This window comes from Passer montanus, unplaced genomic scaffold (assembly GCF_014805655.1).
Source record: "Passer montanus isolate IOZ18808 unplaced genomic scaffold, ASM1480565v1 scaffold47, whole genome shotgun sequence".
In the NCBI taxonomy this organism is placed as follows: Eukaryota; Metazoa; Chordata; class Aves; order Passeriformes; family Passeridae; genus Passer; species Passer montanus.
Window position 1 is genome coordinate 2,999,586 of NW_024369596.1, and position 72,089 is coordinate 3,071,674.

At 46.2% G+C, this 72,089-nt stretch overlaps 1 long non-coding RNA gene across 1 annotated transcript; it reads right to left on the bottom strand.

The window, feature by feature from the left end:
• Nucleotides 1-16,765: 16,765 nt before the first annotated feature.
• LOC120508395 lies at nucleotides 16,766-51,644 on the bottom strand. Its single transcript, XR_005628979.1, has 3 exons — nucleotides 51,239-51,644; nucleotides 47,624-47,673; nucleotides 16,766-16,917 (listed from the first exon to the last, which is right to left on the bottom strand). It is a non-coding gene; the product is annotated as an uncharacterized LOC120508395 (long non-coding RNA).
• Between the last annotated feature and the right edge of the window lie 20,445 nt (nucleotides 51,645-72,089).

Sequence of the window (72,089 nt, forward strand, 5' to 3'; positions counted from 1 at the left end):
CACCTAACCCCCAACATAAAAAAAAAAAGGGGGGGATTATTTTTGGTTACTTTTTAGCAAATGAGGGGAAAATCAAAGAGAGGAGCTATTTTTCACTGCAGACAGGAGAAAGGAGACACATTCCATTTACAACAACAGAGCTCAGCCCAGAAAGGACAGAGAGCATGAAAAATTTCAGGATTTCAAGGCTTTCATGTGGCCCTGCCAGGCAAAAGGCAGGGCACATCTAGAGCAAGATTAACATAAGATAAAACCATATTTTGGCTCATTTATTAAGGCAGTTTTACCATGGGAAAAAGCAACATCACCTCAGAATAGTAATAAATATTTTGCAACTTGTGCCTTTGTTGATGTCAGTGAAATGTGTGTTTAAATGACCCAGACTGCAAAATTAATGCACTTCCTGGTCCTTAAAATGGGAGAAATCAACTCAATTCCCCCTAAATTCATGTGGGAAAGCTCAAAGCACTGAAAAATCCCATTTTGCAGTGGAATTATTTCCTGATCTACCCCACGTGTGAGGGCAAGGAACATTTTGGGGTGGGAAATTGAAGGGAATTCACCAAGAGTTACCTCAGGTGTCACCTGGGACTCCCTGGCCAGGCCCAGCAAAGTCACATAAAGGTCTTTTATTCCATTTTACCTGCTTTAAATAATCTACTTGGTATCTGCTTGTCTGGAGCCTGGTGGGTGGATGATTCACAGATCAGAGAACACCTTCATCTCTTGGCTGGCAGACAGGCAAGGAGCCTTTCCTTCACCCCAAGAGGTAACAGAAAAAAAAAAGAAAAAAAAACCAGCCAAAAAATACTTTAAAAGTTCAGAAATTCAAAAAGGCAGCTAAAAAAACCCCACTTGAAAATAGCATCCCTTAGGTTTGTTTCCATTGGCCAATTTCTTTGTTAAATAAAATGAATTTTCAAAAAAGAATGGAGTCTTGGCCAAAATATTTTCTTCAGGTTGAAACTTGGTGACTAGTTAAAATAACAAAACAACAAATAAAACCAAAAAAAATCCAACCAGACTCAAACAAGCAAACAACCCCCAAATATTCAGAGTTGGGGGTAGGGAGGAAACAGCACAGAAGGAAAACGCTCCCAGTGAAGAATCCCCACAAATCAGCCTTTTCCACGAAAAAAATAGCTTTTGTCACAAAATATCTTGACTTGCATTCAATTGAATGAATTAATCTCGGTCAAAATTCAGCCTAATTGCAAGAAAATGCGAAATACACCCCAAAAATCAGACAATCAAGTGAAAAATCCTCATGGAATCATAGGCAGGATAAAGAGCTTTTGCACTGCAATGTAGTTTTTTGTTATTAATGTGTGTTCCTCCCAGTTGCTGGGATTTTTATGGCTCTCTCCACACACATATGCACACGCACAGGGATGGGGAAAGTGCTCCAAACAAATCTGGGTGTTTGCATCCTGCCTTGCCCGAAAAGCAAAGCAGACTGTTCAAGCAGCAGCCGCTGAAAGCAAGCATTCAATTCTCCTCAGAGGCTCGTTTTCCTCTAAATGGGCCTCTCAGACTCGGTGACAACTCTTAGCTGCTTGAGAAAAAAAAAAACTGGAATAGAAAAAAAAAAAAAAGAGGAAAAAAAAAAAAAAGAACCTATTTTCCAGTGCAAAGTAATCCCTGCTCCATTGCCATGGCACCAGACATCCGTCTCTTTCTTTCATTGACCAGACGAGGTCCTCCTCAGCCTCTAGGTCCTTTTTTTTTTTAAAAAAAATAGAATTTTTTTTTGTTCATGCATGTGTGTGTGTGTGTGTGTGTGCGCTCCTGAATTTGTTTCCTTGGTAGGGAAAGGAGTCATTAAAGTATTAGTTGGGGTTGATTGATTCTTCGGGGAGAGGAGAGGGGTTTGTGGGGCTTTGTCATGGTCTCAAAACAGAGGTGCAAGGTTGAAATAAGAAAAGGAAGATGCAGCTCGCCCCTTGGAAAGGCAAAGAGCCCCGTTTGCAGGCTGGGAGTTGAATCCCTTCCAAAAAAACTCGGTGATTTCTTCAAGGTATTGTGAGCATCCGTGAAATAAAGGAGGAGGACAAAGTAATCTCTTTTTGCTTTTAACTTCAGAGCAGTTTACATGATTGTGCCGTGGCTGAGGGGCTGCCTACAGACTGCAGCAAAATATAAAAGGACAAAAAACAAAACAAAAAACAGTGACTGAGACAGATTAAAATGAAAAAAAAATCGAGAAAAAACATAAAAATTAAATATACACACATATATACGCTCAAAAACAAAGCAGTGCTGAAAATCACACAGAGGTTACCAAAACCACCTTAACTCTGCTCCTTTTTGTTTTCATGCCCTCCTATCCTCTCCTGCTTCCCAGGTTAGGGAAACCCACCCCAAATCCAGCTTTTTGGGGTGCACATGGCAGTGCTGGCTCATGACTCAGCATCTGTTGCTTTCTTTTCCTATTTCTCGGGTCTGTTTAAAAGGCACCCCTGGCTCTGGGGAGCTGGAATCGTCTCCCTGTGGGGTGGGGGACGCTGCAGGTGCCTGGGGGGTTTTTGGGGGAATGATTCAGCACCTTGGCAGGATGTGGCTGGCGAACGTGTGCAGCACACGTGTGACTCTGATTTCCCCATCAGGGGAAGGGAACCTGATGGCTTTTGTAGGGAAAACAAAGGAAATTTTCCCTCACGCAGAGGGAAACACCTTTAGTGCAATTTCTGTGCTTTTTTACCAACAAACAACCCCAAACCCCCACCAACAGGAGCCCTGAGCAGACAGATGGCTCTGAGCTGCCTAATGCCACGCTTCACCTTTGCATTTCATAAAAAAAAAAAATCAATTTCCAGTGGCATCTGCAGGCCGGGGCAGGAGGAGGGAGCCAGGGGCCAGAGGATGCGCGGGGCACGGCCTGGGCTGCGCTGCCCGCGCCTCCAGCGCCCTCCCAACGCCCCATTGATCCCCTGGCTCCTGCGGTCTGATCAATCCCGCATTCAGAGCACAGCCAGGGGGAATTTATTACTCCCAGGAAAGTCCCCGGCAGAAAGGGAGGTGGATCTCCGGGGCAGAGCCCGGGGTTGCAGCGGGTTTTGAGTCGCGCCTTCCCACGCCGCTCCCCCAGCCCGATTTAGGAGCAGCAGGCCCAGCTCTGAGGGTGACACGAGCGCTCCTGGCATGGTGGCATTTCCCAGAGGCACCGTTTGGCCCAGATTTTGTTATTGAGGTTGCTGGGCACAGAAAGGGGAAGGGAGAAGGAGGAGCAGAGGGGTGAGGTGATTTCAAACACGTTCATGACATCACCCCGAGTCCATCCATCAGCCTGCAGATGATTCCTCCCAGCCAAGGCCAAGAGGACACTTTTGTTGGGGACACAAGGGACAAAGATACCTTGGAGTGTTCTGGGTGCTCTGGCACTCACACGTCTCAAAACTCATCTCCCAGTGCATTAAGGAAAACGTGTCTCCCCCAGTTGGCACAACTGTGAAACCAACTCCTGTCTGACACCTCCCCGAGCGCCAGGAGCTCACACAGGGAGCCAGGAGAAGCCTCCTCCCACCCCCATTCCAGGGTCAGCATTTCCTACAGCCCTGATAAACACAGGAAACTTTTCTATTCCAGAAGATTCTGGACTCCAGGCTTGTTTTATACTCAGCTGTGGGTCCAACATCCACGTTCAATCTCTAGCACCAGGAACTGCAGGAAATTGAGCCCAGGAAGGACAAAAGAAGAGAGAAAACTCTCCAGCTCATGGTTCTCCCTGGAAAGGATGGGTAGCAGTAAGGGAATGCTGCTTCCTTAAGCTGGGAGGGGAGGGAATTATGAGATCTCTCCCTGCTTTTAGTTCTCTCTTCCATCCAACCCCAGTCTGTAATTTAACACCTTCCCTGGAATATTTTCCTGCCTCCTCTAAAACATCTGGGTAGAGGTTATGAACTCCAGTGTGGTTCCTGCTGCTGCAAAAAAAAGAAGGGAATACCATGGAGCAAGATGGCAAATGTTGTTCAATCAGTCAGGAACTTGTTTGAGCTTAATGACCTTTAGGATCAGACTCAGTTTCTGGAAGGTGGAGCTGGGACATGGATATAAATATGGCTTTGAAATAAAATCTCTGTTCCTACACCCAGAAAAGCTCTGCACCAATTCCAGCCCAGGGGCTCCAAACCTGATGTCCCATCTCATTGCCTCACCCCACATTCCATCACAGATTTGCTCTTTGCAACCAGGACCATCCACAGCACCTGATGGGATTTTTTTTCTTGCTCATTTTTCTACTCCTGCCTCACACAGCCCCTCCTGAGGTATCCTGGGGTTGCCTCTAAAACTGCCTCCTTCCCACCAGGATTTTGATGCAGACAAATAAATTGTAAAGCACCAGCAAAACACGTGGGCAGCATTTCACATTTCACACCTTGACCTCTCCCAGGCACAAACCAGCTGCAAGAGCCACTAAAACCAGAGCCAGGTCAAATATAACCGGGGTGAGCTTCACTCAGAGCACATCTCGCACCGGGCCGGATCCAAAACCCAGCAAAAGCACATCCTGCTCCCTCATTCCAAGCAGCTGGCTCAACCTGCAATGAAAATGATCGGATTTGCCCAAATCCCATTGTCTGGGCTCGTCTCCACTTCCCTCCGTATCCAATTCCGCAGACAGCCAGAAGAGGGGGATCACATACAGGGCTGACCAAAAGGTGACTTTAGCACCAGAAGCCGTTTTCCTTTAACAGATATTTTTATTAATTTAAATTTGCCCTTTCTCCACTCTAATTCCCACTGGTGACGGGGGAAAAATAATTCCCCTCCTCTCCAAGAATCCCATGTGAACAAAGCTGCAGTCAGTGAGGCGAGGTGGTAACAGAGTAATTTATGGTGGTTTTAGGAGAAAAAGTGTGGGTTTAAGTGAAATCACACTAAATTAAAAAGAAAAAAAAATTACTTCCTGAGAAAAAGTAATACTGGCACAAAAAGGAATAATAATGGAAAATAATGGGCCTCTGAGCAGCTCTTGTGGCCCTGATTCAGGTTCCACAAGTTCCAATAAAGTAGCAAAATGCTGACAAACAGCCTGGCGGGGGGGCTGGTGCAGAAATCACACCCATTCTTCTTTTTCTTAATTTTGGAGGGAGAAACAACAACGCAGCACTCAGAGAGAACAGGGCAGAAACTTCCCCAGTCCTTCCTCAAGTGGGGGAGAAGCCAAGCCCAGGATTGACACACCCCACAAGGAGCAAAAATCTCAAATTATCCTGCCAAAATCCTGGAATTCAAGGGAAAACCTTGAACTCTGTAGTCATTAGGAGACAATTAAGAATTGATCAGCTTTCCCTGCCCCAGGCTGCAGCATATCAAGTCATCCTTTCCTCTCTGCTGCCCTGCACCTGCCCCTCACCCATGTTCCCCCTCAGACATTCCAGGACACCCCACAGCTGCCAGATCCCCACTTTTCCAGCATCCCCAAATTCTCATTTGCAGCAGTGCACCCCCAAGGCCACAAAAGAGTGCAATTCCTGGTTTACGGGGATTTGCCTTCCTGCATTTGAGTGCTGAATTCAGCAGATTCTGGCACCAGAGAGAAGTGGATCAGGCACCCAAATCCTGTAGGCTGCCACACAAATCCGTGTCATTGTCCCTCAGTTTTTCTCACATCCCTTCTGGCAGGTTGATGCAATGCATTACCACACAGCAAATTTTAAAAAAAAAATTAAAATTAAAATCCCATGTAGATGTTGTGGGCCAGATTTACATCAAAACCCGAGGAAGGATTGACGCTGATTTAGCCAAGGTGGGGCCCAGGTGTTGCCCAAGAAAACCTACCCAAAAAAAAAAAAAAATTCCATTTTCCCTGGCTTACTTTCACAGAAGAAAGAAAGCAGCTTCAGAAATAATCCAGGCAGACCCCTGGGGAGAAGGAGGAGGAATAAAATAAAATAAAAAAAGGAAAAAAAGCAAAGCAAAGGAGGCTCCTTCTGGTGTTGCCAGCCTGGGGGAAGGAGGGGGCGAGCCTGGCTGGGCAGGGCCGAGCCCAGGGAGCCGGGGCGGGATGGGGCACACCCGCTAACCCCGGACAATCGGATGAGCAATCTTTGCCGGGGACAAAAGCCATCTGCTGAGCGCGACAGGAGCAAGGACAAAGGCGGGCAGCATCGCGTGTCGGGCCGGGCTGCCCCGGCGAGGTGCCAGGGTCAACGGCATCCCGGAGGATCGATAATGCTAAAGATCCCCCAGGCCGGGAAAATCGCTGCGAATGCACTCAAACAGGGCCGGGGGTGATGGAAAACCCTCGGCAGCCGCGGGGGTTTGGGGTTGGTCCATGGTGGGTGAGGTGCAGATGGGTTTGGACGCCCCGAAACGGGAGGAGGGCAAGGGGAGGTGAAGTTTGGGGAGGTACACGCGGCGTGCCCACGCAGAGAGGATGTTTAATAACAAACCCCACTTCTCTAAACGCCCCCTCAGCCATCAGAGGCTGCTCCAGCTCCTAAATGTGCGTTTCTGGGTGTGCTCACCCCCAGCCCAATTATCCATCAATAACCAGGGAATCTGTTCTGTCTTGCTGGAAGAACAAATAGCTGACGAATTGGAGCCTAAAATTTTGCATGCTCCTCCTTCAAGTCCCTAAAATGTCTTGTTTAGCCTTTCCCAGGCCATCTCTCCCCTCTGTGCCTCAGTTTCCCTTTTGTGAGACTTGATTTATGCATCCTGTGAGAGGAATACTCCTGGAAAATAGGACAGCCCCTGATGTTCCAGTAAATAGGCCAGGCAAGAACCTGCATTTCCATGGGAAGAATTGGTTTAACCCAATTATTAATACACCATTTACTCGGAATTAACTGCAACTGCAAAGCAGCAAACTCCCAAGAAGTGATATTTCAACAGGTCCCTCTTTTTCTCCAGGACAGACTCGGCCTGGGGACGGTTTCAGAAATCATCTTTACTCAAAATGGTTCAGTTATTTCATCTCTCATTCCAAATTGGCAGGTGACACAGCATTATCTTTTGGGATGATATTTGGGATAAGGACAAATCTCTCCTCCTTATTTCAGATTCAAAGTCAGGTTATTCCCCTCAGCTCCTCCCTTTGTAACTTGTGTGACAACCTGCACTTCAGCACATCATGGAAAGAAAAAACAAACCATTCTTTTTTTCCCACAAAGCTTTGGAAGCATCCCCTTCCCCTTGGAAACATTCTAAAATTCATTATGTTCCATACTTTAGGATTTTTTAAACTAGATTTTCCTCCTAAAAACCACTGGCTCCATTTGAGGATATTCACAAAATCTATATTTTAAAGTTTCATTTTCTACTTTTTAACTCCACATCTTTCATTCCTAAAGGCTCCTGTGTGCATCTTTCTGTGCATGTTCAACAGTCCAGTCCACCTTGGCAATTCCTGGAATTATGACGTGGATTTTTCTGTTAGATGGCACAGCACTGTAGGGAAAACAACAATTTCAAATCCATCAATGAATTCCAACTAATTCAGCCCAAGAAATCCAGGAAAGGGAGGCAATGCAGAGGGAGGCACTACTCAGCAATCCCCATCTCAGGAATTAAATGAATAAAAGCAATCTGAAGCAAAGAGGAACAAAGTAGCAGAGCACACATTTCCACTTCCCCTGGCATCTCCCTCTCTCAATCATCTAAATGGTTCATTTAACCTGTTCCTAAGTGCCCCTGTGGAAAAAAAAAATGCAAATTTTCATCCAAATCAAAATGACTCATCACTTAAACAGGAGGATCTTCACCCAAGTCAGCAAAGAAGTGAAAAGTGAAATTAGGGACGTAGATAAGCCACGAAGCCACGAGCAAAGCTGAGTCTACATCAAAGAGCAGCAGAGAAAACCCAGCTTAGAAATGGTTATGAGTGCCAGAAAGTCATGTCTTGGCCTGAAAGATTGCACATTTCAACACCAAAGCATCACCAAGCCCAGATTTCTGGGACCTGCAGCAAAATCCCTCCGGTGGGAGGGCGGCTGTGGGGTGGATGAGGAAGGCAGTGTTGGGATTTCCCCTGTTTGCTTTCCTGTTTCCCCATCCCAGACTGGTTTGGGTTGGAAGGGACCATAAATCTCACCTCATCCCACCCCTGCCATGGGCAGGGACACCTGGCACTGTCCCAGCTTGCTCCAAGCTGGCCCTGGACGTTTCCAGGGATGGAAACACCACGGGCAGCCTTGGCCAGGCACCCACACTTCCCTGCCCTACCAGCAGCTGAAATCCAGAGCTTTTTTTTTGCCTAGAGAAAGGCAGATGAAAGCTGCTCTCCACTCCAGACATAATAAAGCACAAAAACACCACGCAGAGGCTTTTAGAGAGCCAGGAGGAGAGAAGGAATTAGGAAACCCAACACCAAAGAGGCCCCGGCAGCACTCAGGGCTGGGTGAAGCCTTTCAGGCTGATCCAGCCCGAGCACAAATATTATCATTATTTATTATATAACACCTGGGATTGCTGCGTTTTCTCTTCACCCCCAGCCACCTCCTGGAGCACTTCCACTGTCACTGTCCCCATGCTGGCCTAGTTTGCCAGCTTTCTTCCATCCAGGTAAATACAGAGGCCCCATCTCAGAGGCAGCTGAGTACCCATTATACCCTGCTGCTTCTCCCTCGCACTTATCCCATTATGCCATTACAGCTGCTGTGGGGTCGGCTCTTTTCTATTTTGTGACATAATATTGTGGGCCCATGTCCCCCCCTGGCTGTCCCCAGCGCACAGGAGTGCTGCTGAAGAGCCCTTCAGGTGGCAGCAGGCAGGGCCACCAGTGTGTCACCAACAGCATCCAGGAGCTGCTGGTTCCCACAGGTGCTGCAGTGGCTCACTTTTAGCCAGAAATTACCTCCTGGGAAATGGGAAAAGGCAGCACCTACCCAAAATAGCAGCCAACAGCAAATAAAGGCACTTCAAGTGTGCAAATAGAGGCAACCTGGAGGCCTAGCAGGATGGATAACCCCCCTCTCTGAGGGAAATATCATTTCAGGGTTTGTTTTCTCAGTTCTTTCCTCCTCCTGCAGCTGGAGGTAGCTGAGCCCTGAAGTGAGAAGTGAGTGGTGCCAGGGATAGAGGGGTCTTTTCCTTCCCCTGGGCTCTTTGTGCAGGGGAATTTTGGTGATGTTTTGTCCTTAAAAGCCCCACTGATGCTTTTGTTGCTGGAGAAAAGTCAAAGTGGCCTCACAAAGGCTCTGCTGTGGTCACTGGGTCCAGCAGGAGCTTCTTGTGCCACTTTGAGCCACTGACCTTGAGAGTTTGGAGCCCTTTGGGATAAATTCCACTTTACAGACAGCCCAGGACATGGTGATGGAGAAGAGTTCATCAGAAGGAGCTCCCAACCAAATTCAAACAGGACAGAAGGACTGGACAGACCCCCAGGAGCTGGGGCAGGGAAAGCTCCAGCCTTTCCCCTCTGCCTGAACAAAACACACCCCAGGGAATGGAGGTGACCTGCAAAATGATCACACAGCCCCTGTGACCCATCCCACAACTGTCCGAGGCTTTTTCCTTCTATTCCTACACGTGTAGGAGGCACCAAGCACAACCAGGGGGGATTTACCCAACCAAGGGATGACTTACCCAGCCAGGGGGGGATTTACCCAGCCAGGGGGGGATTTACTAAGCTCAGCATCAACAAAGAGTAAAAAAACTTTGAAAGCCATGGGAATTAACTGTCTCTCATTAATGCCATGTCCTGAGCAGAAGCATTGTGTTATTTTAAGGACAGGTTCCTAAATCTCTTTTTTATAAATTGCTGTTTTCAGGAATTCACCGGTGGCCACAGAGGAGGAACACTGCAGTGCCACCACATCCAGATTCCAGCTGCTCCAGTCCCAACCCTTGGCCACAAGTGCAGAGCTCCTGGATCAGTGCTGAGACCACGGCCAAGGAAAAACAAGCACATTTCTCCCCAATTTTAAACCAAAAAATAACTACAAAACAGCTTAATTATCAATTAGTTAGGGCTTTTTGCCTTTTTTTAAATAATAATATAAATTATATTCTAACTATTATGTTGTGTCCATATCTGCTGTTCTGGTTATAGCTGAGCTGCTTATCAGAGCAAAGGAAGAGATATTCAAGTTGATGAAGAGCAAATCTGCTTTTTTGGTTCCTTCTCCAACTTTAAAACCAGGCTGCACTAATCTATAAATAAATCAACAAGGCTAATTCTTAATTCAGAGCAATACGGAAGATCCAGAGTCAAGGGGAACCTGAAGAGAATGAGAAGAAGTTGCAAAGGGGAAAGAAATGTTTGTGGTACTCAGGGGCTCCTGCTCCAACCAGCCCCATCCCTGAGCTCACCGCACTCAGTAAACTCATTAAAATGATAACAAATTCCTTCCTCATTTCAGGTGAGTGAATCACCCTCCTCTGTCAGGGCCACACCAGCTCAGGGGATGGGCTGAGGGATTCCTGGAGCTCCTCCTGTGACTGCTCCTGAATGGGACTCAACTCTCCAGGAAAACTCAATAGGAAATGAAAGCTGCTGAGCTGAGAGTGCCTTTCCTGGCCCAGCCCAGGCTGGGAGCCATGCAGAACACGAGATCACTTTGCTGAGAGGAATCACCCAGAGCTTGGTGAGTTTTAAAACACTGAGGTTGCCACAGGGAGCTCACTTGGTACCGTTTAGGGGCTGAGTTCCGCCAGCAGCTTCTTGTTTAGAGGGGGGAAAATGTCACTGTTAATAAGTCCAGGTAGGATAATCCACATGTTGGGAAGAGTTGGACCCAAAAATCCATTGGAGCTCCCTGAAAGGCTCCCAGCAGTTTGTTGGCTGTGAAATCAGCTTCCAGTCCAGGATCCAGCCCAACATTCCTATTGTGAATGTTCCCCACAAACTATTTAATTCCATTTAAACATCCCAGCTCAAATTGTACCTGACAGAGATCCTGACACACATTTCCTCATCTGTGTTTCTGGTTTGCACATGCTGCCAATGTCTGTCAGTCTTTTCCTAAAGCCAGAATCTCTTCCCATGAATTGGACTTCACTGAAATCCATGCAGAAATCACCAAGAACAGATTCACAACTTACAGTAGTTCCATAATTTTCCATAAAATCATATATTCCTCTGCAACCACTGTAATCTCCCAGTTCTAGAGCCTGTGGTTAATCCCTCTGAACTGAACTGATGTCACAGTGGGGGACAAAGCAGTAAGAGATGAGAATTTGGGTTATTGTTTCTATTCCTCTTGTAAAAAACCCAGTGAGCATCATCATCAATGCCCATCTTTTGGGTGGAGTAGTTCATGAAGATGTCTGAAGTCACCTCCTCTTAAAATCAGCCTGGAATGTCACAGAAATGAAATTATTTTAGTAGTTCATAAGGTTTTAATCTCCAGTGTGTAGCCTGGAGTATTTTAGGTTGTTGGTTTGTCAGAGCTGCTTTGTCCAGCTGCCCCAGGACTGGTCCAGAGTTAAACCAACAATTCCTTCCAGCCTGAGCTGCAGTTCCAAGTCTAAGAGCCAAGACAGAACCAGTTCCTCTGGATTTGGGCTCTCCAGTGATGCATGGAATCATTAAGGCTGGAAAAACCTCCAAGATCATCAAGTCCAACCAACCTGTGCCCAGTCCCCACCAGAGCACTGAGTGCCACATCCAGCCCTTCCTGGGACACCTCCAGGGCTGGGCACTCCAAACCTCCCCGGGCAGCCCCTGCCAATATTTAACAACCTTTCCATGGGGAATTCCTGCTGATTCCACCCTGAGGCCGTTCCCTCTGCTCCTGTTCCCGTTCCCTGGAGCACAGCCCGACCCCCCCCGGCTGTCCCCTCCTGGCAGGAGCTGTGCAGAGCCACAAGGTCCCCCCTGAGCCTCCTTTGCTCCAGGCTGAGCCCCTTCCCACCTCCCTCAGCCCCTCCTGGGCTCCTCCAGAGCTTTCCCAGTTCCATTCCTTTCCCTGGACCCTCTCCAGCCCCTCCAGGTCCAGACTGGACGCTGGACCTCACAGACGGACCATGCCCTCCCTGCTCGGCAGTGCTCCATGGAGGGAGCTAATTAACCTGGCATAATTAACCTCTGCATCCACACCAGCCCTGCTCTGAGCACCCCACCCAAGCCATTCCCAGTTTGTTCTCCCCACCTCGGAGCCCCCCAGCCAGTGGAGCTGAGCTCAGGGGTCAGACCCAGCTCAGCAGGCAGCAAATGCTGGCCCTGGGGAGGCTGGAGGAGACACAGGCCACAAAGTCCTGGTTTTGGGCAGGGAAGGGCAGGACAGAGCTCAGCAGCACGGCCAGGACAAGGGGACACACATCAGGCACATTGCCACTGAGCTCACACAGAGCTTCTGTGCCTTCAGCTGGACCTGCCACAGCAGCACAGGCTGCAGAGGTGTTGCTGAGATTCTGGCTGAGTCAGACAGCAAATATCTATTTATGTGGATAAATATGTATTGATTAAATAGATAAATAGGTGTATTTGATAGGTATAGTTCTACAATTAAATGTGCAGTGAATACACATTTTTACAAATCAGCACAGCCAGCCCCCATGTGATCTGTACATGGAGGGGAAGCTCAGCCTGAGATTCTGTTTCAAATTAAAAGCAGCTCTGCTGCAATTAATCACAGCCTGGTTGATGAAGCACGCACTGAAAGGACAACAAGAATTCTGGGAAGCTCAGCCTGTCATCTGCAGCCACAACAAGTTTGGTTTAAACCTCAGGGCAACGAGGGTTTGTCACCCAGCCCCTGGTCTGAGCTGCCCTCAACACTGTCCCCAAACCAGATGGCCCAAAATGTCCCCAAATATCATTTACAAAATTTAGATTTCTCTATCACAAAATTAAATGACACCCATCCAACACTGAATTTGAACACTAAACTCTCACTACTTTTATTTACCATGATTTTAATTACTGAATTCAACTAGAAACCAGATTATTTACCCCCTTCCCTTTAACTCCTTCCACTCTGTGTCTCCCCATCCCATTTTCCCCTTTGCACCCTTGCACCTCCAAAAGCTGAGTCACCCCTGGAAAGCTGACAAAGTTCTGGGATCATTTTAAATCACATGAGATGACACAAAAGTATTTGTGCTTCTTCCAGCAATTTTGAAAACTTCAGCAAAACTGAACTCTTTCTCCATTTCTTTGCAAGGAGATATTAAAAAAAAAAAAACAAAAAAAACCAAAAACTCTCCCAGGATTTAACTCACTGAGCTATTACGGTTTTCAATAGAAAAATGTCTTAGTGAAAAACTCCTCATCAGCTTTTGCTTTAAATTAAGGGCTTAGATTTTATCTGAGACTGAATCCACTGCAAAACACAAATCTTTTCTCCTTGCTCACAGCTTCTACAGGTGTAAAATAAAACTTAAAAAAATAATAAAAAGGTATAAATATGTTCTAAAGGAATCTTAGAATATAAGAAGAATAAAATATTCTATCTATGTTTAGAATACAAATATATTCTAAATATATATTCTGATATATTCTTACAATGAAGAAATGTTCCATGATCCAGACCTGTTCCCTAAAGCTCCTAAAGCCTCAGAGGGGTGATATTTGCACACTGGAATTCTCCCAGAAAGCCAAATCTGAGCATTTTGCACCAAGCAGAAGAGGCTGAAGATCCAAGATTGAGTTGCCTGATTTCCACAAGTCACAAATAAAAAAATAAAAGGCAACTTGACAGATTTAATCTCATTTTGGGATCTCCTCTTCCCCATCCTTGTGTGTGTGGAAAGAGAGCAATAATCCCACCAGCCAAAAAAAGAAGAAAAAATATGGACAGAAGGGACTTTCTGCAGCTCCAGAGGTTGGGATTTTAGGATTTTAGTAGGAATGGCAAAAATAGATCAGGTAAGAGAAAGTTTGGGGAAACTTCTCCCTGGAGGAGCCCCAAACCTCCAGATCCTATTGGATCTGTACCAGAGATCCTCTGAGACATTTAGGGCTTGCTGGAACATTTCTGCTACCTGATTTTCTTATATCATTATTATTATTCTCACTAGTACTATTATTATTGTTATTATATGGTGCTCAAGAATTCAAAGAGAGAACACAAGCAATGACTAAAAAAAAAAAAAATCCTGCTAAAGATGCACGTGCAAATAGAAAAATGCTTATTTCTCAAACAAGCAGACAGGAGGAGTGTGACATCTGCAGATTTCAGGACCTTTAAGTACAGGAATATTGTCCAAAGAGAAGAAAAAGAGATTAATTTAATAATTTCTGTGACTCCACCCAAGGTTCTGAGCCAAATCAGGTGGGAAAGGACCTCGGGAGGTCTCTGGTGCAACTTCCTGGGATCCAACCCAAATATTTTGGGTTTTATCCCATTCCTCATCCACCCTGTGGCTTCCAACAAGAGAAAATCCTCCACTGGTGTTCATGAAATCACTGAAAGGTGGCGAAGAACCTTTAAAACCATCTAATTCCAGGATTACACCAGTTGCTCTGGGGAATCACCACCACCATCTGATTTTCCCTCCCCATTCTTGAATTTTAAAACCAACTGGGTGTTTTTTTCTCTGAGCTGCAGATTGCACCCCTGAATCAATTTCATCTTTTGTTTAATCACCTATTATTTATGCAGGATTCAAAAAGGCATCCCAAGAACAACTGAAATCCCTTGCCATGATGCCTTAACTCCAGCTTATTTCACAACCAGACCAGAAATGAGGAGAGAGAACCATGGTTACAGTGCAAATGCCACCCAGCTCCTCAGGAGATGGCTCATCTCTCCACAGCCCTGACAAAAACGCAGCTATTTCAGAAAAATAAATCATTTCATGTGGTCAGTAGTGAAGGAGGGAGGTTTTAGGAGGGATTTGCATGTTGGCAAAGTGATGACTTGGCAGAAAACTGGCAGGATTTTCTCTGCACAGGCAAGAATGTGAGGCAGAGATGGAAATCAGGTTATCAACAGCAAAATGGGGGCAGAGAGAGCCAGAAACAAATCTGGAGGAAGAAGAACATGGCTTGAAACTGATTTATTGCTCTTCAAGCCAGCACTGGCACATTCTGAGGGCTTGGGTCCCTCCTGTGTCAGGGTTACCTCAGCCAACCCTACCCAGAATATTATTTGTGACTTGTTCCTCTCATTCCTGCCTGGTTTTGCCACATAAAACAGGATGAAGCAGGACAGGAAAATGAAAAGTTGTGAAGGATGGAAAAACTACCAAGAGTGCAGAGCCCATTTTGGCTTTGATAAAGGCCTGGGCAGGCCTCTTCAACTTACAGAAATCATGGAATGGTTTGGGCTGGGAGGGATCCTAAAGCTCATCCCATGGGCAGGGACACCTTCCATTGTCCCAGGGTGCCCCAAGCCCTTGGTCTTGGACACTTCCAGGGATCCAGGGCAGCCACAGTTTCTCTGGGCACTCTTCCCACCCTCCCAGCCAGGAATTCCTTCCCAAAATCCCATCTCAAACTCTCTAAGTCCTGCAGCAACTGGAAAAGCAACCAGGCCCTAAAAGGTGACACCACACAAGTGTCCCTTCTCAAACCATGGACAAAAAAACATTGGAAAACCCAAAGAACAAGTGGAACCACAATCTGTGAAATTCCCTTTTTAAACCTGTAGCTGACACCAAGGTTGAGTCCCTCGTAGTCAAAGCAAATGTAAAGAAAGAGAACAATGCCCACAATTTTCAGGAGATGCCCAACATTCCCACCCTGGCTCAGGAGAATGCATTCCTGTCAGTAAAAGTGGGAATTCCATGCACAGCTGATGAAAGCAATAGAGCAGATTGCAGGTGTATAAATACAACAGAAATTGTCCCACAAATCATCTTCCCACCCAAATCACCCAGTGGCAAAGGGAAATAATGTTCTGAAATGTGGATTAAGACAGATTTGAGCACACAACACCAAAACAGAGCAATTGACCCGAGCTGGAAAGCAACAACCACTAAAAAACTCTTTTTTCTCTTTCTTGCCAACACTGTCACATGAAAGTTTTCTGCTGTGCTCACTTGCAGAGCTCTCGTTTGGTCCAACTCTGGCACGTGTTTTGAATAAGGAGGAGTGAAATCTGCCAGCACAAAACTGTCTGAACTCAGGGAAGTCCAGCCCGAGCAGGACACATCCCTGACATTCCCACACAAGAATTCCACCTGCCATCCAACTGATGCTGTGGCACTTCCCACCAGATCCCACCCCCTGCATCCTGAATCTTTCCAGCACACAGAGTTAACCACAAATTTGCCCTGATTTCCTGGAAGCCAACATCATCTCACCCATTAGGAGAGAATTGCCTGGCTGGTGTTTCACCCCACACTTCTCCCACAGCTTCCCCTGCCTGAGTGAGTCTCTCCAGGCAGGCTTTTCCCAGTGGAAGAGGAGAAGTTCTTTCATGCCTCATTTCAGACTCTTCCACTTTTAAAGAATCTCTTTTCTACCTGCCAAGCTTTGCTCCTGTCAAGGAATAAATTCCATGAGCAAAATCCCCTGGGAAGGTGCTGCCCATGGCATGCAGAGCCCACCTGGACACAAAATTCATGGCAGTGGCTCAGTCCTGGGGGTTGGCAACCCCCAAAATCCTGAAAAGGCACAGAGCTGCCTAATCAGTGATTTTAAGTGGTGACAGCAAATGGATTTGGGATTAGCAGAAGGCTCATAACCCAAGGGTTCAGCTTTTCCTGACACAGCTCTCTGGGCTGGCTCTTGCTGCATTTTGGACTCTGTGAACCCTCCACAAGTGTGCAATGGCACACTGGCCATGGCAGGGGACAAGATCCCTGATTAATGCATGGAATTCTCATCACATTTTAATGCAATCCAACTTTACTGAGCCAATTTCTGCCTGTGAGAACTCGTAAGGACTCACCAGTGAAGCTCCAAGCAGGGAAATGGTACTTGCCTGGAGCTCCAGGTGGGATGGAGCTCTGGAGAGGTGAGATCCTCTTCTTGTTGCTTGGGCAGGTCTTTCCTGGAGATTTCTGGCCCTGACTCCCAGCTCCAGAAGAATCCAGGTGATCCTTTCTGTTTTTCATGAGCAATTCCCACTGAAGTTACTCCTATGAGAAGAAAAGGAAAAAAAAAAAAAGAAAAAAAAAGAGATATATTTATTTCATTGTAGAACAGAACTGTAAGGGCTGCTCACTGAAATCCCACAAGAAAGTGAAATAGGTGCCTGGAACTTGAGCTGGCACCACACAGAGCAGTTCAACTTCAGATTACAGGACAAAATCTGGGGCAAAAAAAAAGCATTTGTATATTCTTATGTTAAAAGCAATGTGAGCACAAGTTGTTTTGAGTAACGAGACAAAACAAATTTTAAAAAATTAAACACAGAGTAAAGTTTTCCTTTCTCCACCTGAAACAGATCAGACTGGAACACCTCTCCCCCTAAATCACCCTTTTTACAGCAAATTCATCTGTGGGGCCAAATATTTCTGCCTGTGCTCTGAAAAAACTTCTTTTTCCCTCGTGGCAAACCTGACGTCTCAGCCAGCAGCACCACACTGCCCTGCCACTCTGGAGTGCCCAGGCACACCAAATTCCCCCTCAGCTCCAAGACTTCCCTTCCCAGACCTACCTAAAGAAAACACCTCAGTTCAAATATTTATTCCTGGCTTTGGAAGGTCGGGGTGGAGGAGGAGGAGGAGGAGGGAGGATGGGACTCGGGGCTGGCACCCGTGGGTGCAGTCACTCAGTGGGCATCACCCAGCAGGAGTGCCAAACCAGAGCTGTGCCTGCAGAAAGCTCTGCCAGAGAAACCCACAGCCTCAAAAAGCCAAGCAACGAGCCAGGCCTGATCCTGATTCATCAGTATTCAGCTGTGGATTCAGCGGGACAGCTCGGAATTTACACTGGAATAAGGAAAAATCAGGATTAGGCACCATCTGTCTCAGAGAGGGAAGCGACCAGAATTGCTCTGCACATTTGAATCCTCTTCCCCCATTTCTTTAATCTCTTGCACATTCCAGGTTTTCCATTCAGCTCCGGTGACAAAAGATTTTACAAAATGACAGTCCAGATTGAGAGAACAGAAATTACAACCTCTGACAAAAGAGATGCCAAACTTTTTATCAACGCTAAGTGCTCCTTCCACGCAGACCCTGGGCTGCAATGGTAAATATAAGGCAGATGTCGAATGGAAATTAAACATTGTGCTCCCAGGGTGGCCTCGGCTGCATTCAGAGCTTGATTTAAAACAAGGCCAGAGTTCTTTCATCATTTCTTCAAAAAAAAAAAAGTTTCAAACGTAAAGATATTCCAAACAGGCGCATACTTGACCTAGAACTTGGCGGTGCAGGACAATAAATGAGTGGAGAAAGCACCAGCACGGGGGAGAAAAGGCAAAGCGAGTTGTCTGCAGGATGGGCTGGGAGAATTTGGTCCTCAAATCACTCCTATTTCGGCATCCTGAGAGTTAAGAGGGAGCCCAGGTGAAATCTCTTGGCCCCTTTTCTAAATTCCCACCAAAACCTCTCATTTGGGAGGCTCGGCCAACTCGATATTCTGCCACAGAACCAAAACCAAGCCCAAGCAGTTTGAGGAGAATTTCTCTGCGAGCTTCTTTAAGACTTAAACCATATTTACATCTGTGCCTGGTATTATTAGACATGATAAAATAGCACGAGACGTTTGCAATGGCTCAGATATTCAGCCTCAAGCAGCACATATTTGAACGGTCTGCAGTGTTTGCTTTTAATAATTTCTGATCATATAACAGCTCAGCCAAAAGAACATAATAATAGGCTTGCAAAAATTTAACTCCCAGATCATTAAATATCCTGTACACTGAGGGCAGTGAGGAAAAATTTAAGGATTGAAAGGACGATGCTCAAATTTACAGAAACAGTTAAAAGCACAAACCAAATTGCTTTTGCTTCTCTTTCACTTTGTTAGATTTTTTTTTAACGCAAGTGAAAATAAAAATGAAAGTGAAATGAGTAAAATATTTACAGCTTGAACACATAAATATGTTTGCACTCTTCTGGGGCAAAATTATTAGAAATAATTTTCTCCTCTCAGCAATTTCACCTCAAACATAGTAAAACAAAAAAACTTTTGAGGCCATGACTTTGTAACCTCCCTGAAGTTTTGAGCACGGCCAGAGCTGGCCTGTGCACACAAGACAATCAAACACACGCTTACATGTCAAGTAAACTCCTGTCTGTATTAATTTTTCCCCCCTGTACCAAAGGAAGAAATTGTGACAAGATTTTACTTTGAATGCCCTGACAAAGCAGCACTTTCTGGACACTCAACCCCCTCATCTCCCAGCACAAGATTCGATCAGCTGAAACACAAACCTCATTCTGCACTGAGAGATTTTTTTTTTTCTCCCCAAATAAAACCAACTTGCAAACAGCCTCCCTGGCCTTTTTAAAACCCGCTTTCAATTGCTTTAAAACATAAAATAGAGATGGATGGATGGATGGATGGATGGATGGATGGATGGATGGATGGACAGCTAGAGAAATGCTTTCAGTCATGCTTCCTCCCCCCCACACACACCTTTAAAATTGAAAAGCATCAGAATCCAAATAGCAACAGGAAATTTTTACCTTGTGGCTAAATAGCTCACTGTTCACTTTGCAGCTGCCTCTATTTTTTGCTGGGCAAAAAAAAAAAAACACCAAAAAAAAAAAAACAACCACCAATACAAAAGTCTTTCCTAAGAAAACCAAGCTTTGACATAAGGGCAGCGCCAAACGCAAACCTACAAAGAAATTTCTTTTTCCCCCCGTCCCGTCGTTATAATTCCTAATTTTGTGGGATGTATTGCTGGGGCTGTTTATCATAACAGTGTGCAATAAAAAGGACGACTAACTCTTGCAATTTTCTCCCTACTCCTCCCCTTGACAGGGGCCACTGATAGGGAAAGAGGCTCGGAAAAGCAGAGCAGTGAAAGGCTAAGAAACAATAGGCAACCATGGCTTTGACAATGCAGCCCTGAACCCTTTTTGCTCCCGCTGTGACACTTGCATTCAAGAGCAAGGGCGGCTGCCATCATAAGAATGGACAATGGCATAAGGAATACAAGGGAGAGGTGGGGGGGGGATAGGGGAAAAAAAAAAAAAAAAAGGAAATCAGATGAATTCAGAGCTAAGATGGCAGAGCTCTCACCTTTTCCGCTTTTTTCGAGTAATCTGGATGGAGACGTCCCGCAGAGAAGAGATAAAAAGGGTTGTGCTGAACTGTTGGATGGTTCTGAAGACTTCTGCATTTGCAAACGCATTTTAGAACTATTTGTAGGGGTATATATGCTGCATGCCATCTCTCTGTCTCTGTCTCTCTCTCTCTCCCTGTGTCTCTCTCTCTTCTGTTTTATGTCCTGCTATCTCCATCACACACCTCTAATAGTATGAAGACTTTCTGCCCGTGTAAGTAAGTGAGAGTGTGTGTGTTCCTTAATGTTTGAATCAAGACACACGTCTGCATGCATTTCTAATCTAAGGAGCCTATAGCAGTTACTACAACTATCAATTAGTCAGCAATAGCTCGAGATCCCCATGTGTCTGGGTGAACAAAGGTGAGAAACACATGCAAATAGTCCTCCAGCACCTGGGTCACGTACAGTAACTTAGCCAGCAACAAATAATTGCATCTGTTTCTGCCTTTTTGCCGTGCTCCTCGCTGGTTGGGATGCAAAGTTCCAGGTTATTAATGTGGAATAGCAGCACAATTAGGCATGGCACTGTAGATTTGCAGCCCAACGACACAATAAAAGGGAATTAAGCTGAGCTGGGATGGGAATAAACAGGGGACTTTAAGGGGTTTAAAGTAAAAGATGCTCTGAGCTGTAGCAGTGCTTCAATTTTTTTTATTCTTTTTTTTTTCTTTTTTTGGAGCAATTGTTCCTGAGTTAAAGGATGCGAATGATGTAAGATGTATTTGGTCGTTTCATATCTGTTAGATAAGAAACTGATTATTGCAGAGGAGACAGAGTGGATGCCTAATTTCCTGAAGTTAAGTCCATAAAGAGGGTAAGCTAAATCTGTTACTATTTTTTTATTAATTAAGCAACTGTTACTTCTAAGATCATTTTAAGGGTGTTTTTCTCAGATGTTTCAGACTTAAGCCAAACAATTAAGAAGAAAGATACGGTACCTTTTACTCTCTCCTTCTTCTTAACCTCACAAAAAAATGAGCCTCACCTTTAAAAACTGTCAGAGTCAAAACGGACTAAAAAAGAAACAAACCAAAACAACCCTAAAAAAAATTAAATTTAAAACAAAAAATAATCAAGAGCGATAAAATGCAAAAAGCTCCGAAATCCAGCACCGCCCTGACTCCACCACAAGAAAAGACAGAGCTAGGCTGCGATCCAGAGAGCATTTCAGAGGTGACAACACAGGCTGGGGACAATGTTATTTACACAGATCTGATCAGAGCGGCCACGGGCTCCAAACTCTAATTGAATTTGCAGAAATTATCCAGCCCGCATTTCGGAGTGCGGGGAACTCCGAAAATGAAGCGCTTCCTCAGAGTTTGGGGCTGAGAATAAACATTTTCTTTTCCCCCCTCCTGTAGAATATGCTGAGAGTCCTGCAAGGCTGCACAAACTCTCTCATAATGTCCCTTTCTCCTGATCTCAGCTTCCCTGGGAGGATAATTAGTGACACCAAAGGCAAAATATCCTCGCTGCTTTTTGGGCTCGGAGGAACTGAGTTTATTTAGCTTGAGACAGCGTAAAGAAAAAATAAAAATCAAATTAAATCATCTTCAATTTCAAATAACTAATGAAAGCAACCCCTCCCCAGCTCCCTCACCTTTTAGGAACAGCCAGTGGCTGGAAGGTTGGAGCTGCTAACGACACTGAAGGTGCTCAAGATTAAAGGAGAGCTGCAGGAACAGCCCGAGAAGCCCTGGGTGGGAGCATCCCAGAGCTGAGCATGAAAATAAAGCAAGAAGGGGCTGGAAAAGCCCCGCTGCTCGGTGGGTGTTGTGCTCTGCCCCAGCTCCATGCCCAAACTTAGCTGCTGGGAATTGCAGGAGAACTGGAGAACCAGCACCTGCAGGGGCCGGGCTCTGCATCCCCGGCAGGACCAGGGAAAACCCTCTCCAAAAAAAAATAAAAAAAAAACCCTACAAAAATAATCTCAACCCTCTCGCCGAACAATGAGACCTTAAAAAATCCACGTTCGGGAGGGTATTCCATGCAGATAGGCAGAGGGAGGGGGCGGGGGATGAGGACATTTCCCATCACTGCCGTTTATTCCTCAGGCTCGGGGAAAAAATGGTTTTTTCCCCACTTTAATGGGAATTACTCATCTCGGTCACCGGGCCAATCTGGCTGCCTGCAAATGTCCAGCTCAGGTGGGAAGGGGTGTTTGTTCAGGGGTCAGGCAGAGAGTGATTACTCGATGTCTTTCTGGGGGTGAAAAGTGGTTAAATAATAGTAAAAAATGGTCATTTCTGTGGTGATCTGCCTGCTAAAACACTTGGGCACGCAGATCTGGGGATGGGAAAGGAGCTGAGGGAGGAAGATGGTTAAAACAGAGAGCTGCCTATTCCCAGCACTATTTTACATCCAATTCTTCCAGCTTTTAGCTTCCTCAACACACCCCATTCCCATAAAATAAGGCAGCTTTCTTTAAGAATATAAAAAGCCCCACGCAGATGAATAGACAGCACTAATCAGATGGAATGTAATCGAATACTCTTCTTCATCTAATCTGCCTGCTCTGTGTAATCTCGCTATTCTCCCAGCTCCAGCATTTGTAACAGGCATGACATTGATTCCCATCTCGGATAATGTTATTTCAGTGTTTTATTCTCAAATGAGCCTACAAGTTGGGTGGCTGCTTGGCATTCCAAACTCTTCATCAACTTCGCACGGCGATCTGGGGGTGTGAAGAGGAGCGGGGCTGCTCCTCTCTGCTGCTTTTGAGTGGTTGCATCTCCCAGCCCTCAGAGCCTGGCACGAATTTTGATACAGACAAAAGAACCCGCAGAATTTAACCACGGAACTGCACGGGATCAGCAGCGAAAAAATAAAAATTAAATAAACCCAAATCCCACCAAAGCTCATTTGATAAGATCTGCCTGCAGCCAGCGGCGGGGAAAAGCTGAAATCTTTGCACACAGAGCTGGTGTTTTGTTCTTTTTTTTTGTCTTTTTAATGTTTTTGAAAATGCAGAATGATTTCCTTAAATAAACATTTCGGCAGTGTCCACCTAGGTTTTCCCCAAAGAGAAAGGAAAGCCTCGTGTAATTTTCCAGGACGAGCAGGATTCCCAGCTAATCGGACAAATCGTTCTGCTGGGGAAATGACAGCAGTGGGGAGAACAAACAAACCCTCTCAGACAAACAAATATATTTGAATGTAATAAAAATGTTGACAACCGTTATGTGATTAAAGCAATTGTTTTATTCATTTAAGGCCTCACCATCAGAATAATTTAAAATTAAGTGAGAAACATCAGCCCCTTGGGTTTTGCAGAAGATATTTAATTTGGAGGAATAGTTGTGGGGTTGTCTTTTTTTTTTAAACATAGCTATTTTCAACGTTGCAAGATAAAGCTCTCTCTTTTTTTTTTTTCTAATTTTATTTTAAGAATAGACCCCATTTAGGATTTCACATTGTAAATCTCCCTATGTCTGAATGCTGTTACAAGGTTTGACAATGAAAGAATAATTCATGTCAGACAAAAAGAGCCCTTCAATCAGCTTCATGCAGCTTTTCTCCTGCAGGGCTATGCCAAAACGAATGTGGAATCCTGAACTGAACCATCCATCACATTTCCCGAGTCTTTCAATTAATGACACTGCAATCAGATCGATGGCGTGTAATAAGAAAAGAGCTTTGCATTTCTATACCTATTAATTCGCTGAGTAACTCCACTGGTAAAACGTGACCAGAAAGGGAAGAGAAAAGAAAATTTCATCCTCCTGGCGAGATTTTGGGGGATGTTGAAGCCACGCTGGACAAGGCTGGGTGTCACCCCAAGCCCTGCTCAGAGCAGGAATCACACAGGTTTTTTGTTGTTGTTCAAAAGCAGCACAGCCTCTCTTGCAGACAGGTATTTTCTGCTGCTAACAGAGCGTTTTTTAGGGAGACACCCTAAAGAGGAGCCTGTTTTCCTTGCAGGCTGGTCGAGGGTGTCCCAGGGTGGGATGTGCAGCCTCGTTTTGCAGGGCAAAGGCAGTAATTCAGTAATTAGCCACCAAATTCCCAGATCACAACACGCGCCGAGCACGGAGCTGCCTCACGCAGCGACTGAACCTCCAACGAAACGAGCTGGGGAGGGGGTGAGGGCAGGCAGGACACACACACACCACAAAAAACCCTCCACCAGCAGCCCCGGGATGAAATCAGGGTGACCTCACGTCGCTGAACTGGCATAAGATATTTTGGATCGATGACAAAAAATTATCGAGGCTTTGCAGAAGGGAGCTGCCAGGCACATTTCAATTCCCTTCCTGCAGGCGCTGGGGGGATTGTTTGGAGAAGCAGGGAGCTACAGGCAAGGGAAAAGTGCAGCTCACCAGAACACAGGCGTGATTAAAAGGAGCTCATTTGCAAATTTTTCCTCTTTGCAGGTAGATTTTGTGCCTTAAAATGCCCAGCTTACAAAATTCCATCTCTGAAAACTGAACTCGAACCAAGGGGCTTTGCCACTGTGGAAGGAGGAGGAGACAAGAATGGATCTCCAGTGGTGAGAGACCAATCTTGGCTCCAGAAGGATCCCCTTGTGTTGTCCTGGGCAGGAAACTGGAGGTGAAATGTCCCCACCAGCCCCAGCCCTTCCTCTGGGCTGGAGAATTCTTCAACCTCCAGCACTGACATGAATTTCAGCAGCTTTGGCTTCACCTCAAAGGAAAAGGAGCTGCAGCTGGGATAGGAGATGGACCTGGGTCAAAACCTACAAAAAGACCTTCTTTTGGGAGCAATAGACTTTCAGGGAGGTTGTGTACTTTGGAAGTCTTCAGAAAAGGAAAAAAAACAAACTTTATGAGAGAAAACAAGGAATGGAACAACAGGAAACAGGGGAGGTTTTCAAGGTTCACTTCCCCAAATATCAAAGAGTGCCCTTAAAGAATCATTTCTGGCTTTGCCTCTTGACATCTTTTACGATCAGATTTCAGCAATTTCAAATTTCAGCAGCCTCTCGAAAATAAATTTTAAAAAAAGAAAGGAAAGAAGACAAGAAGAAAGCTTTGTGAATGCTGCAGCTGAATGTCCCCATCACAGGGAGCAGACACAGGCTGAGCACCCAGGATGGGAATGAGAACTCCAGGGCAAAACCAGCAAAATGGGACAGTGCCCATGAGCTGACCTGCAAAATAACTGCAACTCAGGCACAGGCTGAGGTGCCCAGACAAAGAACAATAAATACATAAATCATGTTGAAGCACAGGCAATCCCTCTGCAATAAAACAGGAGAGCTGAATGCAGGCTAAAGAAATGTGAAAAAATGAAATCTGGGATGAGGAGGGGCGAGGCTGAAAGGGACGTTCAATAGGAAGGCGAATTTCTATTGCACATCAGCACATCTTGTCCTCTCTCTGCAGAGGACACAAAGACACAACTGTAGGTGTGTCAGGATCCCACGGCGTTTTGGAGGAGCAGATTTTGGAGCTCAGGGGCAGCACTCACACCTCAGTGACCTCCAAGGAAGAGCCACAGCACCACTCCTGGCCTGCAGAAAAACAACCCGAAGTGGTTTCAGCGTGCCAGCAGCCCCACACAGGGAGGTGTTTTCAGTCCCAGGGGTTGGGGGGCTGTTCCTGCCACTGCACAGGGTTCCCACAGCTCATCCATGCCTGGAGATCTCCAGCTCTGAGCAGAGCCCTGCCCACTGCTGTTGGATAATTTATTTTTTTTTCTGATCTAGAGGTGGGGTGACTGAGAGGTGTTTTAAAATCTTTTGTTTTATTTTTAGTTTTGTGAGGGGTGAGATAATATAGATGTTATCATTTATGTTATTATAATTAGAAGGTGTTTTGTCATTCATAAAAAGACTTCTAATTCCTAGAAATTACTCCACGACCTAAAGAAGATCAACAAGATCATAGAAAACATAAAGCCTCTACAACCTAGACTTCCCTCTCTTTCAATAATCCAAAAAAACTGCTGTCATCAACTTAAAAAATTATTTTTTCAACACTCCACTCCATCCAGAAGATTCCCCTCAATTTACCTTTTCAGTTCCAAGCACCACCCTGCAAGGCTCAGTTTGTGCTCCACGGCTCCATGAAGTACAAATGTGCTGTTGGGAGAGGAGGGTGCTGCTGCCTCCAGCCCTGATTTCTGCCCTGGCTGCCTTCCAGGAGCTCCCAGAGCTTCCCAAGGCATGGGCAGCCCTGCTTGCATCTGCTTCCCTCTGCTCTAGCTGCAGGCAGACTCACACACTGCTATTTTCTGGGCTTTTTTTGCTTTTAAAAGAGGTTTGGACAAGCTTTTGGGAGATTTCCTCAGGCTCCTTCTCCTCTGTCTCAAAGGAGCTTGGGGAGTGATCACTGCAAATGAATTTGATGAAGAGAAGATTCTCTGCCTTGATCAGGGCTGGGGCAAAGGCAGCATGTGGGCTTGGGGGGAAGCATCTGTCTGCAAAAACTGCCAGCAGAGCCAGGGACCTCTTGTTTCTGGACAGAGAGACAAAAAAAACCCCACCTGGACTGCCCAAAGCAAAAAAAAAAAACCCACCTGGACTGCCCAGACCAAAAAAAAACCCAACCTGGACTGCCCAAAATAAAAAATCCCCACCTGGACTGACCAAAATAAAAAGTCCCAAGAGAGTAAAATCTCTCCCTGGACTGCCCAAAGCCATGGCCAAGGCCAAGCTTTGGGGCCAGCCCTTTGTCCCGTGCATTTCTGGGAATTCAGCTGCCAAGGTGCAATCCCAGCATTGCAAGAGTCATCATTTCTTTGCTTTCTTTCCACTGCAAAGACACTTTCTTCATGCTCCTGGTGCTCCTGCCCATGATTAATACAACAATTAAGGTCATCATTAAAGCAATCAATGCAACAAGGGCTCTGCTCCTCAGCCAGCACCTGGAAAATGTCCCTGGGGCCTCCTTATCTGGGAACCCAACTCAGCTTTCTCCACATCCAGAGTGCTGCAATCGTCCCTTTCCAGCCAAATAAAAGTATTTCAATATCTGCCTTTTTCAAATAATTCTCTGGCAGCACGAGATTATTGAAAGGTAGATGAGAAAATGAAAACCTGAAGGTGGGTGAGATCACAGAATTAGAGCTGGGTTGGGTTGAAAGGGACCTTCAGGTGCTAAAGTATTTGGAGGATGTGCATGGAATTACATGGTTGGACCTGGTTTAGGTTCTTAAATAAAGGGAGGGACAGATATTAGGACAATTTTGTATTTTCAACAAGACAGGAGGACCCTTTAAACTGGAATGACAATGAGCTGAGGAGTCCAAGTCCAGGGTGGGGCAGGGGTCATCCCAGCTTCCTATTCCTCACCATGCCATGAAATTTAACAATCCCTTAAGTTTTGGTCTGGGCTCTCTCCACAGCCCTCTGGTAGAGCAATGGAATCACACCCCAAACATTGGCAGCTCCCAGGTTTGTTTTTCCCAAAGGGACTCTGATCTCTGGGGGCCACTCCTGCTCTCGGTTGACACCAAAATGCAGCTCCCGTGCTGTCCCAGGGTGTTCCAGGACAAGCTCAGCTCCCCAGACCCATCTGGAAGGGATCAGGACACGCCGAGGGGAGGGAGAGCACAAAAAGGAGTTCGTTCATTGCCCTCTCTCAATGTCCCTGCTGGGAGCTCTGCTCAGAGCACAGGGCTTGGGGTGGGTGAAACCCAGTGGATTTATTTCTCCTTCTGGAGGGGTGGAAAACTGAACCACAGCAGGATTCCCAATGAAATGTGGAGGCTGCTCCTCCTGAGAGCAAGAGCCAGCACCCCACACAGCCCCCAAAGTCCATCAGCCAGCAGCACTGAGCTCCTGTTCCCTCATCAGCAGCGTGCCCTCAGTCATTTCATCAACAAAAATATTTCAGTGGTGACAACTTGGTTTTAAAAATAATCTTTTTATATTTTTTTATTTCAAAAGTTGTGCCTAGAAATGCTAGAAAGATTTTCTGAATGATGGGCTCTACTTAAAAACACACAAAAATCCCCAATCAGCCTCTGGGTTTTTATCTGCATCTTCCAACTACTAAACTTTTAAATTCTGGGCATTACATGTTTGCAGCTGACACTGTACTCATGATTTTTATTCAAAATGATTGAAGGAGTCTCCCCACACGCGGAAACACTGCTAAGAAACTCATTTTTAAGTAGTTCAGAACATTCCTTCTCTGGACCTGCCCCCTCCTCTTCACTGGTTAAGGAGATGCTGACTGACCAGCAGCATTCCTAATTTTTAGATATTTACATCTACACCTCTCCAAATGTGCAGCCCTTGGATGAGGAGCATGAGGATTTCCTACAGGGCTGTGGCAGCCAGAAACTTATATAAGTTTTGAATTTCCTCTGACATTTGAAAAGAATAAATGTCCAAAGCCTTGGCCAGTATTGAACTGTCCCACACAACTTTGTGACTGATCAGTTTTGGGAATTCCTTGAATTGGGTCAGCTTGGGAGACAGTGGTGATGGGCAATGTTATTTGTGCTAGTTAAGCAAATATCTCATTAATTCAAGTGTCTAATTGTTACCTTGGTTCTCACCCTCTTGTTGTTCTTCTCCCTCTCTTACACTTTTAAACATAACACAAAAATAGATTTGCTCTTGGCAGATATGGTGATAACTCACAGAAAAAGGAGCTTAATCTTAAATAACACCAGGATACAGGAATAAAACCAATCTATTCACATTCCTGTGGGCTAGAAAATAAATTTTCTTCGCTCCAAAGCTGAGAAATGGCATAATTGGGCCCTATCAGATGCTTATCAGATTGATGCCAGTGGTTAGTGAGCCCTAACTGCAAACACAGACATATCAGTGCTCCTTTGCCAGGGAAGTCACCTCTCTCCAAGGGTACATTAGTCACAGGGAAACTGTTGAACCTGGAGAAATAAAACTTTCCTGGTGGTCACAGTAGTCGCCTGGTGGAAGAGTTTATTACCCTGACATTAGGCTGTAAAATTACCATTATTATTGAACTCCAAAGTGAGCGCTGCTTTTCAGCAGTGGATTACAACAGGCTGAGCGTGCTCTGAGGGGGATTCAGAGCTCCAGAGGCACAAGATGAGGAATTTCAACTCTTTGGGCTCCCTGGAGGATGTGCAGGAGCTTTAACACCTGCCTGGGAGAGGTCAAAATTTTTGGTTGCCCGTCAAAACATTCCCAGATCAACCCTATTTAAGGTTGTTTTTATCAAAACCTTACATTTAGTAAAAAGATAATGACAATAATCTCCTCTAAACAGTCCTTGTCATCTAAAAACACAGAAGAGATGATCCAGCAGAGGGTTTGGACTCCTGTGCTCACCTTGAGCCCTTCCCCAGGGAGCAGAGACCAAACGCCCTGGGCAGGGTGGGTTCACTCCCCGGGGTCCTGGACACTCCAGGTATTTATCCAGCACCACTGGGCTATTTTCCAAATGTTTCAACCCAGTTTCTTTCAGGAATTCAACTTCAGAAAGATGTTTGGGAAGAAACAGCATTACCACGTCATAACTCTCATTACCTACGGGCTTGCTAAAGAAAATAAAGCCTGGAGAAGCCCTTGAGAGGGAAATTCAGCCTGGTCTAAGTAGGTGGGGTCAGCAGTGAGGGTTTATCCCCTTTTTCCCATTTTTCCCATTTTTCCCATTGGAAATCTGGCCCAATGAATGCAGCAGAACTGCAAAAGCAGCCATCCACAAACCGTGATCAGAGGCTGAGGTTTCTAAACCGTATTGAGGTTGCAAAAACAAATTGACATCAACATATGGGGGAAGTCTGAAGTTGCAGCAAACATTCGCAAATGTGAGAAACTTTGGCATGCAAGAGTCCCCATTAAATTCAAATACACAATGCACAAGATTAAAGTTATTCAGAGGCATTAATGTTTGCGAGATCAGACCCCTGAGATGTCTCTGTGTAGTAACAGTTACTTTAGGTTTAATCTGTTATTGCATTAATATCTATAAAGAGCATATATAAATACAAATCAGATGGCAGCTGCAGTCTCGCTGAAGAAAAAGATTGAAGGGCCTGGGGGGAACTAAAATTTCCACGATGGGAATTTCCAGCATTTTGGGGATTCTCATCCTGCTCAAACTGCAGCTTTCTTTTTTTTTTTTTTTCTTCTTTTACATAATGCACACACACACAGATATGTGTGAGAACAAAAAAGGCAAAGAAAATAATTAGGGAAAGGAGAGAGGGACAATAAAAATTATTTTCAAGTGGACAGATTGCCCTTGCACAGGAGCAAGTGATGGTTTTAAGCATGGCAGCCCCCCTCAGATTTCTGTGAAAAGCCTGATGTGCTCTACTTAACACTTAAGAAAATTCACTGGGGAATAATGACCTCTCATTTATTTTGGCTACAGTGATGCTCGTCTGTGCTTCTGTTAATCTCACTCTGAAGATTTCAGGGGACTTCAGAGCTGGAGCCTGGCTCATTCTGCAGCTCCTGGTAGTTAATCTGCCCGGGTATTTCCCCAAATAACCATCTGCTGCACCTTGTATTTGTTTCACTCCCCGACTATCTCAGCTCTTGGTCCGTCCTGCTGGCTTATTCAGCACTCTTTAAATTTCTCCTCTGGCCTTATGTCTGCTTGCTTATGTTTTGGACAGACAATAGAGGTGATACAGGCCATTATTCATGAGAAGCTTCAAGTGTAACGTGAGAAACATCTCATCTCCTGACCCCTGTTAGCATAAGAATCGCTGATAAAATTCTGGACTGAAAGAGAAGAATCTTCTGGGAAAAATATCGGCAAAAGTTTCACTTGAGATGGGTTTTGTAAGAATAATCCAGATTAATTCTCTGCCTAAGGACCAGATCTAACTCCTGGTGCAGTCACCAGGACTCTGGAGAGGCGCTGTGGCAGAGACCTTGGGGCCCGTGGAATTTTAAAGAGAAGAATATTCTTTACACTCCCCCAGCCTGTGCTCGTGCACTTTATATTTTTTTACCCAAAGATCACAAAGTGGTTTCCACACTCGAGTGAATGTTGCCCCCAAACACTCCCAGAGAGGGTGTAAATATTGATTCCACAGCTGGATCACCTGAATTAAAGATTGGAGAGATCTCCTTGGATCATGTATCATCAAGTCACCAAGTCTTAACCAGTTTGTAGTTATTTTTAGCAGAGTTACATAGGAAAGAAGTTGGGGTGAAGCAGTGGGAAAATCACAATATCTGTCAAAGATCATCACTGAGGCTACACCTGACCATGGGAAGCAAATTTTGGCCACAGTTTCTTCTTTTTCCTCGTGTCAACCCCAAGCAGACTCACAAGCAAAGAATTGATGCTGTTCGTGCCTCCGGTGGGATTTATTTCCCACCAAATTTGCCATCAGCTGAGTTCCTGAGTCTGTTAAGCACAAACCCAACACCCCTTTAAGTGAAAAATGTGAAATAAATGGCAAACGAACCAATGAATACCCTTGGATGGATTAATGGAAACAAAAATCTCCGTGTGCTAACTCCAAATATCCCAAACCCAAATGGAAACCTGCCGAGGAATGTTTATGGATGCTCCAAGTGCTAATGGCATGCAGAGCCTTATCCTTCAAATCTCACAGGTCAGTGGAACAGGAATATGTGCATTTCCAAATGCTCCTTGCTTGGCTGATCCATCAATATGATAACTAATACATACTTAAACTCCTCGATGGACTCCCTGAAATTAAAACAAGCAGAGAGCACGGAAAAAGCTCAAATCACCATTACCAATGGATTTCAGATAAAAGTCGAGGAATAATTCCACAAGATCACCCAACACAACCACACAAAACAGTTTTGGAGGTGGCTGAGGGAGGTGGGAAATGGAACCAATTCCATTTCGTATGCAGAGGCAGTTCAGCAAAAACTCTGCCCAGATTAAAAGCTTGACAAAGTTGCTCTCCTCACTAATTGATGGGTAAAAAAAATTAGTAAATTAAGAATTTTCTGTTTCCAATAGTGACAGAGCAGATGTTTGCTCAGAGACAGATTTGGGGACAGGCTGCACCTTTTCTCTCTTTGTTTGGGGAAATCCAGAGTGGCTGCTCAGTTGTTTTTTTTATGTTGAGCATGGTCTGGGAGATCCCTGTGGTCACTCGGGGTCACTTGTCCTGTCCGTGTCCCCTCCCAGCTCCCTGCGCAGCCTTGTGAGAGGGGAGAGCTGCAAAAAAGGGCTCTGTGCAAACTCTGCTCAGCTGGAACTAAAACATCCCTGTGTTATCAGCACTGTTGTCAGCACAAATCCAAAACACAGCCCCGTGCTGGCTTCTATGAGGAAAATTAACTCTCTTGCAGCCAAAATTTCAATTTCAGCATCAGGCAGAGGTTTCAGCTGAAATGGGCGCCTCAACGCTGCAGACACACTCCCCTCTCACTCCACAATCCAGGTCCTTAAGGAAAATAGCAAACATTGCCCAATTCCCCACAAAAACAGGCAGTGAGGAGCCCTGGAAGAACAACCTCAGCCGTGGATCCCGAGAGCATTTCCAACACAAAACAAGTGAACCATGGGTGGGGGTTAACGCTGAACTCTCACAAATCTGAGAGGAGAAGTGCCCCTCTCTGGGCATCCCTTGCTGTAAATCCTGGTCTGGGGCTGTCTCGGGGGCTCTCCTCTCTCCTGGGTGGAACCCTGCAGCTCTTTGATTGCCCTGCACGTTTGCAGCTTTGTCATTCCTGGCTGACCCTTCCCAAAGCTCAGATGTTTTCCTCTCGGAGCTGCGGGAGCATTATCTGTGCTTAGCAAGAGAGCAGCCCAGAGCTGGGTTACTCTTAAGGCTTTCAGGGTCTCCAGCAACTTTTTGAGAGGTTGGGGAAACCAGGAGGAGAGATGGGAGCCATTTCCCCCGGAATTTCAGCCTTTATTTTCCTTTCCCCTCCATGTGCAGCCGGAAAAATACCATCACATAAATTTCTGGTTGTGGAACCATTCCTTGGAGAACAGGACAGTGGCCAAATCATGTCCAAAACTGTCCAAATCTCCTCTTCCTGCTCTCTTCTCCCCTCCACACCCAGAATCCCTTCTAAAAAGAGGATAAAAGATGACTTTTGTGGATTGTGAAGTTGGCTACTTCAAAAAAGTCAGACAGAATCAATCAGCTGAGCCCAAACTGGACTCCAGGAGATGGTCAGAGGAACCCAATCCCCACATCTACTCTAAATCTTGGCACCCCCACATTTCATTTGGGCTTCTCTGACCTCCTTTAGCCTCTTTTCACACAAAATTTGACTCCTATGTGGGGCTGCTTTTGGAGGTTTTTGGGAGCTCTTGTAGGTGCTGGTTTCTTTGCAGGGGCTGGAGGAACAGGAATTAGCCCTAAACATCTTGGATTTTCCAAGAAGAAATCTTTCCAGGAACAAATGAAGAAAACAGGCTCCCCGGGCCCCTCATAAATTCTGGCAAGGAGAGGCCTGTGCTCCCATGGAGGACATTTCAGAGCAGCATTTCAGAGGCACTGCTGAATGCTGTGCATTTACAGGCAGCGATGATGTCTGCAAAAGGCCTGGCCCACAAAGGTGGGAGAACAATGCAGCAAGAAACAAATGAAAACCCTTTTTTTTCCCCCCTTCATTTAACTAAAAGAAACGAGGCCTGATTCCCTTTGTCTGACACCAGTGGGGCACATTCAGTGCCCAGGAGTTCATCCTGATTTACTGCAGCACGTCCCGAGCCACCCCGAGCTCCCTCAGCCAGGGAACCCAGCGCAGCACAGCTCCCACACCTGCAGCAAACTCCAGCTCTCCTCATCACCCACCTCCCCTCCACGCTTCCTGGTGACCATGAAGGCAATCACATGAATCTGTAAGTCTGAGGTGGGGGAGCAGTGTGAGCCTCCATGGCTGGGTTTCTATGGAAACAATTCCCCCGGCATCCTCAGTCCACATTCGGTATTCCTGTCTGGCTGCCTCCTTCTCACACTCAGAATCCCTCTTCTCCAGACACTCAGCTCTGGAGGGTGATGTTTGCTGCTCCTTCCTGAGCTGGGCAGGAATGGGGTGAGAGAAATGGGGCAGCCACTGCTCCCCACTGGGATGGGCAGGAATGGGATGAGAGAACTGGGCAGGAATGGGATGAGAGAAATGGGATGAGAGAAATGGGGCAGTCACTGCTCCCTACTGAGCTGGGCAGTGCTGGGATGGGCAGGAATGGATGAGGCAGTCACTGCTCCCCACACCTGACCCAAAGGAATCAGGATGAAGGAAATGGCAACACAATCTCCACGAACTCTTCAGGATTTTGCAGTTTTAGGACTCAAAATTAGTCCTAATCACAGAGGTTTGGCCCCTTTCACCCCTCGGTGAAGATCATGGCTTACAAATGAAGCTGATATTTGTGGTAACTTCCACGCAGAAGCTGCCACCTTTCCACCACCTCCTCCTGCTCCCTGGCAGCTTCAGCCATCCCATAAAAGCAATTACTGATGGGAAAGGTGGCAGCTTCTCAAGTCCCCGTGCAGCCAAGCCACCGGGCTCCAGCCCTGGGATGGAACCTCTCCCTGCCCAGCTGGAACAGGGAGCAGGCGAGGGAGCCAGGAATTAACCTCTCACTTCAAATTTGGCCACCATGCTCCAATTAACACTCCATCCTCAGGACAAGTCCCACTTCCCAAGCACCAGGGCCTCCACCACTTCCCTTCTGAGACTGTTTCCCAGTCCAACGGGCTTCACACTTCATTTTCCTCAGATCCAGCCCCTGTTTTTAATTGCTCAGCCTCACCGTGACTCAATCCCGGGGAACAATCCGTGCCTTGTGTGTGCAGAGCAGCCACCACCCCGATCCCCTGAGCAAGGGCAGCGCTCTGGGCTCCTGGGGCTGCCAGCCTGAGCCTCTGTGCCAGCCCCAGCCAGCTCCACTCAGTGCCTGGGCACTTAGGGACTGCTCCCCTGGGCTCGTGCCATGCACACCCAGGGCTGGGTGACACCTGCAGCCCCTCACAACTTCATCCCACAGCTTCTGGGACTGTTCAGACTTTTCTCTGCTGGTTCAAAAGCTGCCTGTGCTTCTGCAAGAGCATGTGAAGAACAAGGTAACAGAAATGCCCTCTCTGTCCATTATTTGCCAATATTCAGCTGAGCAATTAAATGTTTTAAGCTGGCTCTTGCCAGTATTTCACAGAGGTGCTACAGAAGGAAGATAACCAAAAATCTTCCACATTTAACCACCCTGCACTCTGGATACACCAGGAGTTACCTTGCAGGAGTTAAAACACCAGTTGCCTCTCTAAACTATCACTTCCACCCCTGCTGTGCCAGTTTTAAAAGAGTGCAGGGCCACATTTTTAGACAGTATAATTTGGCCCAGATCCCCCAGCTCCATTGTTTTCACTGGCACTGGGGTAAGTTACACCAGATGAGGATATTGCTCGGAAAAGATTTTCCTTTAAAACAAACACACAAACAAAACCATGTTCAGACAAGACCAGGGATTTTGGAGCTGCATTCCTGTCTCCAGAAACTTCCAACAACTCACAGTAGTCTCTGCTTCACCAAGCCACAAATTTGTAACGCTTTAATCTTTCCATGTAAGTCAGTTCCTCTCCTCCCTTAATTGTTTTTGTTGCTCTTCCCTGAATTCTGTCCAATTTACCACACAGTGCAGACTCCATCACATCCAAAGGCCAGAAGGATGGTGTACAGAAGCTCATTTTCCAATTCTATGACCTCAGTTCTTGGGAGGATTTCAGAGCCCAGACACCAGGCTATAAATGAAGAATGTGCGCCCGTATAGCTGGGTAATTTAAATGCATTTTCTGTGAATAAATCTACTCGGTACTTTCTTGATCTGTACAATCTTCTGCCATAGGGGCCTAACATAAAAATACTTCAAAGGCTCCAACAAATTCCCTCAAGATGTGATCTTCAGCATTTCAAAAGCTGAAAGACATAGACAAGGTTTAAAGTGATCATGATATATTTTCAAGGTACCACTCTTCAGCAACTCCTGTTCACCCATTTCTTGAAAGTGAAATTCTATCACCTCTCTCTATATAGATCTTTTTCCCTTATTGACTCGCTTATGAGCAAGGCAAAGACGAAGTGAATTTGACTTTTGGTTAGGGTTTATTAGACCTCATTATCTTTAAATGAAGCACAGCAATGCTTCCTTCCTTCAAATACCTTCTAGACAGGGCCAAGTGGAAATCCTGCAGCCACAGACCCCTCACCACTTCCCTCTTGCAGCACTAAAAAGTTTAAATTTGGATTCAAGTTTCAGCCTCCATCTCCCTCCCCGTTTCAAGCTGAAACACGACCCTGTGTAGTTACACTCCAGTGAAAGATTATTTTTATGTCACACCTCAGTCCCATCTCTGATATTAATTATACACTTCGAGCCTGAAGTCAAAAGAGATTTTAAAACTGGTGCTCTGGGCTGAAACCAAGATTCCTCCTGCCTGCCTTCCAAGCAGTTCCATAACAACCTCCCCGAGACTGCAGCATATTTAATGAGAATGCAGATGATCAATTGCAGCCCGCCTTGCACGGTTAACTCAATCAACAAACTACTAATGACTCCAGCATGTTACAGCTTTTTTGGCTAATGAGAACCGCATTGACCAGATTTTTCCCCTTCTCCCAGGATCAAACGCCAATATGGAACGAGTTCTGCTCCAACTGTAACTTTAGCCTGCAAGCAAAGCGCTGCCCAGCCAGGGGACAAAGCCTGAGTGTCATTAGGGAGCAGAAAGAGCCCCCAGAGCCCTGGGCCAGCCCTTCCCAAGGATGTGTCTGGCTGGTGAAACCAAACTCCTGAGAAACGCTGAGCTCCCACCTTGGTGCATTTCGAGGCAGAAAAGCCTTTTGTTCCTGCACCGTCCCACTCCTCCTCCTCCTCCTCCCTGCTTTCTGCTGCAGGGTAATTTGTAGCAGGTGAGAAGTAAATACCTTCTGCTTCCTCTCTCTTTCACTTTTGTGGCTGCAATTTACCTCCATTTTTTTCCTGCCTCCTCCTCCAAGCAGAAGTGAATTGACCTTGTGAAAGAATTCAGAGATATACAGAGCTCACAGAGTTAAAAATGGGAGTCTTGCACTTCTTCATCACCAACAGGGACCCTTTCCCACAAGGGAATCCAACAGCTGACCATGCTGGGAGTGAGGAGTATTTATTGCAGAGCTTGAGGTGGGAAACAGCTCCTGGGGTGTTTTCCTGCCTGTTTCCAACCATTGTTAAACAAAGATTTGCTCCCATGGAAGGAATTCCAGTGACTCCAGTCACCTTTGGACCAACACTTTGTTTCTTTACCAAAGAACCTTTTCTGATGCCCAAAATGGCCCATTTCTGAAGCAGATTTTCCATCCTGTACCCTGGAGAAAACACAGTGCTCCAGTCTGACCAATTCCCCTCCATCACGAGCAGACCTTGCTGTCACTTTTGGCCACACCATCATTTTGCTGGGTGACCTCCTTTCGCCAGTCCTCCACTCCCCTCTGTCAGACAGGGATAACACAGAAGGTTTGGTCCTGTAGGAAATAAAACTGCTACAGTGAAACCCAAACCAGGCATTATTTTGCTTCTGATCATGCTCTGCCATCCTTGACTGCCACAAAACCAAGCAAAAAGTGGAGAGAAGGAGCAATTAGGGCTGGAGAATCAGCTGGAAAGCATCAATCCAGATTTTTTTTTTTCAGCCTAAGCTCATTTTTGCTGGGATCACTCTGAACAGAAGTCATGGAGGATGCACAGAGTGCATCACTGGGGACTGCTCCTTCCTCTTTAAGAGCTGCTGCTGCACAGTTCCCTCCACTTTTAAAGGTTAAAATGTTAAATATCAGCCAAGGGATGGTGGGGGCCCACGCTTGACTTCATTCCTCCCTTCACCATGTCCTGGGGCCAGGAATTCAGACGCTGAACAACCTCCCTGGGCTGGGAGCTCCTCGCCTCGGGCTGCCCTGCCCCTCTCTGCAGTGGGAAATGTCCTGTTCCAGCCAGGCTCTGCTCTGCCCACAGCTCCACCAGCTTTCTCCTGCTTTATCCTTGGGATTCAGCCCTCCCAGCTTCACCTGCAGCTCTTCACACACCTTCCTCCTCCCTCTGACTTCAGCTGTCACCCTACAATGCCAAAACCCTTTTGTGGCCTTTTCCTACTCCAATTTCCATACTTCTACACCAACATCCTCTCCCAAGACCCACAAATCTCTCTGCTGTGGGGACCTGTCCTGATAAAGGATTTTTTTATTCATTTTTTTGTTCTGAAGGGCCTAGTTTTTAACAGTTGACCACCCTCTTCTTACACAATTCAGTTTTTCAAGAAGAATTCCAGTGCCTTGTGAGCTGCAGTTCCTCATCCACAAGAAATGGATGTAGAGAGCCCTGCACAAACACTGCTCATGTTTATCTCCTCCGAACACTAAAATTTTACACAGAAAAATTCAGAATTAGGGCAAAAAGGGTGAGATTTAAGCCCATTGTTGTCCACTGACAGCAGATAATAGAAGAGAAGGTTGGAAAAGCCCGTGGAGTCCAATTGATGCCTTGTGCAGGCTGGCCTGGAACAGAGGCTGGAGGAGTTTTGAAGCATCACAATCATTAATCCAGGTAGGAGCCATTCCCTCCCAGCCTGGTTCAGGAGATGTCAAAGTCCCTTTATTCTCCTGGGCATCAAGAAGCCAGGCCTTGAAATATGGGTCTGGCAACTCCTATGGAAAGTAACCTCACATTACAGTAAAAATAACTTTACCAATGCTCTGGGTTCTCATTTGTAAATGGACCAGGGCTTTAGCACAGCCAGGTTTTGGTGCTACTTCCTCAGATTGCTTTTAGGTTCATTAAGCTCCAACTTCAGGAAGAAAATGGTAGCATTTGATTTATGGGTGTGGGGGAAGAAGGATGAAATGAGCAATAAATCTCCCACCAGTGGTGTTCCTCCAGCTCTCTGCCAGCCAGAGCAAGGAGCTCCCAGATTCCAGCCCAGGATTAACACCTGGTGGCCAGGGAAAAATAATACCCCTGCCCCATGCCTCAGTTTCCCTGGTCAGAATAAGGTGATGCCAACTGAGGCTGAATTCTGTGACATTTAAATAAGAAAGTGCTGACTTAAAATGGGTTATTTGTGGCTTCTGAAGCAAATATGAGAAAATGAATGGATTTTCTGCCTGCTTTTTGCCTCTTTTTATTGCCTTCAAGGAGCACAGAGGAATGACCAGGAGGTTTTCTGGACAGATCAATGAAAGTAACACCCAACAAATGACCTTTCCTCAGTGTCTCATAAGTACCTGTCAACTTCAGGAGTGCCACCACCCTTGAATGGAGAGATTTAAAGCCAGACTATTCATTAGAGAGCAAACTATTATTCCAGAGGTTTAAATGAATTGGCCAGTGGCCAGCCTTCCTCGCTGCTTAGGGACTGCTGGGAAAAGAGAAAGTGGCTGCTGTTGGGTTTGCAAAAAAGCCAAAAAAATAGGATTTAAAGAGCAACAAGAAGCAGGCTGTTCAAGTGGTGATGGTCTGACACTCTCAGAAGGTGGCACGAGGGGTAAGAAGATTTAAGCACCATCAGGGAACCACGAAAACAAGTCTGTAAATAGCAGAGATGGCTCCTATTTTATGGCATCACTAAATCAACCAGCTGAGCTGACTCTGACGAGTGGCATCAAAAGGTGAAGAGGTTTGGAGAGTGCCTCAAAACCCCAATTTTTGCTGCAGTAGATACAACTCACTCGCCACGTGCAGTTCTGAATTAAAAGCTCAATATTCTTCTCTGTTATAACTCAGATTTGCATTAAATCTCAAAGCAAGAGTTACAAACCTCACCTGAAATTTGCTTACCCTGCTGAGGAACCCTGAGTAGGTTCTGGGTTACTCCATTCTGCAAATGCACCAGAATATTGCAATTTATTCTCCATGAAGGCAGCAATTAAATATGCAAGTGGGTTTTCCATCTTAAAATGCACCACAAGATTTTCATTTGGGTTAAAGCTGCCTCCAGTGCTTGCTGACAGCCCTGGGGGAAATATTTTACCACAAACTCAGTCTGCAGCTCCTGTCTCACTGCTGCTGGTGAGGGTGGTCACCTTCAGCAGCTCATGGAATCTTCCAGGGACACCTTCCACTATCCCAGGGTGCTCCAAGCCCTGTCCAACCTGGCCTTGGCTATTTGGGGTACCCCGAACTTCTCTGGAAATCCTGTGCCAGGGCCTCAGCACCCTCACAGAGCAGGATTTCTTCCTGGGTATCCAATCTCTGCCTCTTCTCTGCCAGTTTGAAGCTGTTCCCCCTTGTCCTGTCGCCACCTGCCCTTGCAGATAATCCCTCCTGTGAGTCTAACACACAAAAATCACCCACAAAATCCTCAGGCACTCTGATGACTGCTCCACACCTCCCAAAAAGTGGTTTTTTTTAAATAAAATAACCTCTTTTTGCAAGGTTTGAAATATGAAGGAAGCTGCCATTACTTCATCACAACATCCCCACAGACCTTCCCAGACACTCAGCCCCACCACAGCACAAATCTCCTGAAACACCTCCAAGATGGCTTTGCTGCTCCACATTTAATTTTAATTTCAACACAAATGGAGAGAGCTCCCTGCCTTTCCGTGCCCCATTCCCTTGCCAGTGGCACACCAGGCAGGGATTTTGCACACACAAAGCAAAATGCTCTGCTCCTCATATTTTTCAGGTGTGAGCACCTCAAATCCTGCCTGTGGCTGCTTCAGCTGATTTTGGGCTCTGTTCCTCAGCACAGCTGTGCCACCACTGGGGAATCTCCCCCTTTTGGTTTTCCAAGAGGTTTCTAGCCCATCCCACCACTCCTATTGATCTTGAATCTGTTTAAAAACTCTCTCCTCTGCAGCCCCTCGGAGGAAACTCGTGGTGAGCGGCGGTTCCCCAAAAGGAAGGCTGCACTCGAGGTGACACCCAGCCAAACAGCCTCACCATGTGCAAAAATAAGATTATGCCACACAAAGCTGGCCTGCAAGTGCCCAGCTTTGCCACAGATAAGGCTCAGTGTGCAAATCAAGCAGTTTTTATTAAAAAAACCCCTCCCCAGCTGCTGAAGGTGCAAAAGGCAGAGTTTTAGGACAAGTTTTGTGGTGCAATTTGTTTCCATCACACTCTGATTTAGCTGAGTGAGTGGATCCAGAATCTCTTACAGTAAAACAGGTCAGGGTGGGAATGGGAAAAGATATTTCCATTCTTCAAAGGCAGAAAAACAATTTTTCATCTTTTCTGACTGGATACAGTTAAAGAAGATTACAACTGGTATGATTGCTTTTGGAAGCCTAGTGTTTGACCTATCATTCTGTAAAAATATAACTAACCCTCCATATATTGACTGTCAGGAATTTTCCCCCATGTGCTTTTTGTTCTCCTCCACCTACTTTATATGGAAAATTCACCGTACAGATCTGCATTTAAAGCTTCCTTGGCCTATTTCATCCACAGACAGAACAGATTAAAGGGAATAGAACATAAGCACAGCTCGGAACTCTGTCTGCTCACAGAATCCTGGCATGGTTTGGGTTGGAAAGGACCTTAAAGCTCATCTCAAGCCTTGGGCAGGGATGTCTTCCACCAGGCCAGGTTGTCCAACATGGCCTTGGACACTTAGACCAGCTCAAATTCAACATTAAAATTCAGGAAGTCCCTAAACCCCAGTTTGCCAGGAGCTGAGAGGACATAAAAACCACATTTATAAAGAGTTATTGCCTCTCACCCCTGCCAGCGAGCAGGCACAGCTGTGACTGCCCTGTCCTTTGCTGCCATCACACCCAGAGTGTCACTCTGAGCACCTCAGCTCCACCAGGGCTCTGTTTTCTCCATCACCAGGGGAAAACCCCTCCAAATCTCCTCCACAGGCTCTCCTCTCCTGCAGAGCACCCCCAGCTCTTGCCCACCCTGGGATTTCCTTGGGATTTTGCTGATGACCAGGATCTTGGCCCACGATACAAAATCCAGATGAACGCAGCCAAGCCCCGTGCAGCTCCCTCCTGGCTGCTCCAAGTTTAACTTTCCCTGTTTACCTTTTAATTTAATGTATTCTTTTGATCTCTCTTCCTCTCCTTTCTCTTGTCTCCCCGAGTTTGCTGACACAGGAGAAGCATGACAAGCTCAGACAGGCCTAACCTACTTTTTCCCTTTTCTCTGGTACATGTGAACGCTCCCACTCTCCTTCCCAGCATATGAAAGCACATTCCAAGGATCATTAAAATGATATTTCCAGTCCCCTGTGAAGTAACTCCCCCACTGACAGGTGAGGAAACTGAGACACACACAGAGCTCTTCAATTACTTGCCCCCCAAAAGGGGAAATAAAACCCACCAGGCTCCTGCTTTCCCTGGTCACAATCTCTACAAAATTATCATTTCTCAACCCATCACAGGTCTGGGAAGTGGCTCCACTCCTAAACATCAGGATTTTAGGTGTCCATCACAGGGGTTTGCACATTTCTGGGGTTTGATTGCAGCTGAGGAGCTCTGCTCACCCTGCAGGCCGTGCTGGCACGGAGAGCTGGAGAGGGATGGGGACAAGGGACAGGACACAGGGAATGGCTTCAGACTGACAGAGGGCAGGTGTAGGTGGGATTTTGGGAAGGAATTCCTGGCTGAGAGTGTGGGGAGGCCCTGGGATGGAATTCCCAGAGCAGCTGTGGCTGCCCCTGGATCCCTGGCAGTGCCCAAGGCCAGGCTGGAGCACCCTGGGGCAGTGGAAGGTGTGGGAACCATGGTGGGACTGGTGGGGCTTTGAGGTCCCTCAAACCCAAACCATTCCAGGATTCCAGGTTTAGATGGGATTTTGGGAAGAAATATTGGGAGAGGGGCTGGGATGGAATTCCCAGAGCAGCTGGGGCTGCCCCTGGATCCCTGGCAGTGCCCAAGGCCAGGCTGGAGCACCCTGGGACAGTGGGAAGTGTCCCTGCCATAGGACTGGATGAACTTTAAGGTCCCTCCCAACCCCTCCTGTCACTCCACGGAATTTTTTTCAGCTGTTTTCCCTCCTTGGATGGGATAATCAGTGCTCAGCCACCAGCTCCCCTTGACAGAAATCACATTCCCAGTTGTGACACCAACTAAAATTCCATCACTCCCTCCAGGGCACAGAATAAACCCCAGCATTTAGAAATCCGAACTTTCAAAAGAAAGATTAAAATTAGACTAAAATTATCTGAATTCAGATATTGACACCTTTGGGGTTCATATTCTCAAAGATGTTCTCTGCAACACTTTTTTTTTTCTTGTGAAAGCTGAAATTAGCACATTATCTTGGAGTCTGAAAGGCAAAAAACCCAAGTACTGCAAGGAGAGAATGATAAAATCAAAAGTGGACTTTGAGCATCTGCACCAGAGCACTCAAGATACCAAACTATATTAATTTTTGAGCTGAGTTAGTTGAGAACTGCTTAAAACCCTGTTTAGACTTCGCAATCAGAGTGGCTTGAATTTGGTTTCACTAAATTTAGTTTGGAACCAGGTCGAGTTAACACCAAATCAAAAACACCAAGAACAAGAGCGACCACAAAGGGCTCAGTGCACTTCAATGCACTTTATCAGTGCATCACCACTTCAATAAAAATTAACTCCTGCCCACCCCAGTGCAGACAATCCCACAGTTCTTTCCACCTAGAGGTGCAATAATGCTCCTTTTCCAGCTCAGTTTTGCTCCAGCTCTAATGTTTCATTATCTCCAGCACAGCAACAGCCACACCACTCCAGAAAGAAATCGATTCTCCCTTTGCTCCCAGCTCTAAATGCATGTATTCCATAATCAGCCTCCCAGAGCAGACATTTGGGGCTGCACATCTGGGGAGCACATGAGAGGCCACCTCAGCTATTAAATTATTTTGCAACCATCCCTCTCAGGCCCAGCTTTGGGTGTTTTTTCCCTTTGTTTTGCTACCAAAATAAAAAAAAAAAAAAAGAATTTATGTTTTTAGTTGATCAGATAGTCGTTAATAAAATCTCAGCTGCATTAACGGGATGCTTTTCAGTCCCAAAAATCCCCCACCACACCTTAAACATCTTGTCTAGAGGGTTTTGTGCTGGTGCTCTCTGTTCCTGCCATCAGCCCTGGGATTTGTTTCCCCCTTCACTGACTCCCAGCTGCCCTGGGGTTACCCTGGGCACTCCAACACCTTTCTAGGACACCCAAAAAGGGGGTAAAAACCCCAAAACCTCCAGAACAGCAAGGAAACATGAAGTGGATTCAGTGCTGACAGCTCTGAGCGTCTAAAGGAGGAGAATTCCCACTGCACAGCAGCTCCTCAGAGGGCTCTTGCACTCCACTGAGGGTGTTGAGCATTTCATTTATTCTGTTTTCCCTTGCTTTAATTTCCAAAGTTGCCCAGTGCATGCAGGGAGAAAATATCAATGAAATAGGCCAGGATGATGTGGAGATGAAACTGAGTCCCAGCAGGAAGCAAAAAGGCCAGAGCAGAAATTTGCACCCTGTCCTACACCAGCTGAAACTCTGCCAAAACCTGGAATTCAGGGAGGGAATCGCAAAATCACCAAGCTGCAAACATCAATTCATAAGCAAACATCATTCAGAAGCACAAAAGCATTTTGGTAGAGGTGGCACAAGGGAGAGGGAGAAACACTGAGAACTTCAGGTTCTCTTCAGCTTTGAACTGCCCATTGTTTTCCACTTCAATAAAAATTTTCCTCGAGGAAAAAACAGGGAAATAGCATTTGGGGCAATTTTTCTGCAGTGAAATGTTCCCAAAAAACTCCTTGGGCTGGGTTCTAGCCAGAACTGGAGTCTGAGAGTTTCAGAGAGGGGTTGAACCCCAAGCCCTGGGCTGCTCCAGGTATCAGTTAAGGATTTTCATATTTCTCTCTATTTCAGGTTTTCTTTGGAAGGCCAAAAAACCATTCAGAGCAGCAGCCAGGGTGTTTTCTGTGCTGGAGCTGCTCCCATTCCCTCCCTCCCTCTGTTTTAGGAGAGTGGCAATGCTCTGAAAGGGCCGGATCTGGGCTGACTTTATTGCTGCTGGGGCCAATAATAAAAAAAGGGTGAGACCCATAAACACAGAGATGCCAAGATACCAGGAGGCTGCAGCTGGAATGCCCAGCCCTGGCTGCTTTGTTCCCTGGGAATAATCAATATATTGGCAGAGATCATGTCTATGTACACATGAGGAGAATGGAGGTGCAAAAAGATACCATTTAATTTTTTATTATATCCCTGTGCCCCTTCCATAAATCCTAAATCTTCTTTTTATTCACTTTTCTACTCTGATTTGACACCTCCTCTTCTGCTTTTTCCCCTCTTCAGGTGCTACCAAAATATTTCTGCACAAAATCTTCGGCGTCAGAAAACCAAACATTTATGGGTCTGTGTGCCACCCAAATCCCACAGAAACAACCAGATTTAACTGCAAATTTTGAACACAGGCCAGAGTGGTTGAATTTTCACTAAATTCATCTATCCCGGGCTAATTTAGTGCTTTGTGTGGCAGCAGCTCCCAGAAAATCACCTGGAAATTAAATATAGCCAGCTCCAGAGTGCTCTGCATTGCCCTGAAGCCTGACCTGCCCCGCTGGCCCCACGGCCCTGACCCACAGCAGAAACCCCAGGGCAGCTGCTCCCGGCTCAGCCCTCCTGAAGGATGGGCCCTGAATTCCCAGCAAAGGCAGTAAATTGGAATTATGCAAACTCCTGTTTTGTAAAGCCCCTCCTGTGCTGCAGAACCCGAGCTGAGCAGCCTGGAACTGCAGGAAATCACCCCAAACCATCGCCCTCATCACAGGGTTCCTGATCTGATCCAAAACCTCACCCAGGGGGGAGGAGGGAGCCTGGAGATCCCTGCAGCCGTCCCAAGGACACTCTGCCAGCCCAAGTTTTCCAGCAGAGCTCTCCTGCAGCCAGGGCAGCACAGGGTGCTCAGCTTTCCTCCAAAGGAGCTCAGGAGCAACAAGTTTTTCCCTGGAGAAATGCAGTTATTGATGAGCTGAGTGGGGCAGGAGGAAAAGGCTGCAGGGCACAGGCAGGGCAGGAGAGAAAACCCCACTGAGAGAGGGGCCAGCAGCCCCAGCTCAGGACTTGCAGAGTTTAAACCTCATTTAAATTTGTATTTAAGTCTATAAAAGCTGAGCAGGAAAGTAAATGTAATACAACACAAAATAAAATTAAATTTTAAAAACTAATCCTTCACCCTGCCCACCAAAATGAGTTTTCAGCACAAAACCAAACCTTCTGCCCATCCACACACAAATTTCCAGTGCTCAGCTCTAAAAACACTCCCAGGCCATCAAGGTGAGGCTTTTCCATTCAGGTTCACAAACTAAGATGTCATTGTAAGTGGTTTAGAAGCCCAGCAAATTTTAATATCCATGCCAGCGTGTGTGACCAAAGGGATTACCCACAATGGCTCACCTGATTAGTTATACAAATGCCTGCCTTTTATTTTTCTTGGGTTTTTTTTTTTCCCCCTCTCTTTTTTTCTTTTTCCCCCTTTTTAATCCAAGACCGTGCAGAATGCCAGGCAGGAGAATGGGCTGTGTGCTGGAATGTCTGAGGGCTACAGGCTTGGGATTTATATTCCATGTTGAATTCATTGTTCTCCCTCCTACCCCTGCTGCCCTCTAAAATACGCTGCAGCCATGACAGAAATAAATTAGCCTGAGGTACAGGTCACACCTTCAAGGGCAGGCAGAACTCTGGGTAAAATCAATAGAGAAGATGGGAGTCTCTAACAGCTGAAGCAGAAAGAATGACACATTGAGGGCTTTACACATCCCCAGACAAAGGCACTTTGGAGAAACCCCGGTCCCTGCTGCCCGGGGAACACAAAGCTCGTTTTTTCAACCACCTGAACCCCGAGAGCAGCTCAGAAAAGCCCCATTTCTATGGAGAATTTGCATCTCGATGCAGAAAGTTCCATTTCTTTGCACCTTCTTCCCGGGGAGGGGGATTCAGATGCTGAACTGTGGCCCAGGTTGCAACTCTAAAAACTATTTTTGCAGAGAGCAGAATCTGCGCTGAACTTCAGCTTAAATTTTGCAGCACTCCCCAACCCCTCAAGGGGTTTTCTCAAACAAAAAAAAATTCCCCTGAACTTTGGTGAACTCCACAACGAGGCACCACCAGACACTGAAATATGTGTTGCATTCATTATTTTAATTTGTGATTTGAAAGCAATGGATAAATAATACATTCAAAAATCATTGAGAGCCTCAAACTCAGGCTTCAGAATTTCTGAATGCCAGCTCCTCTGAAACCAGGAGATAGAAGATTTATAAGGATTTGGGTATGGGAAGATTGATGCAGGAGTCAAGTGGGTTTTGCTAATGTCCCTATGGTGGGTTAAGTATTAACTCTCAGAGTGAGGCTCACAACCTGTTCAGACACTTCACAGATCCCACGGGGTTCCCACCTGCCTTTCCAGGTTCCTAAAAGCTTTAAAGGCTGATTTAAGCTCCCACAATACTTCTAAAAATAGGAGTTAAACTTCTCAGTCCCGCAGGAGTTTCTGAAATTGCTGCCCAGGAGGTTTCTCAACAGACGGAGCTAAAAGCTTTTCTCCTCTCCTGTCCCTCCCAGACTTCTTCAGAGACAATTTTGGCCCAAATGCAGCTGGATCTAAATCCAAATGAACCCTGATTTTCTGCAAAGCCAGCAAGAAAATGTCAAATAAATAACTTTCCCCTGACCTCCTTGTTTGTTTGCTTTTTAAAAAACCCCACACAACATCAGCACATGCCTCGTGCTTTGATCTTGTGCTAGACTCACACTTCCACCGATGGCAAAAGAAATTGTACTTACATTTGTGGAACCTGTGTGGCAAATAGAACTGCTTTCATTTCCACTGCTGCCTGCAAAAATAAAGGGAGGAATCCACCATTAACACCAGGAATTGTTTGTTGCTCACAGTCACTGCCCCATGTCTCAAAGGATGCAGCGACACCTGCAACACCTCTCTGCCTTTTAGGAGAAATCGGGGTAAATTCAACGCCTTGAGGGAAAAGGTTTTGTTGTGAACTTGTGAAGAGGTTTCCAACTCCTCCATGGCTCATTCCCTGCAGCAAATTCCATCTGCTCCTCCTGGGGACAGGGAAGGTGGGGGGAGAAGAACATTCTGGATGTTCCCAGGGGTGTTTCAGGGCACGTGATCCTGGGCAAACACCAGGCAGAGGAGCCTCCAGTGACCTGCCCTGCTGTTCCTTGGCTCTTCTCAAGGACAGCAGCGTGGTGATAATGCACATTTCTGCCTGAGACACCTCAAACACTGCCTGAGGCACCATTTGCAGTTTTCCCCTTACACTTCTGCTCTAGACAGGAAAAAATACAGTTTTTAATGCCTCCTCCAAAGAGACTCCACGTCCTCATCTAGTGCAGCTTCCTCGAAAATAAATCATTCCTTGCTTTCCACCTCCCTGAGCTCTCCCACATGGAGAGTCCTGCTCTGGGGAGAAGATCCCAACAACCACAGGGTCCTTTGCCTGCACAGAGCACATTTACGAATGTGATTGTTCCTAAATCCCATTTAGGATGCAGGAATGACCCATCAGAGACCCATGTGGGGCTGTTTCCCTCATCCCAGCTGCCCCTCTTTCCCAGGGTGTTTCAGCTGCATCTTGACATCCTGATCCTCAAAATGCTCTGAGAAATCCCCATCTTCAAAAAAAAAAAACCACCAAAAATAATGTGAGCACTGGGAGGTGCCTGAAGTGCTCCAGAATTCCAAGAGCAGGAGCTGCCCCACAGCTCAAGGAGATGGGACCCAGCCCATTCCTGTCGTCCAAATTTCACCTCTGCCTCTTGACTGTGCCTGGATTCAGATGGAGACATCTCCATTTCAAAGAGCAAAACCATCCATGGAACTTTGGAGGGACACATTCAGGTTTTTTCCCCTATTTAAATAGTCCAAAATAACAGGATTCAGCACAAAAATGGAAGATAGAAAATGAGGTTAAGCACATTTGCAATGGTTTGCTCCACTCTGGAGGTAAATGAAAGCTTAGAAAAGGTAAATGAAACCTTAGAAAGACCTGAGCCTTTCCAGGAACTGTGGAATTCCCCTCCCTTGGTTTAGAAATAAAGAAGGATTTAAATGCAACCAACAGACAGGAGCAGACTTGCCTTGGGAATACCTGGGGAGGTGGAGGAAGAAATATAGCTTATTTAAGGATGAAAACAAAGGAGGACAGGAGACTAAATGGATTATTGGCCAAAACCTGGCTGATCCTCCTTTAATGGATCTGAGTATTTCACATCACAGGTGAAAGTCTTGGCTCCTTGGGCCAAGAGTTGTTTTCCACTCGCAACATTTGCAAACCTATAAATTGCAAAATCTCAGCCCTGGGGAGGGAAATTAAATAATCACAAAGTACTTCCTGTCTCAATTATAATTTTACACATGAAGTGGGTTTGTACAAAGCTGGACTTGTGCAATTTGGGTACCTGCAAAGGAACAATGGGGACCTGAGTATCCCACATCACAGGTGAAAGAATGGTCTCTGTGGACCAAGAGTTCTTGTCCACTTCCAACTTTTCCAAACCTACAAATTGCAAAATTTCAACCCTGGGGAGGGAAATTAAATAATCACAAAATATTCCCTGTCCTGAATGATAATCTCCACATGAAGTGGGTTTGTACAAAGCTGGATTAGTGCAATTTGGGTACCTGCAAAGGAACAAAGGGGGAGGCCACGTTGTTTGTGCCTGGATGAGGACAATGGGTCTGGGATAAATCTCAGGCACCAAAAGTCCGTGTTCAAAACTCAGCCAAGGATGTGCAGCTTTGCAGCCTGGGTTTATTCACCTCTCAAAGCACAAGGCTTTTTTTTTTCTCCCATAAATATGCAAAGTGCCTCACAAAAGACCCTCCCCATTTCCCAGGAAATGGAGGGCTGGAATGTACAGAGGGAGCCCCGTGGCCACACCGTGTTCATCTGCAGCACCACCATCCCCAGCAGGCCCCCAAATCAAAAGGCAAAGACATTTCCCCAGCCTTCCCTCATCAAAAACTCCCTTGGATCTCAGGGGGTGGACGTGGGGAAAGATCAGAGAGCTCCAGCTTTGGGTATTTGCAGATTCCTTCTGCCTGGCCTGGCTGCTCGCTGTCCCTGCCCGGGCTCCAGGCAGGTAATCCCAGTGGGAATCCCCCAGGAGATCCAGCAAAACCCACTCCCCACTCCCCTCTGCACAGAGGGGGTTGTGCAGAGGTTTTTTAGCAAAATTTGTGGAGTTTGCAAAGATATTTTCCACTCCTAATGCTCCAGCTAGGAGTTATTCATCATACCTGTTATCCCTTTTTTCCTACTGAGATCCTCTGGATGGGATAACTCCCAGTTTAGAACAACCAAATAAGAAATATAAACCTTTTAAACACAAGGATTTCACATTGCACATGTTTAAGTCATTTCTTCAGTTTCTAAAACAAATATCCAAGTCTGTGTCTGCTCCTCAACCACACAAACTTAAATCCCAGCTTTTGATAAACCACATAACTATTCCCAAGTATATCCCAGGACAAAATTTAACACCAGGAGCTGCCAAATGTTTCTGACCCACTTCAAACAATCATTAACTACAGGCAGTTTCTAATTATTTAAGTCCATTTCACTTCTTATTCAGTGGTCATTTTGTTTCTTGGCCATTTGGCCTATGCTCAGAAAAATCTCCATTAGGCAGCACAAAGTCTCACAAAAAGAAGGAAAAATTCTCTTTTCCCACTCTAAGGTTGGGAATCTTTCGAATCCTTGAGAGACAGGAGTTTAAAATATGCTTTTAAAAGCAAAAAATAGAGAGCACTTAAAAACTGAAAAACTTAAAAATGCAGCCACCAAGCAAAACTCAGTTATCAACTAAAATTGCTTTCTCTCACCTCTCTGCTAAAAGTTTTGCAATTCCTTTTCCAGAAAGAACTGGAAAATGTATCAAAAGGCAAAAACCATCGATGCTGGGACTGGGAACAATCACATGAACAAGCCACAAGATTTGCGTGATAACACAGAGTTTATTATTCAAGAACGAGTCTCATTTTCAGCTCTAAGGCAGAGGGCGGGGAGAGAAAGGGGGGAACAGGCTTTTAAAGCACACGCTGGAAGCCCAGGATTGCATTTAGAGGAAAAAGAAGAAAGAGAAGAAAAAGCAAAGAAAACAAAAATCTCTGTTCTATCAGCAAGTCGACTTTGCAAAAGTTAAGCTCAGCTCCCAGCAAATTCGGGCTGTTTTCACTTAAACCAAGTTTACCTTCAGCAGAGAGAATGAACAAGCAGAGAACTGCTGAACTTTTTTTTTTTTTAATCTCTCTTTTTTTCCCCAGAAAAGTTCAGCTCTGCTGGAGATGGGAAGGGATAGAGGAGAGCAGAAACAGGGGAGCTCAAAAGTCACAAAAGCTGCTCGCAAAGTTCCTCTGCGCCCCCTCGTACTGACCTACGCAGTCTTCGTTTCACAGGTAGCAAAGTTTTGTCTCCTTCTCCAGGGCGAGATTCCCACTCGCAGGAAAGCATCAAAAGAACATTGTTTGCACTCCTCCGAGGAGGAGGGAAGGGAAAAAAGCAGCCCAGGCAGGTAGGGTTTCTTCCTGAAAAGTAAATCCGGCGTTCTGGAACGAGTTCAAACCTCGGGCTTGACAGGCAGGAGAGCGAAGCTTTTTGCACTGAGCATGCTTCGTCCTGCACTGCCTGCACACTTAATGAACATTACTTCCTTCCCAGTGGTTACTCCTAGCAGAAATCCACACCCCCTCTTTGAGAAGTGAGGAATGCAGCTGAAACCAAAGTCCAGAAAACATGCCCGGCACCCAGACAAGGCCCCACGGATCAATAAACTCAGGTTGTGACCCGCAGGTCAGTTTGTCAAACAGGACATCAGGGTGAGTTTTTTCTACACTTGGTGGAGTTTGCTTTATGCCTCAGCTAATGCTGCTCGCTCCCCAGAGAAAATAAAACTGTGCCGGCTTTTAGAGAATGATTAAATGCTCCAATAACAGATGGGAATTCTCTTTCGAATCTTGTCTTTCCAAACCTGCTTGAAAGTGAGGAAAGAAGTTGTTTTTTTCCAGGCTAAACTCAGTTCTTGGACTCCTGAACAAAAGCTGTTTGAATTTGTCGTAGGGAAGGAGTATCTGGTGACTAAAAGAAAAAAAAAAGCTCCTTTTATTTAGTTAGGGTCTAATCCTGTTCCGTTTGCAATCACATGGAGTTTTGTCATTACCTCCAGCGGGAATAGAGCTGGGGTTTTAGATTACAAATGCTTGCAGGCAAGAGCTGTGTCTATTCCAGAGACCTGCACAGGCCAGACTGGTTTTGGCACTTCAGTTTGCAATTTGCACCATTGCTGTGCCTGAACCCTGCACAGCAGCAAGCCCCCCTTCCCCAAATTCACAGGGAATTGCTGAAGAGAAGCAATTTTGCAAAATGGCATGGGTTGTTTTTAAAGCTTTTCATTGTATTTCCAGGTGTTTTTTCCACTTTGCTCTCATGTCTCAATCCTCCTCCACAAGAGCAGTTGATATTTTTGTCCTGGAGTCTCTACAGGCCCTGGCTGCCCTGTCACAGCCTCCAGGAAAAAGCCAAGTGCTAGAATTAAAATGAAATAACACAGGCCATAATATTGTCAGGGTAAGGAGCACTAATCCCAATCACAACTGCATGGGACATTACACTCTGAGGCCTCTGCATTTAAAATAGGTTAAAACTCATCATGACCTCAGTGTCTGAGCAAAGCCAGGCTCCACAGGGCTGCAGGTCCTGATGTGAGCGGGACAAACCACGACAGAAATTACATTTCTGGAGTCCAAATGGCCCAGGCCTTGAGAACACAGACCCAATTTAGCCTGCAGATTGTGACAGAGCACAGTGGGAATATATTCACACAAATCCAGTTCAGAACCACTCTGCTCCTAAGGGCAGCCAAGTGATGTCATTTCTTTAAAAAATTGTTTCCTTGCCCACACATCTCTGGTTTCCCTTGTTTCCTTCAGGATCATAAGAGAAAAAGTCCAAATCCTACATGACAAAACCAAGCTGTGCTGCATTTCCAGTGCACAGAGCTTGAAGAGGTTTTGGAAACCCCCAGAGAAAGTTTTTGGCTGGTTTGGAGAAGCAGCCATGGCAGGCTAATTAGACCCAAACGCAGGAACCCAAAAGCTTTTCTCTTTGCTGTTTCCACTTCACATCCCAAAGCTTTCCTTTGGTCAGGAAAGTCCCTAGTTCCCCTCAGATGCATCAAGTCCCTAACAGGGGACTTTCCTAACAGGCAGCTAAATTGGAATTTTGTCTCCTCTGGACCATCACAGAAACTTTCCTGGGATGTGCCAAGAACTAAAATCAGGTTTTTATTGATGTTCATGGAGAGCAGGGGGACAGGGGCTGGAAGGATTTACCCTGAGCTCTGAACTGATGGATGCTTAATCACAGAGTGGTGACTTTAGACATCCTCGTGTCCCTGAGCTGCTCAGAGATGGTTTGGGTTTGGGTTGGGAGGGACCTTAAAGCTCATCCCATGGGCAGGGACACCTTCCCAATCCCAGGGTGCTCCAAGGCCTGTCCAACCTGGCCTTGGGCACTTCCAGGATCCAGGGGCAGCCCCAGCTGCTCTGGGCACCCTCTGAGGAAGGAATTGCCCCTGCCATGCCCATCCCTGCAGCCCTGGATGAACAGGGCACAGCTGGAGCTCAGAGTGCCCCCAGCAGCAGCACCCAGCAGCGAGGTGTGACACTGGGGTGGCACCTGGCTGGGGGGACAGCAAAACATGACCCCGCTACCCCAGACTGAAATGTGCCAGCCCTCTGCCACTCACACGAGAAGGGTGGGATGTTCTAGCTGCACCCACAAACCCCACGGGCACAAATCCCAAACACCACGGACAGAAATCCCAAAGCCCACTCTTAGAAATCCCAAATCAGACACTCAGAAATTCCAAACCCCACCCTCAGAATTCCCAAACCCCACCCTCAGAAATCCCAAACCCCACAGTCACAAATCCCAAACCCCTTGGTCACAAATCCCAAACCCTTCGGTCAGAAATCCCAAACCCACTCTTAGAAATCCCAAATCCCATCCTCACAAATCCCAAACCCCACACTCAGAAATCCCAAACCCCACGGTCAGAAATCCCAAACCCCCCCTCAGAAATCCCAGAGCCCACGGTCAGAAATCCCAAACCCCACACTCAGAAATCCCAAACCCCACGGTCAGAAATCCCAAACCCCACAGTCAGAAATCCCAAACCCCACAGTCAGAAATCCCAAACTCCCCCTCAGAAATCCCAAACCCCCCCTCGGAAATCCCAGAGCCCACGGTCCCACAGCTGCTGCCAGGGCTGCTGGCTGCGTTTCCTGCTGGATGCCCAGCCTGGGAGCTGCGGGCACATGGCAAATGTGCCGTGTGTGTCACACCGGGCCAGCAGACTACTGATTGCCTTCATGCCTAATTAGCCAGCAGCCCTGGCACCATGATTTAGTTAGCACAGCTCTCAGACAGGTCCTGTGTCCAAGTGGAAAACGCTCCCTCCCGTTTTCCTGCTGAAAGCAAAATCAGCCAGGGCATCCGAGGCCACCAAACTCTTCTCTGCAGGGATGTAGGAGAAATTGTGAGGACCACTGGATGCCAAAGTTAGGGTGGCTGCACCTCGAAAGGAGCTCAGGAACAGATCTGTGTCTCCATCTGAAACCTATATTATATATTATACATTATCTATTATATATCCTATATCATATATCATATATCATATACTATATATTATGTTTTATATTTTATATTTTATATTTTATATTTTATATTTTATATTTTTTATTTATTATTTTTTATTTTATATTTTATATCTTATAGTTTACCTTTTCTATTTTATATTTTATATTATAATATATAATAGTGTATATATTAAATATATATGTGTGTATGTATATATATACACACATGTATATAATATATATACAACTACTCACATATATATATTTATTTATTTTTATAGATTTTTTTATATATATATATATTTATATATTCTGTTCTGACACGCAAATTACATATTTTTGAGATTAATTTCATTCCAAACAGGGAAATGTGTGAAATATATTTCCCTCCCTATGACTTTGCAGCTGGGACAGGTAACTCCCCTCAATGCCTGCGATGCTCAAACACCCACCGGGCTCTGCAATAAACGGCAGGATGGGGAGAAGCAGGGAAAAGGGATATTCCCTGTTCAGAAGCTGTTCGAGGGGCTGTCAGCAGCAGCAGAGGAGAACACAGCCCCCTCCGGGCATCCCAGCAGGGCTGGGGGTCCTGGCTGAGTGAAAACCCCCGGGAGCTGCCCAAGCTTGGGGCACAGGATGGCTCTGGGCTTGGGCTGCTGCCCACGGGCTGTGTCTGACCACAGACCTGGCAGGGTGAGCACAGAGCCCAGCAAGGCACGGGCACCAGGAGGGGACCATTGTTCCTCCAGCTCCGCTTTCAACCAGCGCCAAACCTCCAGAGCCAGCAGCTGCAGCTGGGACAGCTTTGCCTCCCTCTTTTCCCCCTCAGGACGCATAAAACTCATTCCCGCTCTCCTTCCTGACACCAGAAGAGCCTGGATTGCTTCCCATTGTGCTGCGAGAGCTTGAAACGTGGCCATGCTATTTCCAGCATCTCCTTTGCCCGCAGGGATTGGAGGCACATCCCGGTTTTTCCAGCATCTGCGAGCAGCAGGCACTGCAGCGTGTGCCAGCTCGGCGAGCCTCCCCTACCTGCCCGTGCTGCCTTGTGGCCGCTGGAAGCACTACAGAGGGAAAAAACTGCATTTCCCAAGGAGTTCTGTCTGCGTCCCCATTGTTCTCAGCATCCATCCTTCCATTCTTGGTGGGAAAGGACAAATTAAAGCAAGGCTCTCAAGGGTGGGGCTCGGTTTGTGCTCCTCTGAACTGTCATGTTCGCTTTTGGCCGCTGAAGAGCTTTTCAGAAGGCTTTCAGTGACTCAGAAACCTCAAATCTCTTGGTTTTCAGCGGGAGCTGGGCTCCTGCTGGAGCTGCAAAAAGCAAGTTCTGCTTGTGAGTGTCTGGAGGAACATCCTGGCTTTTCCATGAGCATTTCACAGCCCTGGGACAGGCTCTGGGAGTTTGGGGCTGGGATATAACTGGGGTGACTTCTGGACCCTGTTGGGGTGGCTTATTCCAAAGCTTATTCCAACCTTGCACTGAGAGCAAAAGTGACCCAGGAGATTTTATTGCTCTGGACAGGAGAAAGAGCTCAGCCAGAGTTTAGGTAATGGTGTGTCCCCAGTGTCCCCAAGAGGGAAACCTCCAGGAGATGAGATGGACCAGACAAGGGAGCCAAGGATGCCAAGGAGGGACCTCCAGAGCTGGTATCAGAGGCACAGTCTGGCTCAAAGGGACTTTGGGGCTGTTCCTGTTGAATTCAGTTAAGGAAATTAAGATTGCAAATCCTGCTAAAGAGCTCAAACCCCCAGCAGGCAGAAGCAGAGGGAAGAAAAGGTGTGGAAGTGTGTGATGTGTACAAAAATGTGCCAAATTTTGGTCTCTTCCAACTTTGGGACCTACTAAAATAAAGAATTTACTGCATTAATTTGATGGAACACTAAGTAAGAGTAGCTGGCACGTTTCCAGTGTGCAGCAGGTAACCCAGACATGTTTAATGCTAAATCACAAGAAAGTTTAACTTTGAAGATGGTGCAAGGACAGAGCAGGAAGCACAGCAGCTCCCAAGGAGCAGCATCCCCCTGATCCATACAGCTTTGGGCCAGGCACTTCACATCCCTGATTAAAAGTGATCAAAGGTTGCTGTGATAAAGCTGAGACAGCAAATAATGCAGCAAAGATGCAGCCACAGAATTCCAGGGGACTCAACTCAGTTTAACAAATTAGATTAACGATGATTTTTTTCAGTGTCTTGTTGTAGGGTAATAAATGACAGCAGGCATTTACCTGTGACAACCTCTGGTTTTATATTCTAGGAAAAATAAAGCTGATGGAAGGAGGAGAAAAAGACAAACTGCACAAGCAGCAGCGTTGAGCTCAGGGAATTGAATTTTTTTCCTCTCTCAGGAGAGAGCTGTCTCAAGGCTAAATGTTTTGTGTGCACAGGTACATGTGATAAATACTCGTGGAGAGATGTTGAAGTGCAATTCTCCTGAAGGAGCTGAGCTGCATCACTTGTGCTGCGTTTCTAACCTGAAAACAGCTCAACTTCAATAAGACATGATACTTTAAAAGAGAAGGGAAGAGAAGAAAGGGAAAAAAGGCGGGGGGGAAAATCAAGATTTGTTCGTAATTTCTGATATAAGGCAAAAAGGTTTAGGGTTTTGCTTCTGAGTAAGAAGAGCTAAAAGCCATTTTATTACACGGAGTGGGTTGGGTATGTTTTCACCAGCATAAAAGGACTTGCTGTGTATCAATCCCACAGGATTAAAGAGTTTTCTGATGCCTAATCCAAGCTTGGTGGAGATTGCAGAGAATATAAGAGTTGAACACAAAGTTTAGAGCAGAAAACAACCACAAGGAGCATCAAAATGCAGGATTTTTCAGCCATCACAGTGGCACAGGAGCGAGGCTGGACCCTAAATCCAACCAGCTCTACAAAACCCAGACTGGGTCAGAAATTTCATTTCTGGCCCCCTTGATCCTACAACATTAGCAAAGCAGGAAGATTTCCTTGAAAGGCACCTCAAAGTGTCAGCACTCAGCTCGAGTCCCTTTTCCTCCCCCTGGATCTGTGACCTTTCAAATCTCTCTGCAGAGCACAACACCTCCACAGCCAGAGACAGAGCCCCTCACAGAAATACTTCCTAAAACAAGCAAAGAAAAATAAATTCAGGGATAAATCTTCTTTGCTGGACTTCCCCAACCGAAATTAAGCACCCCACGCCATGGCTGGCCAGAATTTGGACACCAGCCTGGAATTCCCACCTGGAAAATCCCAGATTTAGCACTTCCCAGGAGCTGGCAGGTCCATAAGAGGAAAATGCCAGCTGTCCATGGGCACCACAGCAGAGCTGAGGCACTAAAAACCCAATAACATCAGGGCTGAGAGGCAGCACAGCTCAAATCCCAGCCCAGGAGCTCTCCAAGGGCAGCTCATCATCCCCGTGGATCGAGTGGATCCATTTCAGATTTTCCACTCCAAGTTCAACTTTGGCTCTGCAACAAAAGGAGCAAAAGGAGCCCTCACTGCCTGCGCGGGGCTGAGAGGTGAGAGCAGTGCAAAAGCACTCATAAAGCAAATTCTGCAGCACAGGAGAACTGCTGAGCTCTCCCTCTGCACTTTATGTTGGATTTCTTGTCAGATTATAATTGTTTCTGACCCAGGGACGGGGCAAATGAAAAGTGTTTTAAAAACTTTTGTTCTGTTTTCAGTCTCGTGTAAAGAGTGAGACAATACAGATGTTATCATTCACGCCATCACAATCAGAAGTCAACTATTTCTTAATTAAAAAACACTGTGTTTCTTAACCTATCAACTTTTCACCATACTGCAGATACCTTAAAACCAATCATCTAAAATTACCCTTCATGAGTATGACCACAATATATCATTCATAATTCTATTTTTCTGAAGTATCCAGTCTTATTTACAAAACCATCCTTTAAAACTTGTTTCTAGCTCCATTTCTCTCTCAACAATATCTGTCCTATTCCATGACATTTCTAAATCAACATTTCTCATCTCAAAGCTTACAAACAAATACAAACTGTACGAGCCTTCTATCAAACCCTAAAAACTCTCAACAAATCAATTCCCTACAATTTCTGTGTGTAAAGTTAAATGGAACCTGGTGTTTAGCTCCTCCAGTCTAAGGGGGGAAAAGGTGACAATGGAATTTCCTCCCCTCATTTTGGGGATTTGCAATAACAGAGCCGTAGCAGTTGGATTTTTTGAGTGAGTTTCACTGAAGTTTCCACAAAACCTTTGCTGTGGGTTCCTGAAGCACTTTGCAAAGATGTGGGACAGGGTGGGAATCATGCACAAAAATCATGTGCAAAACCAGCACAGAGCCAACACCCTTGCCTCAAGAAACAGCTGAGTACAAATGAGTATAAACAGCTAATAAATGAGATTTAGGAGGTCCCCAAGTCTTGTAGCTCACCCAGACCCCCATGAGCCAAAGAACAGTTTAAACGTGACCACCCCAATTTGAACCACCTTGATACGGTGTAACACTATTTTATGTGGCAACAGAAAAAGAAATCCGGATTCTTTCTCATCCCACCTGAAGGAGCTCATGGAAAATGTCATTACAGCTGAGATGAACGCTTCGATTTTGGATATATCGACACTTCACTACGGAAATTTCTATATCCAGACTTTCCCAAACAGCTTTAGCTTGCACCAATTGATTTTTAACTCTCACCTGAACACATCTGCTCCTTCTTGGGGATTTTTTCCCACCAAATGCACACCCCCTGCCTTTTCAAGCCACTGCCTGGTCACTGATTTATTCCAAGGACTCTCCTTTCTTCTCAGTATCTCCCTTATCCTTTCTTTGCCTGTTGGTAACTTGGCTTATCCCATTTAAGTAGTTTGCAGGGTCAGAGTGAGTGTCAGGGGATGTTTGTCTTATGTCCCATGAATTTAAAAGTCCCTTGTCCTGCAAACGCTGTTGTCCCTGTGGCTGCATCACCCCCTTAACATGCACCACACACAAAACTTTGGTTTTAATTTTTTTGTGAGCTCTTTTAGTGATTTTAAAGTTTTTTTTAAGGTGTCTGGGTGAATTCACACAGCTCCAGATCACCACAGGCCTTGGTGCCTGCCTGAGGAGTGAAAGCTTTTCATTTGTTGCAGAGGTAAATGCAATAAATACCCACAACATCTCCATCAAGCAGGACTTTGTCTGGTGTTTACTTGGAAACCACTCTCAGATGTGTTCCTGCCATAAACCCCTAATTGTAAAAGACTAAAACTCTGGGTATTGAGTGCTACACCTCGTGGTAAAGTGTTTGTAGCTTTTTTTTTTTTTGACGTTTAAACAAACAATTACATACAAAAAAAGGTTTAGAGAAACAAATAATAATACCCAGAGCAGGAGAATAAAAATCACTCCAGACTGCTTCACACACTTCTGCTGGGGGTTTATTCTCCTGCCAGCATGCAAGGAGTTCATGCAATTAAATTAAAATCATTAATGAATAGAACCTGTGCAGCAGGAGAAAAAGCCCAGCTATTTCAGCTGCAATTTGGACAAAGCAGGAGCAGTGGGTGCTGCTCTGCCATCCCTGTTCCATGCACAGGGAGATGCTGCATTTACCTCTCTGCTGAGCTACCAAGGCACTTCAGGTACCTCACACACAGAAAATGCTCCAAAGAGAGCAAAAAGACATTGCAAAGTGGGATTTAAAGCAGATTTCTGTTATGAACTCCAGCAGAAATTTTTAATAAAGACTGAACGCACATTTTAAATGCAGTGTCTTTACAGACAGGTATAGATTTGGAAACACAACAGGTTTATTTCAACAATTAATCTTTTTACTTTGCATTAAACAGCCATGGGGCAATGCAAGAGAAAGTGCTTGGAGCAGGGACCAGCACCTGCATTCCCCCTCACCAATCCCTATCAATCCCACAGGATTAAAGAGTTTTCTGGTGCCTAATCACAGCCTGGTAGAGAGTGCAGAGAATATCAGAGCTGAACATGAAGTTTAGAGCAGAAAACAGCCACAAGGAGCATCAAAATGCAGGATTTTTCAGCCATCACAGTGGCACAGGAGCGAGGCTGGACCCTAAATCCAACCAGCTCTACAAAACCCAGACTGGGTCAGAAATTTCATTTTCTGGCCCCCTTGATCCTACAACATGAGCAAAGCTGGGAGATTTCCTTGAAAGGCACCTCAAAGTGTCAGCACTCAGCTCGAGTCCCTTTTCCTCCCCCTGGATCTGTGACCTTTCAAATCTCTCTGCAGAGCACAACACCTCCACAGCCAGAGACAGAGCCCCTCACAGAAATACTTCCTAAAACAAGCAAAGAAAAATAAATTCAGGGATAAATCTTCTTTGCTGGACTTCCCCAACCGAAATTAAGCACCCCACGCCATGGCTGGCCAGAATTTGGACACCAGCCTGGAATTCCCACCTGGAAAATCCCAGATATTTGCATTCTGTGCTTGGGGTTGTGGATAGGAAATCATGGAAATGATGGAAGCACCCCTCAGGAATCCCATCATAACACCCCAAATCCCCCTGACAAAGGAGGGTTTGCATTCTGTGCTTGGAGTTATGGATGGGAAATCATGGAAATGATGGGCACACCCCTCAGGAATCCCCACCTCCAGCAGCAGGCTGGACAGGCTCACCCCAGGCTCCACATCCCATCCCACGCAGCAGGACAGGCAGGAAGGGGAGAGGCAGAGCACTCAGAGCTTTTCCTCTCCTTTCCCCACCGAAATCTCTGGAAGTGAGCGAGGCAGGGCCAGCACTCACACAGTTCCTGCTGCTCTCCTGCAGGACACACAGCTCTTCATGGGTCACAACTCCCAGCAACGCTCCAGCTTGCAGCTCGTGTCTCCTGCACACACAAACCCCCTCCAGCCCACCGTGGACATCATTTCCTTCTCATCTTTCTCTATTTTCAAATTGCTGAGCAATAGAAATGCTTTTAATAGCCGTTTGCACATGCTTGATTTACTCCACAGTTTCTGAGATTTCCTAAGAACCCAAGCTCATCTAAATCCTGTCTTGTTGGTGTTTTTAAATTTCTCTGATTAAAGAGGAAACCACTGGTAGTTGGCTGATATGGAAGGAGCTCCCACATCTCAGAGCACGGAGTGGTTCCATGTCAGGACAGAGGTGAGCTGCAGGTCTTGTGTGAGTTTGATGGGATTCTGTTCCTGTCCATTTCTGTCCTTTCGTTTCTTTCTTGATTTCTCCATTTATAAAGCCACAGGTATGAGGAGTTCATATGTGACTGGTACATTTATACAGGAACATTTCTGTATTAAATTATAAAATCATTGAGATTGAAAATTATCAGTTTTCAAGACCATCCAGTGCAATCCTTAACCCGGCACTGCTGAGCCCACCACTAAACTGTGTCCTCAAGGTGCCATATCCACAACTTTTAAGTAAAAAAAGCCAATTTATTGCTTATAACCATTTCTGCCATGCCCTAAATGCTGTTATTGTTCCTCTGGCGTGGTGTCTGCAGTCCTGCTGTGAGAGACACTCTGCAAACACAGAATTCAAACTGACTGGGAGGTTTTGGAGTGGCCTCAGATCCACTTTCTGTTCAATGTTCCCTCTTCAGGTGTTCAGAGGAGGCTGTGCCAAGAGAAAGGCAGGAAACTCTGGGATTTTGGGGACTGGATGTGGCCTTTGGTGCAAGCACAGGAAAGAAGGGAAGGATGATGCCAGCACATTTAAAGTGTCATTGGTACAGGAGCAGTCAGTAAAATGCTGCTTCTGACCCATTTTTCCTCAGCCTCACCAGCCATCAAAGCCAAATCACTTCTCCACCACATCCTTTTTTCTTATTGATAGAGAGATTTGAGATGTTATATTATGACTGATGTAAATTTAGTTAATTTAGACAATTAACACACCAAGATTTGAACGTCACAGGGCAGAGAGGAATGGGAAGCACTGGAGAAATGACTCAGGGTTTTTTCAGAGCTGCTGGGGCAATGCTAAATCCCAGTGGAATCCCTTTTCCTTCATCAAAAATTGGCATTTCCCTGAAATTTTAGGGGAACTCCAAGAACTTTGCTCAGTTGTGACGACTGAAGGGTGGAAATTGCAGGGCAAGCTGCAGGATCACCCCAAGTAAAGGATATCCATTTCTCAGGGAGTTTTGGGGATTGTCCAGGGAGTTTGGGGGATTTTTCAGCACCAACACATCCTGGAAAATCAGAATATTTTGGATAACACCTCCCTGGCACCTCAGGCTGAGCCCTGGAGCTGAAGCAGCAGAGTTCCCATCTCCAGCAGGTCCATCCCTGCTCCCCCATCACACATTCCCACCTCTCCAAAGGCTGGAGCCGGGAGAGAAAAATCCAGATTGATTGGAAATGGGTGTTTGGGGAGGAAATGGGCTCTCCCTGAGTTACAGCAGTGTCAGGGTGCCACAACCCATGAGCTCAGCAGAGCCAAAGCAGCTGGGGAGGAGAAACCAGGACAGAGACCCCCAGAAAACCCTGGAATTTGGATTAACTGGATATTTTGGGATATTTTTTCCCCAGTTTTTCACAAGGTGGGAATCTGAGTGTGCCATGGAGCACACCCTGAGCTGGCCTCACAGGGAGGGTACAGCCAAGCCCAGAGCTCAGCACAGCAGCAATAAATCCCTGTGGGACATGGGGACACTGGGGTGGCACTGGAGCCAGCCAAGGTGGCAGAAAATCGGAATTAATGAGCTGCCCTGCACCAGAGCTGCTCCCACACGCAGCCATTCAGTGCTCTGCACCCTTTAGCAACCCCATTATCCAGGTTTTCCCATTGTCTGCAGCTGCAGTGGCTCTGTTTTGGGACAATGAAAGCCAGGCTGCACTCTGGTACCTTCCTCGACATCCTAACACCCACCCCCTTCCCTTTCTCTGGACAGAAAGGGCAGAACAAAGTTCAAAAAATAAAATAAAATTTTAAAAAACCTGCACTTTGGGTTCTGCCCCAAGCTCTGACCTGCCTCTGATCATTCATGATCTGCCAGAGAAAAGACCTACATACAAATATTAAAGCTTAATCTGTCATTTCCCACTTAATTAATTAATATTTCTATAAACACACGTACACCTCTCTTCCCAAACTTCTGTAAGTCAGCACTTTCTTCTCTGCTTTTTCGCTGTAGAAAAGTTTTTAATTTTTTTTTTCACTGTAGCTCCTTCCCCAAACCCCCCCTTGCTCCAAACTTTATACTAAAGCCCCAAAAGTTCACATAATGTCTGGCTATTGTTTCTCCAAAGAGGAATTCTCCTCCCCGCCTCCTTCTTTCTCTGTATCTCTGAGGCACCACATGGCACAATAAGAGCCCTTTCATGTTCAAGACTCCCAGTGGTTGCTGTGGTAACTCACCCAGCCTCACCGAGTATCCAAATAAATAGTGAAAATTAAAAAATCCCAGCCCCAGCGGGGCCGGCTGCAATCTTATCTCTGCCGCGATGGCTTCAAGGGACATTAAGAAGCCAAATAATAACCTTTTGCCCAGATTAGTCACCTAAAAGTGGCGATTATTGGAGACAGAAGGACATTTGTGCTGTTCCAACAAGAATTTGGAGCACAAAGACGGGGAAGACGCAATGCAGAGCGCCAGCAGCCAGTGGCATCAAAATGCTGCTGTGGAGTTTTTAACCACTTGCAGACAGATTTCTTCTCCCCTCTCCTTTTGCTCCTCAACAGCTTTGGGGCTCGACACTCCCGGGGAGGCTTTTGAAGGATTTTTTTATCTCCCAGCACAAAGTGTCATTAATTGCTACCTCGCAGGAAACGCTGCTGCAAATGCTGCTTTCCCAAGGAAAAAAAAAAATAAAATAAAAAGGGAAATTTTAAATTTTTTTTCTCCTTTTTTTTCTTCATTTTTTTTTCTTCTTCATTTTTTTTTCTTCTTCTTCTTCTTTCTCTCCCCTCCCTCTACGTGCCGAGACAAGCCACCGCTTGAGGCCCCCGAGTATCTGCTATTATCAGTTAAGTCACGTCTAGTGCCAGGCAAAAGGTCATTTCAGGTCATTCCGGAGATGAAAGGAAGGGGTAATGTATGTGAGAATGCCTGAACTGGCAAGCGAGGAGAAAAAAGGCCGAGGGGGTGAGGGAGAAAAAAGGGAGGAAGGAAAAAGGATGCGAGACGAGGAAGAGAGGGATAGAAAGAGGGAGGGAGAAGATGAGAGGATGATATCAGGCTGAAAAGGAATGTTCTTATTGCCAGGAAACAAATAAAAGCCCGGAGCGCAGCACCTCTGCTGCCACGCTGTGAACTTGATTCCTCATCAAATAAAAAGGCTGCCACGTTTTCCGGGGTCATCTTTTTAATTCATTCCTTCAATTAGGGTTTTCTGGTTGGTTTTGCTTTTTTTTTTTTTAACCTTAACTGCTGAGAAAGGCAAATGCTTAAGGGAGACAGGACTATCCATTGTCTGGGGTGTCTGCTTCAGCTTCCTTTGTCTGGGAATTAGAAGAGAGAGGTAGAAGCTGCTTGCTTGCCTTTTTTTTTTTTTTTAATGCACCAAAAAAAAAAAAATCAATTTTGCATTTAGCGGTGAAAAATAAAATATCACGATGCTGGAGAGCAGACAGCCCAGCCTCTCTCCATTTGCCTTTTCTCACTTCTCCCCCTTCCCCCGCTCAGCTCAGCCCCCCCTTTCCATAAGGTAGTAGTCGGATGAAATTTTCAGCGGAGCCCATCAGTCATTCCTGAACCCATTCCAAGGCTCCCCCTCCTCGCAGCCGCCTCCCCCTGCTCCCAGCTCCGGCTGGACTTGTCTAACAAATCATTTTTGTAGGACAAGCTCCCGGGATCGCAGCAAGCCCGGCACTGCCGCCGGAGCCGGGGAGGAAGAGCCTGAGCGGGGTTTTTGTGTTGTTGTTCCTTTATTTGTAAAAACATTCCCATTCTGGGATGCCCTCCTCCTCCTCCTCTCTGCTCCCCCCCAGGCTCAAGCTGACCACACCGGCTTTGCCTGGAGCCTCAGTGGAGTGTCGGGAATGACATCACATGAAATTATCCTTTTATCAGCCTGCTGGGTTCCCTTCTGAGCACAGCAGCCTCACCCAGCCCCATAAAAACATCTTCTTTGTGCTTTATCCCCCCAGAACCTTTATTTTTTTCTTTTTTTTTTTTCCTGGATGGTGCTGCTGTTTCTCCCTCTCCATCCTTCCATACCCATATGGATTTAGGGCTTCTTAAGGGAAAGTTACCTGGGGAAGGAGCCCAGATGCCTTTGTCAGCAGCAGGGCTCTGTGTTTGTGGGGCTGGGAGGGGAGGGTGGGTGTTAAACTACCTCCAAAATTCGGGGGAGCTGCTGAGGGTCAGTTGGGCACAGAATCACAGAGGCTGAAGGGACCTCTGGAGGTGACCAGGTGACACAAAGGCTGTGCCACCCCACACTGCCCTTTTAAACAGCACAAAACCTCTAAAACCCTGGTGCTCAAGTAGCTCTGGACACTCAGCACACCCAAAGGTGAAGCCTCTGGCAGCTGGTGACAACGGTGGCACTCCCACCCCAGGCCCATCTAGAGGGGTTTTCCTGGTTATTGCTCTGCCAGAGACTGGAACCAACAATTAAAATTCATTTCAAGGTTTTGCAGTCAGAGTCCTCCGAGAGCCCCAGCGACTCCATGGCTGGAGCTGTGCAAGACCAAGGTTTCAGTCCCATACCTAATTAACCGGGCTGAATTAAGTTCCCTCTCTCCTGCTGATGGTTCTTCATTGCCAATAAATTACCCTGTGCATTTTTTTTCCTTCAGTCATGCTAAGTTTCCAGCAGCCCCACTCTTCTCCCCCATTTGTCACTTTTATTGCAGCACTATCAGAGACGCAGAGTTGCAGGCACTTAATCAATCCTGCCGAGCTCTTGTGGCTCTTTGCAACTTGCTGCAGCTCTGGAGAAGATTCCTCCAGGGCTCAGGATCTCCACTAGGAAACCTTGGCATTCTTGCTTGTCCATTTATTTCCTAATGCTGGAAGTTAATGCTGAGCTTGCCTCCTCAGAGCTGACTGCCAAATAAAAACCACTCCTGCTGTCAGCTCCTGAAATATGGGGATAAAACGAACTCAAAGGCCCCTTCTTGACACAGAAATCACTCCAAATCCAGAGATTTTTTCACATTCCTCCAGCTGTGCCCCCAAGGGTTAAAGCGGTGGTGTGTCTGTAGATGAAGAAGCTGCAGGTGTGGGAGCACTAATTGTGTGACTGAGCAGTAATGAAGGCAAGGACGGTGCCAAGGGGGGCTTGCAGCACTCTGGAAAACCCTAAACGCAGGGTTCTGTGCAGGGAGAGAAAACCACAGTGCAGTTTTGGTAGCTTGTGTGATTCCCACCCAGTGGGGCTGATCCCACACAGCCCTGCTTCGTCTGGCCCATCTGGGGATGGCAAATCCCCATCAGCTCCTGCTGACCAGCTTCACTTTGGGCTGCAAGTCCAACCCAACTCCAGCTGAGAAGTGACCTGAATGTCTGAGATATGATGAACAACGCTTTCGTTTTTAAGTTAAAATTCGAATTTTCAGCCAGAACCCAGGAGAAAAAGTTTAGCTCGCAAAGGAAAGAAAGGGAAATATTATTAATTATTAGAGGCAAAAAATCCAGTAATGGAAGGTAAAAATATCTCCAGCTATGGTTCAGTCCAAGCCCTGGCTGTATTAAGGTTGAGAACCACAACAAAAGCAATGTGACTTAGAATAAATAATGACCCCAGCAGCTCCTGGACTCCCAAAAAGCCACGGAAGAGGCAGGAAACACTTCCAGGGAGGGGGCAGCCCAATTTCTCTGGGCAACCAGTGCCAGGGCCTCACTACCCTCACAATAAAGATTTTTTTCCCCCAATATCCAGCCTAAACCTACTGACTTTCACTTTGGAGCCATTCCCCCCCTTTTTTTTTTCCTGTCACTCCTCATGTGAGACACCAAACCCTGAGAGGGGCTCTCACTATGGAATTACTGGGGTTTTTATTCCTCAGATGGGCAGTAAACAGCAGCACAGACCTCACCCAGGATTTGTCCCTCACAGCTAACAAGGGATGCACAGCAGAGACTCCTGAAGCAGGGGCAGCAAAGAACCCCACGCAAAATTAAAAATGTAAATGTATTTATTTCTGATATTGGGCTCGGATTCCATCCCCCACCCCACTTCCTGAAAATCAGCGTGGATAAGCCTCTGCCACCAGATTTCCAAGATAGCTTCCTGTAACAGGACTGGAGGCATATGCCACCAGCACCTGAATATTACTTTGTTGTTAGGGACCAGCCATATGTTTCCTATTTGAAAAAAAATTACTTTCTATCACAGGAAGCCACTTTTTCTAGCAACAATAGCAGAGGTTCTTGTAACCGTTTCACCCACGGAGGGGGGAAAAAATAATGACAAACCACCCCGCTGGAACAGCTTTCTCCAAGTCACAAGTGGAACCTGGGTTTTGAGGCTTCATATTCAACAAATCTTAGGTTGTGATTAATTTATTCAGTGAAATGGTGCTGTTGCAACAGCAGCCAGGGGAAATTAAAAGACTTCAGGATATGAACAACATGTTGGAATAGTGTCAGCTTCCTCCGTCACCGAGCCTGGAACCAAAGCTCAGCTTTATATAGGGACAGAAACCACGGAATCTGACAGAATGTTTGGCGCTCTGACAAGGAGACACCTCTCCATCATGAAAACTGAGACCCAGCCACTCAACACAGAATTTCCAAAATCACATTAAAGACAGTTCCTGATGCTACACACAACCATAACATGGAGTGTCTGCAATGGGAGGCAGATGGGAGCCTGCCAAAACCATATTACGTTTTTTTCATTTGAAAAGGAAACTTTCTTTCAAACAATATTATTCGCTCTGACAGCGATTTTCCTCCTGGAAAACATCCTGAGCACATTTCCATGTGAAGGAGCACTGCATCATCCCTGAGCCTGGGACAGGAGAGGGACCAACGAGGGATCAAACAGCACTGCAGTCACAAGGCACCAGGATGTCTTATTGCTGGAACCTAAACCATTTGGGTTTTCAACTACAATATTTAGTATTTGATTTCTAGCAGGAATAAGGAAAAAAAAAAATTGTCTTCATCAGAAGCCCTTCTGGAAAAGCTCCACATCCCATTCCTGCATTGCCAGCTGGCCAAGCCTCCAGAAACATGGCACTGAGCTTGTGGATATTTATTTCCCTTGGATATTGAGGTAGACATTTGATGCGTCTCTTGACAGAAACAGAAACTGAAAAGTTTTGGGAAAAAGCAACAACAATCAAACAATCAGGAAGGTTTTCCAGCGATGGGAAGGGTCAGAATTTCAGTTTTATCGAGGTGTTCTGGCGGTGGCAGGGATGTCTCCTTTCCAAGAAGGGAGATTTCCAAGTCTCCAGCTCTGCCCTGGGAGAAGCAGCTCCACTCCACTCCTGTCTCAGCTACAGCTGGGACTTTTCAGTCGCCAAGGTCACAAAATCCCCAGTCAGACACAGCAGAGCTCTAAATCTGGTTCCTCATTGAGTTTAGGTTGTCACAACATGTGCTTGAATTCCAGCTGAGATTCTCCTGATATTTTTGGGGGAAATGGAAATACATGACAACCCCTGCCTTGTTCTACATCCAAGCATTTTAGGTTTTATACCCCAATCTCAATTTCCTCCTGGGGAGTAAAGTACTGCCCATGTAAAACTCCACAGCCTGGCCCAGTTTTGCCTCACTTTAATTCAGAGTGTCCCACTGAAATTGCCACAAATTCAAGAAAAGCTCAGGCAAAGATAATTTAACACTTCCATCCCTAACGAAACCAAATGTGTGAAAATCAGCCAACACTTAAGGTTAAAAAAAATATATAAATTATTATTAATTTTTTTTTGCCAAGTAGATACTTTGGACAAAGGCCGTGTCTGGCTGTGGGGTGGTTCAAAGTGCCATCTGCATGGCAGACAGTAATGGGATGTGATGGGAGCGCAGACACAACACGGCCGCGGCGGCTCTGCCTCACCCCCACCATTGTCTCGGAGCCTCTGGGAGCTCTGCCTGCATCTGGCAGAAAAGTTGATCAACTTGGGGTAGCTAATCAGGCCGCTGCAATTTCCGGCCCTTTCTTTCCCAGATTCCTCAGATCAAAGTTCAAGTCCCAGAATTATTATTCCCCGAATGCTTAATGAGCTCCAACCGAGGGACACCAAAGGCAGAGCTCAAACATTGACCGTGCACTTCATTGAGTTTGGCCAATGCGCCTAAAAACAAGAGGGTGGGATCCATGGCATGCAAAATCACAATATACAGATTTGTATTTTAATCCAATTAAGATTCCTGCGAGGGAACGGGGACGGCAAAGGGCTCTGGTGGCTTTGTGAAGGGACCTTTGCTTTTCCTCGTTGCTTTCCCCCCCCATATGAAAATTTTGCAAAGGTGGAATCGGCCTCGTCGTCAATTACTTCTAAAGAGCTCTCTTTTGGGAGAAAAGCAGAGCCCCACAAGCACAAAAGCTTCCTTGGAGACTAAAGTTCAGGATGTTGAAATGCAAAAGTCAGATTTTGCCAGGAGGCATGATTTCTGAAGCCAGATGATTCCACCTCAGATTAACTTATTGAAGATCTTTGCATGCAGAAACATTCCTTTGTTCTGGCAAACCCTCCCCAAGTTTCCTATTCACAAATCCTGACCCTTAGGAAAGCCAGCCAAGATTCCTTTGCGTTATCAGGTCAGAATGTTCAGGGCCCAATTATTTTAATAGTTACAAAAAAAATAAAAAGAAAAGAAAAAAAAAAAGAACCTGACAATGCTTCAGAACACCAGTGAGAATAGAATTCAGGGACTTAACAAGTCACTCACTCTAACATCTGGCATGTTCTTTGGAGAAGACTAAACACATGGAGAGTCTTGCTGCAAAAAGTCAATGGAGAGGAATGATAATTGCTCATTAGAATGCCTCCTCCACAGGTTATTTTTAACTTCCCCTACCCTTTCTAATCACGGTGCATGCATCAGATGCTCCTGAAAAGGGTCAGTGCTTAGGTTTCTCCTCTGCAGAACACACTTGGAACAAAGCCCTTTAACCAAGCTGAGGATTCACAGGCTGCACCCAAGGCACCTGTTCTGCTTTCATCCCCAAGCAGGGACCCAAACAAAATAGTCCCAAAGCCCCTGAGCCAGCCCAAGGCAAAGCCACTGGGTGGGAGGATGGAGAGCTGTGCTCCAGTCTGTGATGCACGCCGTGGTTTTGGAGCAGGAGCAGTCCCAGGTGCCCAAATGCAGGGATGTGAGAGGGCAGGAGAGTCCCGACATCAGGAGCTTGGTGCCACTAAAGCAGAAGCCACCGAGTGTCAGAGGAACCAAAACAGGTCTCCATCCACTTTTGGAGGAGGAAAAATTCTGGCTGGATTTTCCCAGTGTGTTTCACATGATGTTTCCAAGCTCAGCCCAGCCCTGCCCAAATGAGCACAGATCTTTAGGCTGAGCCCATCACCATAGCACTGGGGCCTTTGTGAGGGACACAAAAACCATTTCCATGGGTCACCCCACTTCCTCCCAGCCTGGCTGGGTTCAGCAGAGCATTTGGAAAAAGGGGGAGATTCTTTGTGGTGCAACATCAAAGGCTGCACACGAGAAATCTTGTTCTGAAGCCTCTCACCAGGAAAAGCAAAGCTCACATCAGACACTTCGAAGACAGCAAAGACAACGGATCCAGAGGCACAGGGAAAGCTTAAAGCCAACAGTTTATGGCCAAGACTGGGGAGGCCGTGTCCTTATTTAAGGCTTTTTAAAACAGCAAAAAGCTGTTTGAAGAGGAACTGAAGGACATGCCCATAATGGGCTGCAATTTGTTTGTTTATCTGTCTGTTTTTAATGAAGGAACCGCAGAGCCTACTGGAGAATATTCCAGTTTCACTTCTGTCACCGGCCCAGCCATTCTCTAAAAGCGCTGCCACCACATCAAACAGCTGCCAGAGCTCCCTGGGAATGGGCCTTAAAACATATTTCAGAGCCCTGAGGGAAGAGAGTGGCTGGACACAGCCCCTGGAATCTCCTGGAATGCAAATCCCCTTTCAGCAGCCAGCCCCGACAGCAGCCGTGCGAGCATCCCTCAGCCTCCTGCTCCAACCTGCCCCCGGACCACCCTGGGAGGAGAATCGCAGGAGGAGGGGTTGGGATCAGCCGTGGAAGGGCTTTTCAAGCCTTGATAAGTGGAGCGGAGCTGCCGGCGAGCCGCCCACCCGCCACGGCCGCGGGATGCTGCACTGGGATGGAGAGCCTGAGCTCCTCCGACAGTCCAAGAGCTTCGGGGGACACCTGGGCCAAAAGCAGGGCTGGCACCAGGAGGGGAAAGCCTGCAGCTCGAGGTCCACCCCAGCTCAGAGCCACTGAGTGTCTGCTCCCAGCTCCCCAAGGTGTGAAACCCACACCATGCTCCTTTGGCCATTTTCCTTCCCAAAATCCACACTGTGCTCCTTTGGCCTTTTCCTTCCCAAAGTGCTCCTTTTGCCATTTTCCTTCCCCAAAATCCATACCGTGCTCCTTTGGCCTTTTCCTTCCCAAAATCCACACTGCCCTCCTTTTGCCCTTTCCCTTCCCAAAATCCACACTGTGCTCCTTTGGCCTTTTCCTTCCCAAAATCCACACCGTGCTCCTTTGGCCTTTTCCTTCCCCAAAAATCCACACCGTGCTCCTTTTGCTCTTTTCCTTCCC